The sequence below is a fragment of the Numida meleagris genome, chromosome 1, assembly GCF_002078875.1.
Source record: "Numida meleagris isolate 19003 breed g44 Domestic line chromosome 1, NumMel1.0, whole genome shotgun sequence".
In the NCBI taxonomy this organism is placed as follows: Eukaryota; Metazoa; Chordata; class Aves; order Galliformes; family Numididae; genus Numida; species Numida meleagris.
In genome coordinates, this window is record NC_034409.1 from 102582771 (window position 1) to 102643718 (window position 60948).

The window sequence follows — 60948 nt, forward strand, 5'->3', positions numbered from 1 at the left end:
TGAGGCCTCACCAATGCCGAGTACAGGGGCAGGATGACTTCCCTAGTCCTGCTCACCACACCATTCCTGATACAAGCCAGGATGCCACTGCCCTTCTTGGCCACCTGGGCACACTGCTGGCTCATATTCAGCTGACTGTCCATCAGCACATCAAGGTCCCTTTCCGTCAGGCAGCTTTCCAGCCACTCCTCCCCAAGCCTATAGGGTTGCCTGGGGTTGTGACCAAAGTGCAGTACCTGACACTTGGCCCTGTTGAAACTCATACAGTTTACCTTGGCCAACCAATGCAGTCTATCCAGGTCCCTCAGTAGTGCCTTTCTACCCTCTGGCGGATCAACACTCCCTCCCAACTTGGTGCCGTCTGCAAACTTACTGAGGGTGCACTCAATCCCCTCATCAAGATCACTCAAAAAGATGTTGAGTAGAAGAGGCCCCAGCACCGAGCCCTGGAGGACACCACTCGTGACTGGCCGCCAACTGGATTTAACTCCATTGACCACAACTCTCTGGGCCTGGCCATCCAGCCAGTGTTTCACCCAGCAGAGCGTATGCCCATCCAAACCATGGGCAGCCAGCTTCTCCACAAGGATGCTGTGGGGGACAGTGTCAAAGGCCTTACTGAAGTCCAGGTAGACCACATCGACAGCCTTGCCTTCATCCACTAAGCGGGTCACCTTGTCACAGAAGCACAGTAAGTCAACATAAAGTCATTCTGGACACAAAACAGAGTCCACCAACAACAGTTTCAGAATTTTCCATTGACTTCACCTGTCTTTTGGCCCAAGCCTTTGGTGCAGTTCCCCACTGACATCCTTTCACACCATAAAATTCACATTCACAGTTCATATCAGATAAAGCCAAGGAGGCCTGTAAGCAAAGTGTCCAGAGAACTAACTGCCTACTTGGCAGAGTCTACAAAAGCTTATTTCCAAGAGTCTCCATCGACCGAGTGCCTGCAGACCTGTGGAGACCAGGGCCTTGTCCTGGGAAGGCTGAGCAGCAACCCGACCAGGCTCCCCCCTCCCAGCTGAGCACCCACCACAACCGAGGAAATGCTCATCACCTCTTCACTCCCCTTCTGTCAAAAATTCAGTTTTTAACCCAAGCAAAGTGAAGTTTTTGGTATCTCCATGTCTTACAAGAGGGAATTTAGGTTTTCAATGTAACTAACTGCAATTAAGATAGATGCATAAAACACAGGGCCAATGCCAAGTTACCCAGGATTCCTCATTTTGAGTTTGCATTAAGATTTAAAGGAAAAACAGCTGAGGGAGAGGGTTTTAAAAAATATATGAAGTGTAAGGGATATTGAGGAGATGCCTAGAGAAAAAGATACAGAGAGCTATTGCTGATAAGCAGGAAAGGGAGTAAAACGAGACGTCAGGCTGCAGAATGCTCTCCAAAATCAATGACAAGATAATCACAGCGAGCTGCGTTGCCACAATAAGATGATCAGCAACTGAACACATCTCTATACATTCTCATCCTTCTGCAGCACTAGGGAAAAACTGAGATATCCCAAATATTGGATTTGGACCATTCGGAAACTGGAAACTGGAAAAGAAAATGCCCACAGTCCAAAAGTATCTTAAATATTTCCCAGACTAGCACAAAAAACAAACACAAAGACAAACAAACAAACAAAAACTAACAGCAGCAAAAACTTTGATACCCCCATTCTGAGAAAGGAAAGACCTTGTTACCTGGCCATCCCACTCCTGCAGGCAGCTCTAGGTACTTGGGGTAAAGGCCCAAGAGCAGCTCCTTACGCAGATCATTTCAAACACAGCACCGCCTACCCAGGCACTAGGCCTCTCTCAAGACCAGGTGCTCACTGAGCAGATGACTGTTCAGATAACGAGCTGTAAACAAAATCATACGCATGGATACACAGAAGAAATATTTTGGCTTCGAAGGCGTTTTTCTTCGGCATGTAAACATTGCAGGAATTTCTCTCATGTCTCAAATAGCATTACTCTGCACACAAAGTCAAGACTACTCACGGTACGGTTTATTTTTGTTCAATCATCAGAAACAAAATGACAGCCTTAAGCCACTCAGAGAGACCGCAATATAACGTTCTGAGGTTCAGAGATGCTCTGCAACAATGGGTAGGTTATTTTTGGAAACCCATCTGGTTGCCAGGGCAAATTCTAGCAATGATACGCACCATCCACCAAGCAGAATCTGGTTTGCAATTCAGGAGAGGAGGAAAAATTAAGACAAGGAATGACTAACTGGGGTAATGTGAGAAGCCATTGAAATTCCGAGCTACATAGAATCATGGTTAGGGCTTCCATCAGCCAAACTCCTACATGAAACACGCCTGGTTGCTCTGAGCCAACGGAGCCTAGATCACAGGCTTGAAAGAAATTCAGAAGGTTGTACAAGGCATCCTGCTGCCGCAAGGCAGGATTAACTACACCTAAGCAGTACCTTATGCAGGCCATACCACTGCTGAACAATAAACATTTGTTCGTACAGCCATCTCCCATCAGTTTTATTTGTCTTCTACACAAGGGAGTAAATGAGACAGACAGAAATGAAGCAATTTGCCCTCAATTGCACACTAAGTCTCCTGCAAAATCTGGAAATAATTCCAGATGTTTAAAAAACCACAAATAGCCCACTGATTGGTTTTCTGGGAGCTCTATGCGTGGTCGTCGTCTCATTTTCAAAGTCACTGGAGCCCCAGTTCACATCAACCTGTTACACATCTGGATAGTCTTACGTATGTTATAAAAGACCATGACAGTTTTTCTATTCAAATTGTAAGCTTTCGGCCACAGGAATATCTTTTGAAGGTTAACAGATGGCAAAGATGGTAAAGTGACAAAGAGAGGAGGGAGTCATAAAATTATTTTCCGTTTTCTTCACTAACAGTGAAGAATGGAAACTTGCATGCTATTAAAACACATCAGCTCTGGATGACACGAACAGGAAAAGGTCATATAATTTATACTTTAGTGCCATATCTTCTGGTCAGCTTTCTGCTGAACTCAATTGAGATTACACAAAAGTGTGTGTATCAAATCTAGGAAATTGCCAAACTCTTCTTGGTAGAGGATTGCTTTGCATGTCAGAAGAAAGCTTCTGTAATTAAAATAATATCTCCTTTACAATTGAGAAGGGAGAATATTTAATTAGGCTTTAAACTGTTGAGAAGAGGCTTGTATAATAATCTTACTTAGGCCATACAGTCAAATGAAAAGTGCCTACTAAGATTTATTCAGAACTTAAGTGCACTTCACTGGTAACAAATAACACTCCAAGTAAAACCTGACATTAAAACTAAATTACCATCGTCTTCTCCTCCATTTCAATTCCTGAAATAAAAAAAGTTCAAAGCAATGAGAGATTTAAGCACTGCTAAATGAAACTCGTTAAGGCACCAGACTTGGACATGACTGCTGTGCTCCATGCCCTCGCTTGGGAGGATGCTGAGTGCAGAGCAGCCACCAAGGCTAAAGCTCAGACCTCTAAGGGAGGGATGGTTGGGAACACCACAGCAAACCAGACAGCAAGGCCTCCCCGTTTCTGCTGAATGTGCAGAGCTTTGCTGCTGCCCAGAGCTCTAACAGCAGTCCCCCTTTGGTTCCTTCACTCAGGAAATGGAAAATTAACTCTCACTTTCACTCAATGGAGTGCCATGGTACATAAAGATAAGGAACCAGCCCAACAGTTCAGGGCTCCAACTGCAACTGCCTTCAAATACTTATCAGCCATAGCAACACACACGAGGTTTTGTGCTCTTCCAGCCACCTCCCTATGACCCCCTCAAATGGGACTGCTTTGTATGTGGGAGTTTCCTCGCCAATCACGTACAACTGCTAATTCTACATATATGCAATGCATTCTGCTGTGCAAACTCCAGCAGTTACCTGTAGCATGTGGAGGCAAAGCACAAAAGTAAGGCACTCTGGAGTTTCTGCAGCAATCCAAAAATGCTACTCAAACCCTCTAAGGTGTACTGTGCACACATACAGCAGGTTAATAAAGTCTTGTTCATTCTACATAATGTTAGAAGCTGTAGCTTTAACAGACCATGCAAATGGTTAAAATTCTCCTAGAGCAGGGATTCATGAGGCTGTACAAAATGAACAGCTGCACAAATGCACAATTAGGGAAGGAGGATGGAAGCTACCAGGAGGTCTGAAGTGTTTTTGGTGAGATACATCCACAGGCTTACCCAGCCTCCTGACAAGCACCATGACGTTAAAAGGAGCTTTAATCTAGCCTAGATCTGTATAAACAAAGATCATAGGAACCATCGTACGCACCAGCCTGAGAAAGAGGAACACAGGCATCATCTTTCACTTTGTAGCTTTCTGCTGGAGAGGAGAGAGGAGAAGGAAAAGAGGGAAACGGAATAACCACGCGCACTGCAGTGGCTCGACATGAACAGGCCTGTTCCTTCTGTTACTGTGGGTCATCAGGATAATTAAATCCTTCATAACAGCCACCGAGCAGCGTCAGAGAGCGCGTACAGCAGCCAGCCAACTTCTTCAAGTTGCACAAAAGCACTGCTCGGCGTTTTCAGGACAGATCCTGGCACCGCTCCTTCAGAAGCACCGCAGCAGCACAGTGCAGAGCCACAGCATCCTGGGGACACCGCAGTCCCACCACGGCTCAGGCAGCTCCCGCTGTTTGGAGGAGTTGATGGAGAGGTCAGCCAGAGTCACCGTGCTTCTGCCTCCAGCTCGCCTCCCCCGCTGCAGTTTCTAAATTAATCAGGGTCTTTAAGCTTGTTGGCTTTTATTGCTCTTTCTTAAGAAAAGCACAGCTTTCACGCCACAAACTACAGGGCTAAAATCCCCAGACGAGTGCAGTAAGTGCAGTTTGCAATTCGCCCCTGCCCTTACTCATCCGAGCGTACTCCCTTAAGTGACTCCTAAAATCTAGGGTAGGAAATGCGCTTAGCTTCTCCTTCATTCTCCCTCCCTGAAACATTTTAATCCAAACACCCCCAATGGCTACATCCAGCAAACGGAGGGCAGATGGGAACAGCAGCTCTCACGTGCTGCAGGGACTGAGCCAAAGCCTGGAACTTTGCAATGGCTGTCCCGTGACGATGTAACACCTTTTCTCGTAAAATAAATCCAGCAAAAATACGTCTAACTAATAATTGGAAACTCCCTGTTAAACTAATCACAGCGCTGTGCTTGGGCAGGGAGCATTACAGCTTCCCAGGAGGCGGTAACAACCAAACACAACAGCCACTGGCTCCTGGCAGGATCAGCTGCTCGGTTGCAACAGCACGTACCTGTGAGCACTGGCAATTTACAACTGGAAAATATTAGGGAGGGCAGATTAACTGCTACAATATGAAATTTCCATGCCTTCATTTTGCATTAACAGCTTCACGGTTAACAAAAACCCCAGGGAAAAGCAGAAAAAAGAGATGAAAAAAAAAAAAGAAAGCACACTCTCCCCTTACCCCAGACATGTCCAGGACCAGGAGCATCCTTGGGAAGCCACACACCATCCTCTGCATGGCTTTGAGTTCCACCAGAAAGAAGCGAGGTTGCTACGCTTTCAGGCTGGGAGTTGACACAGTGATGTCCCTTGGAGTCCCCAGCCAGCCCTGAAGCCCCTTCACACCACAACAGCCACTTCTGGTCTGAGAGAGCAGCAAGAGTCCGGGGATGGATCGAGAAAATGCTATCTATCCTCCTCCCTCTGCCTTCCCTGCTCTTCCTCTACCTACAGAGCAGGGGTGGGGGCTTATGCATTGACCCCAAGCCTACAGATCTCTTGCACAGGCACCACAAGGGTTGGTGATGGCCATGGGGAAAACCCCAAATCTCCCATCCAAGGGCAAGCTCACTGTCAGCCCAAGGCACGGGACCAAGCTACATGAAGATGCCACAGTGATGGGCCACCCACCGCGATGCTCATGCCTCTGGTCCAGCCTGCCAGTATGTAGGCAACCTGCACTTGTACTCACCTTGGCAAGATCTCTTCTTTTCCACAGGTCTAACAAGTCCTAGGTGAACACAGCAGCTCCAGAGAGTTCCACATCACCACCTGCACAGAGGCATCTCGCAAGCAGAGTCTCCGATTCTCCTTCCATGCAGTCCCATCTGGCCCTGGCTGCTCCTTCTGCCGCTTCTCCTTACCCAAGACAGGCAGGAGGAAGCTCGTGGACAACCGGAGGCACGCAGCTGAAGCTCCGATTTGCCTGCTGTGAGATGCCAGCGCTCTCCCCTGTAGGAAGAGCAAACACAGAGCTGACACGTGCAGCCTCCAGCTTCGGTGTGGCGTTCTGCTTGTGTTTTATGTAACCATTTATGACTGTTATTCAGTCACGAAGGAGAGCTTACCATGGAAACTGAAAGGAGGTGTTTTGTTTAAGATACAAAGCTCTTTTTAAGTAAGAGCTGTTCATCTCCCACATGCAAACACCTGAACTGCACTCAAGGCTTCACATTTAGATGCATTTTCCAGATGACGGCCAGCTCTAGCTGGAAACAAAGCCTTTCCCCCCACTCCCCCAGAGCTAAGGAGCCAGGTGAAGCGGAGGCACAGATCAGCTCCTTTGCGCGGCCATTATGCAGTTCTGTGGGAAATGCCATTTTTCTGCCGAGGTCCCACGGGAGCGTGTCAGCTCAGCGGGCTGCCAGCCTCCATCAGCTCCCCAAAGCACTAAGCCTCTGGGACCGGTCCCGATTCTGCACGGTCCATGGACAGTCGGTAACGACCTAGTAATCCAATTAGGCAACAGCATAGGCTGTCTAAAGAAATAAAACAAAAGGAAATGGGGCGGGGGGGGGGGGGAAAAAAAAACAGGGCAGAAATTATGTTCAGAGCAAAGCGTATCCTCATTATTCCCCTAATCTGTCGCTGCAAGCGGAAGCTTAGCCGGGTGCCCATGCGTGGGGAGCCGAGTGAGCTGCAGGCAGCACAGCTCGCAGCCCAGCCAAGCTGCTGGTTGGCTGCAGAGGGGCACAGGAAGGATGCCCAGGGCCTGGGTGCCAGCCTGGCTATGGCCAGGTTGCAGGGCTGCTCTGCGGGGCTCCCCTGCGGTGCACATCCCAGTTGCACAACCACGAGGTGTTTGTCAGAGGATGCTCCTAATGGAGCATAAACATGAACACAAGAACTCACCCCTTCCGCTTTAAGGTCATACTCCCCAGGGAATGAAGGGAAACAATTGTGCAAGGCACTGTGAGAAACATCACAACTGCAAAAAGGGATTTCTGGTTACAGCGAGTGCTGTTCTCACACACCTAAGAAGTGACCACAAACTAAAATACGGAGCAAGAGATCTCAGGTGCTCATGGATTTGTTTGTGAGTGTAAAAACTCAAGAGCATCAAAACGATCTCCATACTGGAGGCCCAGGCTAAGGCACTACCTGGGGTTTTGGAAAAAATAAAAGCAGAATGAAAGAACAAACTGTACAAATGCCACTGCTCTGGAAAATTAGCATTTTTAATAGGAAAGTAAACATAAGGCTTGCTTTAAATGATGATAACTATCAGCATGTTCAGCTTTTAATGGCTTTGCCATTATCACAACAAAGGAGTATGGAGCATCTTTGCTGAACTGCAAGAGTTAAAAACATGCAACTGCTCAACTTCTGAAGGGGAGTCTGGTAAACAAGAGGTGACAAGGACACAAATCTCCTACTGCTGATCTCCTGTCAAGGAATCATTAAGGTTGGAAAAGACCTCTGAGATCACCTAGTCCAACCATCAGCCCACCCCCACCACGCCCACTGACCATGTCCCTCAGTGCCACATCCACACGGCTCTTGAACACCTCCAGGGATAGTGACTCCACCACCTCCCTCCCTGAGCAGCCTGTCCCATGCCTCAACGCTCTACAAATATCCTTTAAGGGCATTTTAAGTCTGCAGAGACATCCACTTATTTTATATGACCTGCAAAACAAGATTCAAGTTTGATAGTAAGGCGGGATGAAGTGCCAAGCATCCATCCCTGCCTTAGCATAACGCTTTCCAGAACATCAGCATAAAGGACGCACCTTCACTACATACCCTGCGACACAACGCCACATGGCATCACCCATCAGTGAAACTGCTCATCATGGCTGTTTGCAACACCACCAAAACCATGGCTGAGCTTGACCAGACCCACACTGTGGTGGTGTTAGGGTGCACCCAGGATCCTCTGGACAAAGGAAGAGCTGGAGGGGCTGCACTGTGTCACAGAATCACAGAACAGTTTGGGCTGGAAGGGAGCTCAAAGCCCACCCAGCCCCAACCCGCTGTCATGGGTAGGGCTGCCCCCACCAGCTCAGGCTGCCCAGGGCCCCATCCAACCTGTCCACCTGGCCCAGGTAGACATGAAGCTGCTGAAAGCCCCATCCAGAGAGCAACCTATTTTGCAGGAAACAAAATATTTTTCTATCCTCTCCATGGGCAATTAGCAACACAAGCCTGAAACGTCAAAAGCTGACTCTTAATTACTGAAGTCAGCACTTAATGACTCCAATTATATTTCTACTGATTTCTGAAAACTGGATTCTCCACTACACTTGCTGTATTTAAATTAGTTTCTTACCTCATTTGCAGTAATTATACTTTGACAAACCAAATTAAAATACAGTTGATTTCTAAAATCCTACTTAAAAATAGTGGGGATTTAAGAACAAAAATGTTTTAAGCCTACCACCATCCACATCTTCATCGCCCTCCACTCAGAGCTCAGGAGTCCTGGAGTTAAAATGATGAGAGAGATGTCAAGGACATCTTTGCTAAGTGCCACAGAAAGGAAATGGTGTTTTAGTTCTGCGATACAAAATCACTTTCTTATCCCCCCTGTACCACAAGAATTAGCTTTTCTTACCCCAAAAATCAAGGCCAGGTTGGATGGGGCCCTGGGCAGCCTGAGCTGGTGAGGGCAGCCCTGCCCACAGCAGCGGGTTGGGGCTGGGTGGGCTTTGAGCTCCCTTCCAACCCAAGCTGTTCTGTGATTCTGTGATAAGAGCTGCTCTGCTGGGGCCTGCCACCATCAGTACTGACAGGACTCCAGCAGCAAAGGGACAGCAGCTGAACATATACCTAAACACTTCTCTCAATTACCTCTACATCTGACCCACATGCTGAGACCACAGTAGCTACATCTGTCACCAGAACATGTCTGAGGGATAAGCATGGCTTCTACAGCATAGACCCTTTAGGGGATGGTTATCTTTTATTAGGAAATTATTTGCAGGTTCTAGTGCACAGTTAATGTAAGCAATGGAAAAGGACAAGACAGCAGGCAGCATATTCTCAGGAAATCAAGCAACTGAGGGAAAGAATCCATAAAAATACTGTATTTGAGGGAAATGCTCTACATGTGCTCACTTCAGATAACAGAGTGCACAGATTTCTCCCAGAGGATGATACCCCTCTGCACATTTTTCTCCAGAAAGAGGAAATAAAAAACAGTGTCAGACCCCAACTCCTCTGCCAATTCCAAAGCTAAATCACCATCACACTGCAGCAGCCTGGCCACAGCCACAGGAGCTGCCAGACATCCACAGGAACGATGCCAAACCTGAGATACCCGTGCTGGCACAGCCAACACCATCACAGCTCAGGCAACCACAAGTGGCAAGCCTCAGCATCAGGTAAATTAATCCTAGTGCTTGCAGGGCCGGTTCCTAAAGGAGATGCAGTGACCAGCATGCCATGTCCTCCTCGAGCTCCGTACAGCATCACAAAACTCACTGCAGCCGGACAGAAGGCAAAGCAAACCTCCCACACAGGTGCAGGACACTTAGTGTTAACCAAAGACAAGAAAGAGGACACAGATTTACAGGACCACGTTCCCACTTCAGCACGGGGAAATAACACACCAATGCTACACTACTGCTTGCAGTAATTGTTTTTCATGGTGTTTGTTTCTGCAGTATTTTTATTCTCATCCTCCGCAGCTGCCCGTTACTCAGCAGCGGTTGTTGGATTTTATGCTCACATATGGTTTAAAGAGGGGGCTGTTTAATGTTCCCTGTATGTAAATAACGACATGCTGGCTCAGCCCCTGCTGCACAAGCAGAGAACGATTAGACCATAAATCTTGAACGCAGGAATGTGTCAGGCCGGTTTTCATCCACCTACCCATCAGAACTCACTGCTTGTTACACTTCCCATCTCCCCCTCACCCACCAAAGCCCACTGCTCCTAATGAGCACACGCAGCAGCAGGAGGCAGCAGCCCAAGAAGGGGACAGCAGATGACGACACCACACTGCCAGGTGCCACCGCCATCGGGGATGGGACATGGAGCATGGGGAACAAACGTTGGCATGCTGAATGATTTGGGCTCTTACTCGATTTACGGCATAGCCCTGGTGCTGTTCCTCGAAACCAACACGTGTTTTCAACGTAATTTATCGTCTTTTTAATATAGCTGACAGCATTCACTTCCAATCAAAGCTCATATGCCAAGCACATTAAAACCATTTTATTTTTGCAAAAGCGAATGCTGTGAGAGCCAGAAGCAACATGACCATAACCACTAGCATTCCCAGCTTTTTCAGTGTCAGAAACCAGCACACAGAATGGCCAGCTGAACTCTCCAAGGTGCGGAAACACTCTTTAAATAAATAAGAGATAATTCACTGTTCAGCCAGTCCTCCCTCCTGGCTGAGGAAGGTTCAGTGGGCATGGTGGTGATGGGTTGGTGACTGGAATAGATGATCTCAGAGGTCTTTTCCAGCCTTAACGATTCTATGATTCTAGGCACAGCAGGCAAGCAGTGTGGGGGGCTCTCCCTCACCACTGCAGCTTCCAGGTCTTCCCCACGGCAAGCAGGGAAAGGCAGAAGACTCATTCTGCCTCTCAACCACGCTACAGACACAGGTAAGCAGGCAGCAGACCTTCCATTCCCAGCACTCCCAGACTGGAGACATGGCAGACAGCTGCAACAACAGCCAAATTCTCTCCTATAAAGCGGGATTCTGTTGGTTTTAAAGTCCTTTCTCTTCCTGTGAGGCAAAACCAAGCAACTTGCTGCTGCCCGCAGAGGGAAGAGAGTGGTGATTGCTGCCCAACTCACTGGGCAGTGAGATTTCTGCATGTCCCAGAGCATATCCATATCTCCATGTGCAGGCCACCTCCATCCAGCACTACCCCTTCTGCCTCCTGCATCTGAGGTGGAAGGAAAGGGTTTGGGCATTCAATCTTTGCTGGCAAACAAGACCAGGAAAAGCAGCAGAAGGCAGAAATGAAGAGGCTAATCAAGAAGCCGGGAAGGAAGGAAAAATCCTCTGGAAGAGCAGATTAATTCAATTCATACAAACATCATTTGAACTATCAAGCTTGGGCATAGCCTTTCTGTAGTTAGTAGACAGCAGAGCAACAGCAAGATTCAGAAGATGCTCCAAGTTAACGCTGCAGCGTGAGGACAGGAGGAACTACCCCATTGCTCAAGCTTGCCTTCTTCTGTCCCCAGCCCAGGCAGCCATTTCAGTGCCCCATGCTTCCCCAGGAGACAAGGAACCCTTGCCCAGCTCCAACTTCAGCAAGTGATTTGGCCTCAAGTTGCACCAGTGGAGGTTCAGGCTGGGTATTAGGAAGAATTTCCTCCCAGAAAGACCAGTGAAGCACGGGCACAGGCTACCCAGGGAGGTGGTGGGGTCATGGGAGGTGTTCAAGAAACATCTAGATGTTGTACTGATGGACATGGTTTAGTGGGAAATATTGGTGACAAGTGGATGTTTGGACTGGATGGTCTTGAAGGTCTTTTCCAATCTTGGTGATTCCATGATTCTATGATTCTGCTGACCTACAGTTATCTGACAGCTCCAGCAATCGACGATGGACACCATTTCCAATCCTAGCAAAATACAGAGTGTCGTGCAGCATTGCCTTGCATATTGATGATTCTTAATGACATCTAAAAGCACCTGCAAAATCTCAAGTATGGATTTTACCACTTTGTCCTGTGCTTAGCAGACAGAAGCCATAAAGAAACAGTGGTGGTAACGTATGTTTAATGATTAAAACAGACAGGAAAGCCTTCATTAAGACATCCTCTTACTCTTGTGAAAAAGAATGCTAAGGTGATTTTCTCTTTGACCAGTGACAGCAGGTCAGTAAGGTAAGCAGTACTGTTAGTCTGAAAGGGGGCTTTTAAAAACATATGTATATAAGTTGGCTGTCAATAAGCCTATTCAGAGAAAGTAGGAAAAAGTCAAGGGAGTGAAGGAAAAGAGCTGCCTTCTTGCCCATGACTTCTTCAGCTTTGGACAGAGATGGAAAACGAGTCCTCAGGAGTACAAACCACCCTTGGGAAAGGCCCCTGGGACTCGGCCCTTCTTGGGAGCTGCTGAAGAGGCAAAGTAAGCTGATCTTTATTTCCCAAGTTTGGCAAAACAACTGGGGTGGTACGAGGCTAAAAAGAAGGGTTAATTAAACAAACAGGAGAGAGCAAATAGGCAAGAGCCCTTAGAAATTGATTAGACAATAAAAGTAAATGACTTGGCAAAACAAGCCTGATTTCATTGCCAGAGTTATAAAAACATCTAAGAGATAGAGTGCTGCTTTAGTGATCGATGTGCTCACTCTATGTACCCACAGAAGTGATAGGTACTGGGACATTTACTGGGGTAAATGAAATCACAGTCAAGTCACCTCCTTCCCTACTCTGTGAAAGGAGAAAGGGCTGCCAAGGATCCCTTTATCCAGAAAGCAAAGCACCACCAAAGACTTGGGAGAATGCTCACGTTGCCAAAATAAGGCTCAGAAAAATATATTCGTAAGACTCATGTGACATTTGTTGCTTTCTTGTCTGGAAGAATAGTATGTCAGCATGCAGTGAGGTGACCAGAACCAGAAAGCAGCCTTCTCTCCCCTCCCCACACTTCCGCTCCATAGCTAGCCTCTATATTTTCCAGTCCCTCATACAGATCCATTTCCATCCACGTGGGAATCTGTACAGCCAGGGGAAGGCCTAGAGGCCTGGGAAGAACTGCACGTGAAATGTAAATCACACCAATGTTACTCAGCCGATGGCCATCTAATCCTTCTCTTGCAATACACTGGCAAAGAAAAGAGACTTTGGTTCAATTTCATAAAATTGAAGTCTTGAGTCATCTCATTTGTGAGGTCAGGATGACAAGTAGTATAAATTTACTCACCGCCACCATAAATCCAAGCATCATAACGCTGAACTATGCCAGTTGTCAGAGCACAGTGCTGTAGACTGCTCTGCATTTTTAACCTTGATTGTACATAACTGTTAATCACTGACCCATTCTTAGGCAGTCCCAGGCTGGAGTATGTTGCTAAGCAACTCATTTTTGTTCCAGATACTTTTTAAAGCTAGTTTAGAAATGGCCAAAACTCAATGAAGTGAGTACTGAGACTGCTGCCGACAGATCTGAGATGGAGGTGTGAGCATAGGAAGCAAGGGAGACTCAACTGCAGCTCTACCTAATGCCTTTCCCTAAAACGTAATAACAGAATAGCATCCAACACCACTTTGCTGTGTATCAAAAGCCCTTAAAGACGCCTCTATACCGCTGCAGCCCCTTACACACACTTCCTGACCTGCAGAATTCATTGCCTCTTGCTTTGAATGAGCTCCTGCACACACCACGTGCCCCCAGCATGAGAAGACAGAGGTGAGGAGCAAGATTTCTTGGAGCCGCAGTAATTGGAATCCTCTCAGACCCAGAGCCATTTTCCCGGTCTACCAGCCCCTGAGGGACGGCAAGCCCAAAAAAATGCAGCCCAAACTGAGCCTGTGAATCACAGAGGACATCCTTCAGACCAGCAGCACCATGCAAGCAAGAGGATGTTTCAGAAATACAGTTTTATTAGGAGAAAACACGCTGTTCTTAGGAAGCTCATGGGAACATAATTACTCTCCCAGCCAGAAGCGCCAGGGCTTTTTGTAGAACAATGATGAGAAATAATCAGGTAGAATCAATCAAGCAGAAGGTAGAAATAATCAAGTATAGTTTTGTGCGTATGTGTTGCTGCAGAGTGCTCTCTCCAGAGCTCACAGGGACCTCGCTGCTCAAGGATTTTGTTCTTCTGGCAAGTGAGCTCCGGCAGGAAAGAGATGGCCATGGGAAGATGGAGAATCCAGCACTTCCACAATCACAGAATGGTTTGGGTTGGAAGGAACCTCAAAGCCCACCCAGCCCCAACCCCTGCCATGGGCAGGGCTGCCTCCCACCAGCTCAGGCTGCCCAGGGCCCCATGCAACCTGGCCTTGAGTGCCTCCAGGGATGGGGCACCACAGCTTCCCTGGACAGCCTGTGCCAGCGCCTCACTGCTCTCTCAGGAAAGAGCTTCCCCCCGACATCTAACATAAATCTCCTCTCTTTCAGTTTAAAGTCATTCCCCCTTGTCATATCACCATCAGCCCACGTAAAAAGTCAGTCCCTTTCCTGCTTATAAGCTCCCTTAAATAGTGGAAAGCCAGAAGACTCAGGTCTACTTTTCTTTTTCCTTCTTTCCCCTCCCTTTTTTCCTTTCTCGTTTCTCATTTTCATAAAAAGCTTCAAAAAAAGAGCAGCATTTACTGTACTGTGCCATTTTGGAGAATTATGTCCTCCTTATTGTGGTATTTTCATCATCTCATTAACAGCCACTGTGGTATATTATCCTTACAGAAACTTGGGTTTCATCCTGTAGAAATCAGTCACAAAAACACTACAGATTTAAACAGAAGAAGGAGTGAACAGCCACATTAATTGTCAAGGAACTGGAAAAGTTTCAGGATTAGGGAGGAACATGCAGACAGGAAAGCGCCAAAGTTCTGCTTTTTCTGCTGCCCGCCACCTGACCTTTTTTTTTTTTTTTTTTTTTTTTTTTAAATAAAACCTACTAGTGTAAACTAGACCTTTATGATTAGGTTCATAAAGCGTCTGACCAAGTCAGTAAGAGGCTGTGGCTACATGCCAGAGTGGAGGCTAAAGTAGCTGAACATGTCCTGTGTTCAGAACTGCATCCATTTCATGCACTGATGCAATTATGCCTTTTATTTAAACTTTAACGACAGCCTAACGCAACAAGTAGCGGCGTGAACAGGCACAAAAGCCACCAAAAGCACAGGCCAAAGGGGTTAAACAGAGCAGAGCACCCATCCAGCAGGGCTCCAGCTGGACACACAACATCAGCAGGGGGCAGGAAAGATGCCTGGTACCATAGGTGCCCCATGCCAGTGTCCCCTCACTGCTGGGTGGCCCTGGGGTGGCAGGACCGACAGGGAACTCGTGTCACCCTCCTGAGCATCACACACCCCCTGCATGCTCAGCTTTGTAAATGCTCGGTACTTGCTTCATAACCTCATAAAGGAATCGTAACATTATGAACTGGGAAATGACCAAGCGTGAAGAAGTCACACAAAACCATGTGCCCCAAGAGCAATTTGACCACTTCAGTTCAGATTGTTCCTGGTAGTTCGCTATGAAGGGCTTACAGCCTGAACCCAGCCTCCCTTTCCCCGCTACCCTCGGCTCTGAGCGAGCCGTTTATCCCGCTCGGTGACGCTCAGTCAAGTTATGCTGCTTACAGATTGTCACTGCCTCGTCCGTCATTCCAGGCAACACGACACCATCACCTCCAGCTGACCCCTGAAGTGAAGGATTGTTTCATGAAGCCAGTTTATGGCAATCTGCCCTCCAGACAGACAGACTTTGCGCAATGCCGCGCCGCATCCCAAGAGCCGCCATCGCCCTGCGGGAGATAAGCACCCATGGCGTGGGGAAGGTGACAAGCCAGGAACGCAGAAGTAGTGACTCCCAGAAGGTGGATGGGATTAAAAAACAGTGCTTCCACCAGCTCTGCAGAGTGAGAGCTAAAGACGACTGGGTAGGAAAACTTGCCAAATAAAACTGCTGGGAGCCGGACTGCTCGCTGTTCACTTTTGCAAGCACAGCTTCTAGGAAAAGAAAACAAACCCTTTTGGTCCTCGAGTACAAAACCTGTCCTTGGCTCTGTTCTCCGTCTGTGCACTGGGACTATGCTGCTCCCCTGCCCCATGCACGTGCAGGCAGGCACCAAGCAGGCACTGCTGCTCGAGACCAGCACTTCCTTCTCCTCTCCCTCATGCCCACTGCACTCAGACAGGTAAGAGTATGCCGACGGTGCCACCTCCCCAGGGTGCCAGGCGATAGACACCCAGCAGTGTACCCAAGAAGGCCAACAGCATTCTGGCTTGTATCAGAAACAGTGCAGCCAGCAGGAGCAGGGAGGTGATCATCCCTCTGAACTCGGCACTGGTGAGGCCACACCTTGAATTTTGGACTCCTCGGTACAAGAAAGACACTGATGCTCTGGAGCGTGTTCAGAGACGGGCAGTGAAACTGTGAGGGGTCTGGAGCACAAGTCTGATGGGGAGCAACTGAGGGAACTGGGGTTGTTCAGTCTGGAGAAGAGGCAACTCAGGGGAGACATTATCACTCCCTGTAGCCACCTGAAAGGAGGTTCTGATGAGGTGGGAGTCGGCCTCTTCTCTTAGGTAATAGCAGTAAGACAAGGGAATGGCCTCAAGTTGTGCCAGGGAAGGCTCAAGTTGGGTATTGGGAACAATTTTGTCTCAGAAAGAGCGGCAAGGCACTAGCACCTGCTGCCCAGGGAGGTGGTGGAGTCACCGTCCCTGGAGGTGTTCAAGAGGCGTGTAGATGTGGCACTGAGGGACACGGTCAGTGGGCATGGTAGGGGTGGGCTGACAGTTGGACTGAATGATCTTTGTGGTCTTTTCCAACCTTAATGGTTCTATGTTCCTCATCCCTTTTCCACCCCGTGCACAGGGGCACACATGGGACAGGGCTGGAGTGCTGGCACAGCTGCTCTTGTGCTGAATGTCTTCAGATGAAGTAGCCTCACGTTTCCAAAGGGCTGTTAATCCACTGCGCTTTGGCTATAAAATTCATACAAATGATTTTTATTCATAATTAATTAAGATCTGTAAATGTGGAAGTTAAATTATCATTCACAGCGTAAAATGAGATAGAGCAGGAAAACAGAGAATAGCAACAGCTCTCTCTGCACGAATTGGGAGGAAATGTTGGGGGTTTATCTCACAGCAGCTTTAGGTCACAGCACAAATTTCAGCATCACTGACAAGCTGCTCAGGCCCAGCCCCAGGAAACCTTCCATCTCAGGTGCCAAGCTAATCCCTAAACTCAAGTGCCCTCAGCTGTGTCCAATAATCCCCCTGACCTGCCAATACGAGCACACCTGCAGAAAACCCAGCATTTCTTTCTCACGTGGCTCCTCAGCTGGAAAACAGGCTGATGGAAACACAAAAGAGCTGTTCCTTGTCATACGCATGGAGGCTCACCTTTCCATTCAAATCAGGATGCAGCAAAAGAGAGAACACAGAAGGAAGCAGATGGCCCTGCACTGAACACAAGGCGCGATTCACTGGAGGGGCTGAGAGTGAGGCAGGGAGCAGGGCTGAGCAAGCTGCACATCAGCATCACCACAGAACCCAGCCCCGCTGTAACACATCCTCCAGCAATGAGCACTGCCTCATCAGCTCAGAAGGGAAACGTTCTAGAAAGCTTTCTTTGCTTTTTGTTTAAATGGCAAAGCAGCATCAGAATGAGCAATGAGGACAATGACAGATTCAAAAACAATTTCTTTCCATCCTTGACAACCCACTGATGCAGATAGCAGCAAAACCTACAACAGGAGGAAAAGGGTCTTTCTCCCTTATACTGACCTACTGTTTTGCTTGGTTGCAAAAGGATATTCAGGCTGACACTGTGCTAGGGAACATGGCAGCATACACTTATACAAAGAGGCTGGCGAACAGACGTGTCCCAGGACACCACTACCCAGCCAGGCAGCCAGATTGCAGGAAGGGCAATGGCCGTGATGAAGCTATGCAATGAAGACAAGGTTAATGCGTGAGATCTCTCTTATTCTGCATGGCCAAATATCACAGCACGTGAACTACAGGAAAGTTTTAGTGCTGTGCCCTTGCCCCCAGGCATCCTCGGATCTGGCTGAGGGCTGCCTATGCCCATGCTGGCAGAACAAGCAGCACGAGGCTCCCCACTGAGCCCCTTGGGATCAGCTCATCCCTTGGCAAGGCAAAACCACCGAGCCAAGTCACAGCACAGCGTGCTGGCTGCTGAGAAAGCAGGCGTTGAGAAGATCAGGAATGTGGATAGCAGGAACAAGAAGAACCGCTCCGTCTGGTCTCTCCTCCTCATGTGCCTGTCTCTGTGAACCCACTGTCTTGACGAATCCAACCAACTGCTTAAGTCCCCTTCTGCCACTGACGCACAAAGGATGCAGAACCTCAGTTAAGGACCCACGTCTCGCAGGCTGCTGGAGCCCATGCTTAAGCTCTGCAGGCCACTAATGGTTAGCTGTTCCATAAACACTGCTCAGAGGGACCACTTCCAAAATGCCTGCAGATATGCATGCAGAGGTATACAAGCGAAGGCCAAAAAAAAACGGCTATTTTGGAATATCCAGGTTTTAAAAACTGCAGTTTGTTTCTTTTAACGTATCTATTACATATAATGAAAACACAGCTACTTTTTCCATTTCAGCTGGAGCTGTTCTATATTGCATCTGATACTTCAGGTCCCATGGAGGCCAAGGCACATGCATTTCATATTTACACATGGTCTATATTTACACGCCATGAGCCTAAGACTAAAGCAGATCCCCAAATCTCAGCAGGATGGTGGTTGGTGTTTCAGTGCCATTTCCAAAGCAGCTTATGTCTGTAACTCTGGACCGAACGATGTGATTTTGTTTGTCAGGTAGCTCAGACTGATGCCAGCATCAAGACACCATAAAACGAAGAGGTAAGTGGAACAGGCTGCCCAGGGCAGTGGTCACAGCCCCAAGCCAATGGAGTACAAGAAGCATCTGGACAATGCTCTCAGATAGATGGTCTGATTTTTGGGTGGTGCACTGTGGAGCCCAAAGTTGGACTCGGTGATCCTTGTGGGTCCCTTCCAACTTGGGATAGTCCATGATTCTCTGGTTCTAAATGTGAAAAGAGAGAATAGCTGAGGCGTACACCACAAGGCATGGGTGTCCAGCCTTTGGGCTTGCCTGAGCCATGCTGAGAGAAGAGGAATTGTCTTGGGCTGCACATAAAATACATTATATAGGTAATGTATATAACTAACAACACTTTTAAAAATATTTTTTACTAAAAAATAGAGGAGGACAACAAAAACATAGAACTAGCAAGCTGGACACATATGAGATACACCTTGCCTATCAATACCATTGCAACAATGACAAAAGCAAAAAGACCCTCCAAAAGGCAGCGCTATTCTTGCTTGCAAACATTTCTACTGTTGAAGACCCCAAGAGTCACAGCCTCTGAATAAATTTAAATACGACCCCACTTTGGCAAAACACCTCTCATCCTCCACTCCCACCACATAAACCCAAAGACCTGACAGGATACTGCCAAGCACAGCCAATCACAGACCAGCCTCACAGTCCTCCAGCTTGCCACGACACAGCGTAAGCCTTTGGGATGTGCAGGAAACGAGTGACAGGCAGAACACCCAGATTTTGTTTGCACATTTGTTGTTTCTCTTAATACCAGTTAATCCCAACCGCGTGAGCTCCTGCTTGCTCAGAGACCCAGTGAGCCCTCTGCTTGGTCTGGACGAGCAACAATGCTGCCATCCAAGCAGCAGCACCAAGCGCTGGATAGTGGCCCGCAGAAGGAAGGGGACTGCAGCAAAACCGCTGCCTTCAAAACCAGAAAGCCAAAACCCAAGCAACCTACCATTGCTAAGCAGTGTGTACACAAAGCGCTCAAGTACAACAGGCGGGAAAAAAGCAATTTCTTCTTCAGCATCGCTTTTGTCAGCAACAGGACGCAAAAAGCAAAGCCACATTCTGCAAACCACCTTCACTGAACCAAGGGCACATAACGCCCCATAAACACCACTCTTCAGCTGGGGATCAAGTGCTTGTCTTCTAGTGAGCGCTCCCAAACCAGAGCAGGCAATGACTGCAAAACAATTACGCAGAATAATATTGGAAATTCCCAATTAGGTATAGCACATAAAAACGCTTCAAAGAAGAACAAGAACTCAAGAAAAATACTAATTACATATTTTCACACTGCTACAGACATTACTTACTTAAGGGAAAGCATTTTGCTGGAAAACATGTTTGCTTTAATTATATAATTCTGACCTCATCCACAAACAAACACAAGCAATGAAAAACGCCAGAGAGGGGCTTTTAAACCAGAGCCCAGTCAAGGAGAAGAATGTGTGAAGGTAATTAATGCTTTTCTGCAGTCTGAAAGGTATTTATCATTTGGTTTTGCCCACGGGAAATAAACACTGTCACAGTGCGATAAAACACTGTAACAGAGTAAAATCCTTTCCTGCCCCATCCTCATTGCTGCCTGGGGAAAAACCTCTGCCCGTGCATGAAAGGAAAAGATGGGGGAGCCCCAGGGCTGGATATTGCATGCCACCAGCCGGAGCCACGAGGTGCCCAGGCTGCTCTTAGGATGCTCCTTGTGTGGCTTTCGGCCCCAGGCCCATCCCGTGGGGACCAGCAGTGGGGCTGGCACAGCTGCTTGTGCCATTGCAGTCAAAGGTCACGCTGGCGCATCAGGAAAAAGAAGCTGGATATGGCTGTTAGCTCCAGTGCAGAAAGCTGTCTTTGAGTATAAAAACTTTTTACTTCAGCTCCGTTTCCATGCAGCTGAAGCATCCCGAGGTGCCTGGGGCTATCGGTACAAACATCAAACGTGCAGAGCCGTATCAAATGCGTCAGCAACTGGACGAGTCAGATCACTGAGACCAATGCCCGTGCTGGCAGAGCATGCTGCTAACCCAACTACGAGCACCAGGATCCAAGGGAGGGGGACAGAAAGAGAAAAGGAAAAATCAGACAGAGACATGGAGAACCAAGAAGAAAGCTCCATGGGCAATTAAGAAGAAAAAAAGAATGTAAAACTTCACATCAGAAACAAAATCATCATCCAGGCTATTTTATTCCATTAATTTTTAAGTAGCATTACCCACTCAAATAAAATATCAGAGAATTTATATTTTTAGTCTTTTGAAGCAAGCCTTCTTCCGCAAAAAGGAGAACCAATCTCACAGCAATTCATCCACGGTGGAAAAAGAAAGGAATTCCCCCCCTCATGCAGTGAATTCAGTGGCAAAACTCTATAAATATTGCAAACCAGTTCCAGCAATACATGTGATTTAAAAGGAACTCAGAAGCCAAGGCTTAAACCAAGCCATTAAAATCAAATACTATCACGGTAAAGTGTTCAGCGGTAGAACATGAGGAGTTCACTTTTTTTTTTTTTTCCTCCTCCAATTTGTGACTGCCCTGGGTCAGCCATGAGATCACAGGGCAGCCGATGCTGGTTTCTCTTTCATGGAGATGCCCCCCACCTTGGTCAGCAACCCAACACCTGCATGCTTTCTGCAGACATGAGTCTCCATTGCACAGCTGCTCCCTCTTCTCAAGCCCGGCACATAGCCCTGCTCAAACTCATGTTTTCAGTGACACCAGGTATAGCACTAGGTGGTTTCTCCAGTGACAAAGCTGGAAGCTTCTTCTGTCACACGAGGCCTCCTTTCCTTGTGACTCGGAATTGTATTGATTTCGTTAGTCAGGAATCTGAAAGCTAGGAGGACATCTCCTCTCCAGCCCTACAAAGGCCTGGCAGCATAGAGAAGATCAGCTCTCACCATGAGCATTGCATGCTGTCATAGTTCTCCATCATCTGCCTTGCTTCTGTAGGGAACTGCTGCTGCCTAGGAAGCCAGGGAAACAGCAATTCAATAAAGCCACAACAGAGATGCAAAACTGAGCAACAGCAACAACGCACACCAAAGATGTGTCCTACTATTTCTGCATGAACTTCTTCTAAAAGAAAAAAGGAAAGAGCAACCTGCTGCTTCAAACATTCTTTGGAGGCTACATAAAATCCATCAATTCTTCGCTAGAAGGAAACATCCTCAATGAAGGAAAGGTCCTAGAGCGAAAACAAAATAAACTCATCCCACAGCTGCATACCATTTAGTTAAGGCCACTGTGACGAATGCACACACGAGCGGCCTTCACTCAGGGCTTCCCCTACGCTTCCAAGCGTTCAACCCTTCTGCTCATAACACTGAATAAAATAAATAAATAAAAAGAAACACTCCGTGCATGAGTAACTCCGGTTGTAAATATTTATTAAGGACTATTCTCATAGCTTCTGATGGGGGTCATCCACAGTGCGGAGCCATTCAGACCAGCTAGGGCTGTGAGAACGAGCCACGGCCGCGCTCTCTCCTATCTCCACTCCTGAGTGCTGGCTTGCATTACGGCACGCGCAGGACTTAGGGCGGCACAATTAAAGCGAGCCCAAACAATCCTATTACAGCGAGGCTGGCTAGCTTCGTACAGATAAGCTTAAATTCATACTTAATTAGCTGCTTTAAGAATGCTCAACAGCCTCTCTCCAAGACTAACTTCACAGAACTGGAGCAACCACCGGATGCGTTGCAAAGGAATGGCAGGAAAAACAAAACCCATTCCTGCCGTGGACAAGGCCCCGAGCACCGTAAGAGCCTGCCTGGAACAGATATCCCCCTGGCCATGGGGCCACACAACCCCATGAGGGCTGCAGGCCAGGCAAAGGCTGCACTTGGCTTTCCAGGCACTGACCTGGAACAGAAACATCACAGATATCAGCTGCCACTAATACTTTTGTGCGTTAAATATGACAGAGGGGCTACTTTGCACACCGCTCTTAACCACACGGGGCCCTCGGGCCACAAGTCTGACCCCACTCTAGCACAAACAAGCACAGAGTGCGTGCCATGCTATATTCAGCTCCAAAGACAGCTGAAGAGGCTACTTGACAAAAGTGGCAGCAGGTTTACTTCAGGCCTCTGGAGTACAAGCAGGTATTATAACCTGAGCACAAACAGAGCCTCAAGTGGCAGCAGCCCCTGATAATAAGAGATTAAAACAGATCCAAACATCAGAATAAGCCTTGGAGGAATTTAAAGGGAGAAATCCAGGACCTGAGCACCACTTCGATGCCACTGCAGCCTCAGCTATGCAAGTGGATGGAAAGGTACTGGAGTCCAAATTCTTTTACAGACTTCTAAAAGCTTTACCTTACTCTTTAAAAAGTTACACCAAAACCTCTCCTTTTGCATTTCAATGATTTGCCTACAGCAGAGGCTGCTTTGGCACAAAGCCTCCGCAGCAACGCCCCGGCACTGCGGGATGCCTGTAAATGAAACAGGAATGGGAGATCCAACATTTTAAGGTCCACTAGGAGAAACAGTGTTTCAGATACAGGAAACACTGGCACAGGTTAACAAAAGCGAAACTGATTCAGTATCTTCAAAAGCTTAGAAAAGCAGAAGTGCTCTGCTAAGGAAAGAATTTTAAAGGAAACCACCTTGTGGTGAGTGATGCTGCTATATCTAACTTGAAAGACGAGATTTAAGGTCTGCTGGCCAGTGGGTGGAACTCCATTGATATCACCTGTCCCGCCTGCTCACACAGCCAGGGCTTGTTTTATGGCACTGCACACTGTGACTTCAGCCTGCAGCTTGCACTGGCTAGGAACAGCGTGTCCCCAGCGAAGCATTAAGGTCTATGGACTCAGCCAAACCTTCCATCTCAATATACCACCAAGTCACAATAGCAACAGCTATCAAACCAACCAGTCTTGAAATATGTAACAGTGCATGCAAGAAATATGCTCCATTTGCTCTGGGAAACAGAGCAAATCCTGGCACTCCCTAATTCTTTTAGAAACGTGGTCACTTTCAATGTCTCAAGAAAGAGAGGCAATTCCTGTGATGCTTACCTTTCAGCATTTGGCAGGAGAAGGGAAAAAATTCAATTTACTTAAATGGAGATCTGAAGATTAAGAAGGAAGGGAAGGTGCACCAGGAATCCCTGGAAGCAAAGCAATTACCAGATGAGGTGCAGTCAGGAGGGAAGGGAGCACCTCATGCTAAAACAAGATGGGCAAGCATTTAGCAGGTAGATTGCTACAGATCTGAGATTTGTTTACTTGCCACTGTCAACTGGAGGGAAGGGAACAAACAAATAAACCAACAACCCACATACATCCATCTCCTTTGTGACATTTCTGGCGTCTTCCTATTTTGCATGGCTTGTGACACCACCAAGCAAAGGGAAAGCCCAAGGCATCCTGCAAACAGAAAGAAGAAAAGCTGGTCTTTCGTGGGATAAAAGGAGAAGGCAGAGTATCAGCCCCAAAGTACAAACAGGTTCAGGCACCTTCTCTTGAAAGATAAAGGCCGTTTCACGTATGATTCCTCCCACCGTCTCAAGGAGGCTTTAAAGTACTCGGGGGAAGGAAGGAAGCACGCGTCAAGAGAAGATGGTGCATTTGCATCGGACACTTTGATGGCATAAATACTTCTGCGTACCCACATTTATTAAAGTGATGATAATTGACTGCCATGCACAAGTGCAAGCAGACAGCGGGCTCCGCCAGGCACGGTGTTCTGCCCGTGCCACAGAGAGCTGCCGCATCTCCACACAGCTCAGGCTCACCAACCTCACTCTTCTCTTGTTTCTCTTCTCCCAAAACTGCGCAATTAAGCTATCAGACTTCTCTCTCGCTAACTCCTACAGAGTGCATACCCAGTCCTCTACTGCTGCAGTTTCAGCTCAAAGCAATTTTTGGCACGGCTCTCGAAAGAAAGCGGTTTCATCCCCAAGGTAGAACTGACAGCAGAGAGCAAGAAAACAATTGAGTGACGTGAAAAGCGATGCTCAGCATCACAGATCAGATAATGAACATGCTAGTACTGGAAAAAGAAACAACCCGATTTCCAACACAGCAATGTCCCTAGGTAACTTTCAAAAAGGCTTCACGATTCTTACTGCTTTGTTAGAAACCCTTGAAAAGTACACAAAATAGCTTCTGCTTGAGAGAAGATACAAATGCTTTGAATAAGACAGCCACCTGCCCAAACGAGAGACTTTGTCTGTCGCAGACATCACGTTGTATCTTCATCATTTCCATCATTTCTCCCCCTCACACCAGCCCAGGACGCGCTCTCAGCAGCTGCAGCAGGTCTATTCAGCATCCTTGCAGCTGAAAATTGGCTCCACGTATAAACAGGGTCGCATAATGCAGATGTCTTCAGAAGACACCCACATAGGCAAGAATGCTGACAGACTCCCCGTGTCTGCAGCTGGATGCTGAGAAAACACTTTGACGAGCCCTCCTCGGTTGAGAGAGGAATTGACATGAAGTATGAGGCTTTCCAGCCCCAAAACCTGAGGCTATGTGGCCCAGAGGACAGCAGAATCAACAGGTCTTTCTCTCCTGCAGTAGTCCTTGTGTGTGTGCAGATACCACAGCACCAAACCTGGGCTTGAGGAGCTGCCGCCTTTGCTGCTGTTTGGGTCTACACCCCGAGCAGAAGAATCCCCAACCCAGGACATTTGCATTACTCTGCTGCTCGCTCCCTCTTGTGCTTGCCAGGAGGCACCATGCATGAGCTCTTCTCTTCCATCCATCACACAGAGTGATAAATCACCTCCTGGCAGACCACGGCTTGGCTGTTCACTGACTTTGCAGACCTTGAGCATTTGCAGCAGGCAGCTCTCCAGAGGCACTTGGTGCACGGCCATCCCCACTGCACATGATGATTCCCACCGGGGTGCCCTTGCTCCCCCCAGGGACTTTGGTGAGGATTTCAGCTGCCGTGGATCCTGAGGGATCTCAACCAGTAGCAAAACTGTGCTCTTGCTACTGTTGTCAGACCCTGCAGCATGCCAACTGGGCACAAATCATTCTAGAAATAAAGATCTTTTCTGTTTATGGTACGGTGCCCCAATGTCACCTCTTTAGTGTTTTTTTTCCTCCCACTTCAAGGTGAAGCACACAAGCTGGATGAGACTCAAGCCCAAGGCCATCCTCCCACCCTTCCAGCAGCACAAGGTGGGCAACAGAGTCACCTGAAACAAAGTCACTCTTCCTCTCATCCCAAATTTCAAGGAGATTTGGGGGCTTTGAGAAAAGTTAGGAACTTGCTTCTACAGCTGCACCAAGCTGACAGCTTTGTTTTTAAGAACAAGGTGCAGCCATCTTTTCAGCTGCTCCCACTTCAGGGCAAAACAAGCAACAGGCGAAGTGCTGACAAAAAAAAGTCATTAAACTTGTAGGACAGCTCCATTTGAATGGAACAATCCTAGACAAAGGCAGGGAAGATATTATCCAGACAAGCCCATATTTCATGTCTGAGCTAACAGTCCAGATTAAGAAAATGAACTAGAGGGGCCAGGGCCAGAATGGCAGCAGAAACCTGGCTGCTCAGCAGTGAATAAGCAAATGCACCAGCTCGCCTCGCCGGTGTTTCAGGTGCCCAGCAGGAGGAAAAACACTCATTGGGGCCAGGCTGGATGGGGCCTTGGGCAGCCCAACTAGTGCCTGATCTGGTGGGTGGCAGCCCTGCCCATGGCAGGGGGTTGGAACTAGATGATTTCTGAGGTCCCTTCCAACCCAAGCCCTTCTGTGATATGAGGATTTTTTGACTTGCTTTTCCATCCAGCAGTGGTCAGTACTTGCCTGACACACCGGCCCTGCACTGATCTGTGTGGAACTCGGGAGGAGAGGAGGAGCTCCCAGCGTTTGGGGTTCCCAGCAACATCCCTCCACCCCAGGAGGCTTCATGGCATTAACAGCTTAGTTCTCTTTAAAAGTAAATAAAACTAAAAGGCACCACAAATCAGATGGGAACAGATAGAGAAGTTGGTAGGGCTAGGAAAGGGGCTAAGGAAAGCCCTCTCCCGACCAGAAAAACCACAGACAGCTTACCTGTCATAGCCCAGGGGGTCTTCTCTGAGAGAAAGAAGGTAATAAATGTCTTTCTTGCACTTGTTAAAAAACGAATTCTGATATCACATTTTGCACCTGGCTCCTCGTTTTCCCCTCAGCCTCCTTCCCCCACCACTGAGGCAATGGGTAAGAACTCAGGCCAGATCCTAACCTGCAACATGGAAGAAAGGTGAGGGAAGGGGACAACACACAGGATTCCCCCGTTATGTCAGCCTCTGGGCATTCAGTCTGACTTCGAGGCAAGAAATGCACAAGACTCAAAACTGTTCTTTTCCTAGACTAAGAGAGAACGGCATTTATCAGCATTAAAATATAAAGAGCAGAGATACATTTTTTTATTTTATTAATTTATTCCTGAGGACAAACAGACAAGGGAAAAGGTCTAAACCCAGAAATGAACCATAAGGGCCAGCACCAGTGTAACTCCAACCACACAGGCCCCTCGAGGGCCTACATCAGGCACACCCCTTCCTCATGCAGCTTCAAAGGTACATCCAGATGGGCATGTCCCTCCGCCTCTCCACACCAGGCCAAGTTACTGCCTTCCAGTGAACAGAAATAGAAAAGATACCTAGTTTCCTCGGTAAACCACCGGTTGGTATATCTTTGTCTGAAGTCATAACACTCCATAAACATTTAGCAGTTTCTTTCCCCTGCCTAGCTCCTTCCCATAAGCTTGGAGCACCCAGAAATCCTCGTGCTAACCACAGACGGCCCAAGCAAGCTGAGGTGAGCAATGCAACTAGCGAGTTCAAGTGCCTCACAGTCACATGCCTCAGCAACTGCCTGCAGAAAACCGTGCACAGCCCTCTGCAGCTACACGGGGCCTTTAACATGGAAACTAATTCACCCCTGTCCTGAGGCACAAAAAACTGCACCCACAATATGGACATGGTTGGCGATGCAATCTGCTTCTCTCTCCCCAGGACTTTTCCCAGGCCAGCACGAGCCCTGCACACAACCTACACTCATATCTATCTATGATGTGTAACAGTGAGCTGCCAAATTTCAAGTTCACATTCTCTGAAGAGAACTGCATGCAGTCATCACAAAAAGTGGTGCAGCCCATCAGAAATTAAGTAAGAGGAGAATCAGCACTTGGTTACCGCTGTACTGGAGGATGCGGTCTCTTATGCCCTGGAACACGCTCACAAGGACACGAAATCCCTTACACCACACTATTCAGCACAAGGCCTGTGCCTTTGTGCTTGTATGGCAAGCCACCAGAAATCCCATACAAATTTCTAGGCATCACCATAATACACTAAAAAAAGAAAGGGAAAAAAAAAAAAGCATCTCCCAGGAATCCTAAAAATGCATCACATGCCCCAACCACAAACTACTACAAAGCAGTTGCAGCTGTTTAAGGGAAACACCTTCATTTGTGCAACGACTTGAAACAGTGAAGCCCCAGGTAGCAGTGAGGCAAACCTTTTCTTGTGATGAAGCCAAAATTCGCTTCTTCCTTGAACTGTGGATATGCTGGAGATGGATAGAGGCAGCCAGACAGCACCTGAGCAAGGCTCACATTGGCTAGCTGCTGGCCAGGAAGGTCAGGGCCATGGACCGACCAGAAACCCACAGCTGCCACCACCACCAGCAGCAGGGGCAAAGCAAAGCACTGGGCTTGTTCAGCCTGGAGAAGAAAAGGCTCTGGAGAGACCTCACTGTGGCCTTCTAGTACTTAACAGAGCTTATACACAGGAGGGAGGCAGACTTTCTATGTGGTCTGATAGTGATGCGACAAGAGGGAATGACTTGAAAAGAGGAGAGATTTAGGCTAGACGCTAGGTGGAAGCTCTTTCCTCAGAGGGCAGTGAGGCGCTGGCACAGGCTGCCCAGAGAAGCTGTGGTGCCCCATCCCTGGAGGTGCTCAAGGCCAGGTTGGATGGGGCTCTGGGCAGCCTGAGCTGGTGGGGGCAGCCCTGCCCATGGCAGGGGTTGGAGATCGATGGTCTTCGAGGCCCCTTCCAGCCCAAACCATTCTGTGATTCTATAATCACCCATCTCACCTGGTTCTCTCCAGAACGCATTGAGTGCAACTCTCTGCCACCAGCAGACACGAAATATGAGTTGAAAGCTGAACTGTTTTCATTTGCGAAGCATGGATGGCAGTGTGAATTGCCAGTAGACAATTCTCTACAGCACAACATAGTGCATATCTACTCTCGCAGACCTCTTTCAGAAAGGATGAGTGCCTTGTGTCTACACACATTAGGAGGGTTCCAGACGAATAACCACAATTAATCCATCACTTAAACTCCTAATCACTTCTGGGCATGCAGCATTCCTGGACATCTGTTAATAACACATCTTTTCTTATGCCTTCCTCCTTATGAAAATTTAACCAAGAAAAAAAAAATTGAAAAAAAAAAATGCTCAGGTAGCATCAATTACCTTATTTAAAGCTGCAAGGAAGAAGGACTCACTGCCGAGGCCCCATCTGCCAAAGCTATTTGCCATTGTGGGCTCAGGCTGGGGTTTGCACCAGCAAGCTATCCCAGCAGACAGCAGTAAAGATGGGGATCTAGGCAGTATTCAAGACACTTCAGCTCTATGTCTCACTTAATAGCTTTGAGAAAGACCTTTAACACTGATTTCTTTTTTAGTTTATTAACAGGGGAAAGAATATTCCAGCGTGACAAGCCCTGAAGCTAAAAGTACAAACCTATAATTTGAGCTCAGTAGCAGTTGGTATAATTCAGATCCTAGCCACAATGAGAGGTCCCCAACTTTATCAACAATTATTACTCACCAGACACACAAAACAGCTTTGTTCCAAACTAAAAGCCACAACTGCAGGCAGCAGTAATTGCTACCAAAGGCAAAATACATAAAGAACAGCCTTACCGTAGAAAGTGCTCTCCAAAGGGAAATATAGGAATGGACACAACGGTCCTACCATCTTCACCGACATCTTCAAAAGCAAGTAAACAAAAATAAAAAAACAAGACTGCATATGCCAAAGGAGGGGCTAATACAGAAAGGGCATCACAAAGAGGCACTTGTTAACTATTCTGGGCTTAATGCACGCTTAATGAAACACTCTGTTCATTAGTTATTGAACTCCCATTGGCAGTTTCAGGGAAAGCTACACACAGGAAAGATGAAATGCAATCAATTTATCTCGAAATTGCATACATTTCCATGCTAATCCTCAGCAAGCTCTTCCCAGCTGATATCAAACAGCAGATCCATTAATACTAAATGCTCACCTTCTTTTTTACTGAACTACTTACCTAAGCAAGCCTCAAATTAAAAAAAAAAAAAAAAAAAAAAGGGTATTTGTACAAAGCAATTTACTTGTCTGGTCTTTTTATATTCATTAGCTCTGCACTTAATTATTTTGACAGGTAACTGTGTCAGCTCAAGTTTCCTTAGTCACTACCCTTTGCAAAATGAGAGCGTGAAGCAATCACGTTTTTAACAACTGCACGGCCTAGAGCAACAGAATAAACTAAGTTTTCTGAATCACGAGGTGAAATCCCGATCCCACTGACTCCATTAGCTAGCAGTCCTGCCATCAAATTAATCCAACTCGTATGACTTTCCCAGGAGACAACAACGGCCAAGCGAGGAAACGTATTTTGCCAGTAACAAGTCTGGTAGGATTTAGGTGCAGTTTTTCATTAACACAGTATGTACACTTAGCACACGTACGTGTGCATTTTTAACACTTGCCATACAGGGAGCATACAGTAACCAGAAGCCACTTTTGTCATCCTCTTTTGTAGGAGCGCAACAGGTTTTCTCACTGTCACATGCCAAATTTTCAGAAAAGGTTTTCCTTGGCACACCCCATACATTACACTTCAGCATCCCCCTTCTCCCAGCAACAGCCTCACCTCAAAACACTTCTCTAGCAGTCCACTTTCTGCACGGTTTTGCAATTTAAAAAAAAAATTTTTTTTTTTGCCTCTGTCACTTGATCTTGCCTAATAGTTCAGGGAATCTGAGTTGCTCCGGGAAGATGTTCAACCTGTTTTTGCTCTCTGTCATACAGCTTGGTCACTGACAGTGCTCCACCTTGCTGCATAGCAGATTGCAAATCCTTCCCATCAAATGCAAGCCCCCCTTCAGCAGCATGATGGCAAAGGCACATCACATGAAGGGAAAAATAAATTAAAGCCAGCCATACCTGTAGCTGGGGGTTTTGGTTTTTTTGAGGGGATGCTGATTTTTGTTTGTTACTGGATACCAGTTCTAAAATTGGCTCTGAAATTGTGTCAATGAACTGCACTACCCAAACACTAGGGCAGGTCCACAGTGAAGGAACAAGCAACACGTAGAGGCCTCACATGAGTTATGCAGATGTGGATAAAAACAGACAGGGCATGAATTAAGGCTTTAAAAATAACAATTTCAAAGAGCACCAGCACTCTCCAGAAACTCGGTGTGCAGACAGGAAGCAGTACTCCACGGGCTTTGTGATACACTGTTGATAAGCACAAAGCAAAGTGATTTGAGGAGCCGGTGCAACCCACCCCATGAGACGCCGGCCTGGTGCGTGGAGGGATGGCCCCACTGCACGGGGTCAACAGGGGACTGCGCCCACCCCACTCTGAGCCAGGAGATAACAGCAGGCACACAATTTGCTTTGGAAGGAAAAAGGGAGCCAAGCGTGATGGACTAAGGCAAGAGATGATTCAAAACAACAAAGATGCTGCCGCTAAAACGGATGGGCCTGCATCCAAGCAGGAACTGCTCACATGTGCTCAAAGGCCAGTGCCTGGCTCTCCAAGCACCTTCCTCACAAAGGGTGGAGAGCCAGACACAGGGTTGATGTGATTGCAAATTCAGAGGGTTGAGGTGGGCTACTGCACAAAATACTGCAAGAAGAAAGTCAAAACACAAAGTGGCTCTCTCCTAACAGCATCACACATTTTCTCCCTGTCTTCCTCTATGTGTAAAGAGGGACAAGATAAAGAAGATCAAGGTACTCATGTACTGGCTGACTAACACTGATAAAGCAGCAAGTCATGGACAAAGCATTAGGCCACAGCTTTCCGGCATGAGGTCTTAAATCTTCAGATGGTTTCAGTGAGAGATGTTTTCCAGCTGTGGTTCAGCTTTCGCCTAGAGATATGCAGTTGCTCTACAAAGGTAGTTCCTAAGAGTACTTCTACGACAAAGGGAGAGGAAGCTCCAGGCATCCTACAGTGCTAGCGTCAGTGAGGCTGAGATGAAACAGCAGAGCACAGACTGACGGGGATGCAGGATTGAGATGGGTCCCGCATTTGGGAAAAAGGCTCCTTTCCTTTGGCAGCTGGGTTGCAGCTCTACCAAGCAAGCTGTGGAGCACACGTGGCTTTACCTGGGGAGTGCAGAAGAGCAGTTCCTCTTCGAAAATGTGTTTCTAAATGAAAAGAGAAGTGCCTTTTCCCAGAAAGCGAGAAACACTGCTGCAGCCTCTCCGTCCTCCTCACCAATAGAGGGGCAAATCTGCCCCCACCAACGAAGGAAAGAGGGTCTGGATGCAGACCATCTCTGCATCCAAGCCTTTGCCATCATTCTGCAAAGAGGACAGCCCTGCCCTTCAGAAATGCACACCCTTTGCCCATGCAAAGTAGCCATCAATAAGCTCCTGATCGCCTCATGAGACATCACTTCTAGGGAGGCGGAAGTACACTGCCAGCATCCGTGACGTGAGAGCAATAATTTTAAAGTGATGCTTGATGCTTCTGTGATTAAGATATTTTCAGGTGCTTGGAATCTTCTTCAGAAAAGTCAGCCTCTGAATAAAAAAAAAAAAAATAGAAAGAGAGTCGTGACTGTTCTGAGCTCAGATGCATGCATGTAATCAGTTCAGGTGTTTAAATGATTTATCCACGAGGAAGAAAACTGTTCCTAATCTTAGGAACAGAGCATATGAAAGGGAAAAAACGATTAAACATAAAGACATGCTGAATAATGCGAAGCCGTACAGTTCTCTGATGCAGAAGGCAACTGTGGCCAAATGTTTCTCAAAAAAATCTTTTAAACACAATGTGTTCCAAATATGCATATTATTGCAGTGCGGACTGCAAAATTCAAAACACACAAAATTGCTGTTGTTTCCCAGCTATAAGGCAAAATTATTGTTTTCAGAGAAGCTTACTATGCTTACATGAGTGCAGGTGACATCCCGCCCTCAGGACCAGGCCATCTCCCCTCATCATTTATCTGCAGACATAAACACTTGCTTTTCTTCCTCCATCTTGCCTTTCTCCTCCTCTGTGCCACTTTTCAAGGCCAAAGAATCATATCATAGAATGGTTTGGGCTGGAAGGGGCCTTGAAGACCATCGATCTCCAACCCCTGCCATGGGCAGGGCTGCCCCCACCAGCTCAGGCTGCCCAGGGCCCCATCCAACCTGGCCTTGAGCGCCTCCAGGGATGGGGCACCACAGCTTCTCTGGGCAGCCTGTGCCAGCACCTCACTGCCCTCTGAGGAAAGGATTTCTCCCTAACAGCTAACACGGTCAGCCCTCAGGCACACAGCCCCTTCCTTCCAGTGCCTGCACCTTTCAGGCAAGAAGTTCTTAACACAAGCCTGCTGCAGTGTTAATGGATTGGGGATCTTGCGCCAGATTGCAGATGCCTAGTTGTTCTAAAGGCTTGGCTTTAGCCACTGAAATTAATGGAGAAGGTCAAGAAAGAGGTGTGTTTATATTGTGCACTGGAGAAAAATAAAACTACATGTCCTGCTGCCAAGATAGATGTACCTTCACAATGCTGAAGCCCAGCACCAGCACCTTTATTTAGCAAGGCTTAACCAATTAAGCTGATAGCACAGCATGCACTGGTAGCTTCTGAGCGTGCAAGAAAATTGGAGTTTTGACTCGAGCAAACCATCTAGCTCTCCTCCCGCTTTGTTGTCAACTCTCTCTGCTTTCCCACCCAGCACTGCTTGCCGTGGAGGTGGGATACAGCTACAGAGAACAGCCTGCTCCTCTGCACACCATCCAAAATCCTTCCTGCGCAATATTGCAAAGGCTGGGCTGACTACAGAGAAAACAAAATCCCCACCTTTGTAAAGGAGACCCAGTAAGAAGTTCAAGGTATTTCAATTTACTTCGAGCACCTACCAGCTGCCGTTTCAATCATTTTGTTTCTATAATCTGGGCAGCATACCAAGGACCACAAAGGTTTGGGCTTAAGTTTCATTTAAAAACCATCTTGCAGGAGACAAATCGTTCCTCCATTTTATTAAGCAAAAGCCGTAGGCTGCTGACAATGCTATTACAGGCGGCAACATCAGTGGAACATTCATATATATATATTTATATACATAAAGTAAATAAAGAAAAACATTAGGCTGGAAGGTTACTAACAGTAATAGAAAGGGAGACCCTGGAGACCTTCTGTTTGCAATTCCTTTTTGTGCAAGCCAACACTTAAAGTCTCAGATTCCCAGGCAACCTACAAACCATTTTACGGCATCACTGCACAAACCAATCCCACTATCCAGTAGAGCAATTTATAAGGGAACAACATTCCCATTACTTAGAAGATTCTTCACAGAGCAAGGAGAAAACCCACAATGCAGATGCATCAACTTCTGAAAGTAACGTTGGCTCAAATTGAGTTATAATGGGAAAGTGACCTGTTTTGACGCTGAAGGTCTTTGGCATTACTGCTCAGAGCAAAACCATCTGTGAAAGTGCAAGAGAGACCCAGTTTCACATGGAGCAGCAGCCAAAGAGATAATAAATATATTAAACAGCCTCCGGCACCGCAGTCTGCCCAACTGCTCCCAGACACGGGGAATCCTGGGTCCCCAGCCCTCGTAGGAACAGTTCTCCAGCCATAACAACTCTTCGTTTCACGTCTGCTTTCAGCCTACATCAGCCCTTTTACTCCTTGCCCAACTGCACTTTTGTCGTTAGCTCTGGTTGTAGATACAGATGAGATAGCACTTCCATTCCGCTTTTTTTTTTTTTTTTTCTCCTCAACTAAAGTGCCTTATGCTGTAACTCTAACGGTAATTACTTCAGGGGTTGAAATTTCCTGTTCTCACCGCAGAAGTACACATCTGAAGAAGATCTGCTTGGTCATTTAAGGTTTTTAAATGTATTTTCAGATAAGACCAGCTGTGTTTCTAACAGTAGCTAAAAAATACAGAATTTAAGAAGGGAAAATTTGATATGATGCTTCATGTTTTAGTCAACAGCCTGCCAAGATGTAAACCTTCGGTTGCTCTGGAAACTGTAACTTGGACACAACCACGTCTATACATCAACCCTCTGGCTATAAATGAAAACACATCAGCAACACCACAACACTCAGGTGACAATGACTTCTAACAGCAAGCGTTGTGTTCTGATGTTCACCTGGGGAGGCTGCATCCCATGGAAGAGCTCAGGGGGTAGCACAGACCTACCATCCTGACCATGAGCCATCAGATGAAGGAGATGGGAATGCACGTGGTTACTGGCAGGATGAGTCAGGGGTTTGAACATAGTGGTACTTCCTGTATTTGAGTGGTGCCGGTCACACCTCGGCTGGAAGCAAGGTCTCCTGCCGAAAGGAGGGCTCAGAGGAATGCAAACCTGGAGGATGAATGGGACGTGGCTGGGGCACGGCGCCTTCAGCTGCTGGAGCTGGGAACAGAGTGAGGGGGATGCTCCAAAGAGGAGAGGGAGGAAGCGCCGGGTGCTCGTGGAAGAGGGTTTGACACAGCACAACGCGAGAAGCCAGATTAAGAGAAAGGGAAGGAAAAAAAAAAAAAAAGGAAAATATTGCATACGTAGGCGACGGCCTGAGTGCTGGTTGCTGTGGAAACCGTAACTTTGAATTCTGTGGCTAAAATCTCTAGCATTTCTATTTATACCACACCGCTCACTACAGCACGAGAACTTTGTACGAGGCACAGACAGCACTGGTGTCTAACAGGTTCTGTCAGAACCCCAGTGGGGAATGTACTACACCAGTGGTCCCATCCAACAATGCACCATGAGATCTTCCCAATGCTCCCGGCCACAAAATGACTGCACAATCCCCTCCAGTAAGATCCATCCCACCCCCAGCAAGGCCAGGTCCATTACTGGAGAGATGCTGAGTTGGACTCGCACAAACCTGGCCAAAAAGACCATTTAAAACAGCAGCACATCTTGTTTCTTCTAAGGCAAATGGCAGTCAGCCTTGCTTCAGTTTATGGAGGGACAGTTCTCAAAGCCTTAAAGATGATGAGCGCTGTATTTATTCAAAGACTCCAAAATATCATTCGGTCATTAAAGCAAGAACACTGTGACAAAGAGGTTACCAATTAAGCGCTGGTTGGGGAGAACCCCCCTCAAAACGTTTCCTTTTCACGTCACGCCATACGAAGAACGCGGGACCATTGCCTAGGAGGGACGGAGCCACCCGCGCCCCTCATGGGCCGCATCGTACCCGGGCAGCACCGCATGGCAGCGTGCCACGGCCACCCCGGCACACGCACGGCGCCCACCGCGGGATCACGCGCCAAGCCAGCATCGGCACCGTCGCTAAGCTCCCTCCCAGCCCGAGCCGTACCGCGCCGCTTCCCGCAGCCCGCGCACAGAGCGGCCCCAGCCGAAGCGCTCGAGGTCTGCGAGGAGAGCCCACGCAAAGGCTGAGCGAAAGCCGCGGCGCTTCCCAAGGTCACTCGCAGCGCCCGGCCCCGCGGGACCGTCCCACGGGGCGCAGCGGGACGAGCGGTGCCCCGCGGGGGGTTGCCAAGGGGCCGCGGGGAAGGTGCCCCGCACGCCCTTGTCCCGGCGTTTATCCCTCCGCACGGACGCGTCCCTGAAATTGACAGAAGCCCTTTCACGGCGCGGGGAGGGGAGGAGATGCTCTGACCGCGGATGGGGCGCCCGAGCCACCACCACCTCACGCCTCGCGGCTGCTCCTCATTCATTCCCACGCGCTCTTTGAGCGCAGCGCGGCGCGGCACGGCGCGGCCACCCGCTCGCCGCCGACTCCCTTCCAGCGCGGCACCGGGCCGCCCGCTCCCGTTCCCCCGGCACCTCCCGCCCCGCGGGTGCGCCGCTCCGGGCGCCCGTTAGCGCCGTGCCCGCGGGCAGCCCGGCGGCGGGGTGACGCCTGGGGGCCGCGATGCTCGGGGACGGCACCGCCGGCCCGAACCGCGAACAAAAGCGTGGGCCGCGACCGGGCGTCCACCCGCTCGCCCACCCGCTCACCCACCGTTAACGGTGGGGAAGCGCGGCCCGCCCGAGCCCCCCAGCGCCGGAGGCGGCGGGGGGCTCCAAGCCGCCGGGCCAGGAGCGCGGCGCGGCGCGGCGCTACGTCCCGGGGCGGGGGCGCAACCCGCCCGCCCGCACTCACCTGCCCGGCCTCGGCGCCGCCGCCCGCCCCGGGAGCCGCTGCCCGCCGCCGCCGGGCGCCCGCCGCTCAGAGCGCGCCGCCACCAATAGGCGCCGCTGCCATATTGTTACTGCCAGCGCTGCGAGGGGCGGCGCCAGCGGGCGCCTTGGAGACCGGCGGCTATTGGTTCCCCCGCCGGTCAATCCGAGCTGAGCGAGCCAATGGAAGGCGGCGGCGGCGAGCAGCGGGGCGTTCGGAGTTGGAATGTTGTGTGACAATGGCCCACGCGGCGCCCAGGTGGGAGGGGAGGGGCCGCTCCCCCGGGGGGCGGGCGGCGACGACGAGGCCACGCGCCGCCCGCCCGCCCGACACAAAAGCGGCCCCGCGCGCCCGCCCCGGCCAATGAGGCGCGCGGGTGACCCCACCAATAGGGGAGGCGGGGGGGGCGAAGTTGGCGCGCGGCGGCGGCGGCTCTCGGGATTGGCTGTGGGCGGGAAGAGCCAAGCCCCTCTCGTCGCCCACCGGCATGCTGGTGTGTGAGGGGCTTCGAGAGTCCGCCGTCACCGTGGGGAGGTCCGCGGCGGTGGCTGCTGTCAGCCGTAGTACCTGCATTGCTGTCCCGTGAACAGTGATCAACACGTGCCGTAGGCACGCAACTTGCCCGAAAAGGAGCTGAGGGTGCTGGCAGACACCAGCTGCATGTGGGTCAGCAGTGCTGCAAAGCGGGCCAATAATATCCTGGGCTGCATGAGGCTGCGAAGCGTGCTGAGGGAGGTGATTTTACCCTGCTACTGTCTGTAGTTCCAGAGTGTCCTGCTCTGGAAGGGTGATGAAGGAGCTGGAGCATCCCTCCATATGAGGAAAGGCTGAGAGAGCTGGGACTGCTCAGCCTGGAGAACAGAATCCCAGCACTGCAGGGGTTGGAAGGGACCTCTGGAGATCATCAAGTCCAACTCCCTGCTAAAGCAGTTCCCCACAGCAGGTTACATTTTCCTACAGAACTTCCTGAAAAAGCTCAGAGGGGTACTTGTCAATGTGTATAAATACTTGGGGTGCAAGAGAGATAGATAAAGGCTGTGGAGTCTCCTCCTTGGAGATGTCCAAAAGCCGCCTGGACGTGGCCCTGGGCAGCCTGCTCCGAGTGTCCCTCCTGGAGCAGGGCTTGGGCCAGGTGCACCCAGAGGCCCCACCAGCCTCAGCCATTCTGTGATCCTGTGACCAAATCCTATATCCTTGTTTTCTTTCTCCTCCCGCAAATACATGCCCTCATCCTACTTGGGCTCTTTATGCATAACACCCTGATGTGCACCACCAGCACCTTTGGCCACAAATGCAATTCAGGCACTGAGCGGGTGTGAGCTGCTGGCTTGGCTGAGGGGAGTGTCATGGTTTTATGATTTTCGGTTATTGGTATTCCACATCATAACATCATGTAGTGAATGTACCTGGTTCTCAGAAGAGAAGGACTACTACAGTCCCCACGGCACTTTGCTCCTCTGTTACCATTTTCCAGCCGGAGGGAAAAGATAAAAGCTCGCAGTATAAAAACTTGCAGATCACGAGACCTCGTCCCTTTTTCCGCCGTCTCTCGTCTTGGCAGCACCTCGCTCTCCAGCCGTCTTATCGTCGGTAGTAGAGTAAGGCCTACCTTGATTTTGGGACATTCTCTCTCTCTGTGTTGGATTTATCAGCTTAAATTGTAATTATATTGTATTATAGTGTGTTGTTTTGCATTCCGATATTTTATTTAGTAAATTAGTTTGTTTCTCCTCAGATTGTTGCCGCTGTTCTTTGCTCTCAGGGCCATCTCCCTACCCTTTTCCCCTTTCCCCTTTTCCCGGGACGTGGGCCCTTGGGTCCCCCGTCCCCTTTGTCACGGAATCGGGCCTAACGCCCGTAAACCGTTGACAGGGGAGCCAGGCAATGCTGCTGTGTAGAACAGCAAGCCATCACCTGCCAGCTAAGGCTGAAGGTTGCCGTCCTGCCAGGCAGGTGTGCCTGGTACTGCACTGCTCCATTTCTGTATACAGCAACCCAGGATTAAACTCCTTCCACACTGCAGGCTGTTCCATACAACCTGAGGATAATCTGCCCTGTTAGTTAGCAAGCTATGCTTGGCTCTTCAGCCAAGGTCTGGATACATTTACACACACATTTCCTTACAGCAATAACATGTGGGTTGTTAAGGTCTCACAGTTGGGCTTAGTTGCACAGTTATGGCAATTTGTAACTTCAATCTGATTTGACATTTTGTAAAGCTTCTGGAGAAAGGAAAAGGGGGAAAACCATTTTCCACCCTTTCAAGGACAGGCTGAGAGAGCTGGGGCTCTTCAGCCTGGAGAAGAGAAGGCTCCGAGGAGACCTTCTAGCAGCCTTCCAGTACCTGAAGGGGCCTACAGGAAAGCTGGGGAGGGACTTTTTGTAAGGGCAGGTAGCAACAGGATGAGGGGAAATGGTTTTAAACAGGAAGAGGGTAGATTTAGACTAGATATTAGGAAGAAATTCTTTACTGTGAAGGTGGTGAGACACTGGAACAGGTTGCCCAGTGAGGTTGTGGATGCCCCTCTCTCTGGAAGCGTTCAAGGCCAGGCTGGATGGGGCTTTGAGCAACCTGGTCTAGAGGGAGGTGTCCCTGCCTACAGCAGGGGAAATGAACTTTTTTAAGATGATCTTAAAGGTCCTTCCAACCCAAGCCATTCTATGATTCTATGAAAAAAAATAAATAAATAAAGGTACAGGAGGAGAAAGGGAGAACACCATTCCAAATGACAGCCAAGGTGGACCTGCCAAAGGCAGCAGAAGATAGCTCCGTGCAGATCGACCTCTTTGCCCAAGCAGTGGCTGAGGACAGCTGCATCACTTCCTGGGCCTCACCAACACCACCCAGCAGAGGAGTGCTTTGACAATGCACCATCCTTGCAGAGCCAAACCAGAACAAGGAGCAGACACCTCCCTTCATGTGATGCCATGAAGAAGAGCCAGCAGTACTGAACTAAGCTCAGCATGCTGAACTGTCCATGCGTTACAGATGAGAACACAAAGCTGCCACCCCACGCGGCAAACAAAGCAATTCAGAGAGGGCTGCCTCAAAATGAGCCAGAGGAAGGGAATACAGCAGAGGCAAGTGGAGGCGTTTTCAGGAGGGCTGTGTTTGGCAGAGTGGCAGAAGAACTCTCTTACTTCGCAGAGCACAGGTGGCAGAATTGGGATTGTAACTCAGGAAACTGAAGCTGAAAGAGTCCTCTAGTCCAACTTCCTTCCCAAAGCATGCCTAAATTCAGTATCAGGTAGGTTGTGCAGGGATCTGCCTCCAGCTTCAAGGCTGGAGATGTCACACATCTGTGTTGGCACATTCTGTGCCATCTTGCACACCTTGCATGCCATGGACTCCAGCTCTTGTCTCCGTGTCCTCCAACTGGGCACACAAGACAATAAACTAACCAGGAGAGTCCAATGCCAGAGCAATGCTGCCGTTCGCCACCATTGCAAATACAAGCACGGTCCTGCTTCGACACCGCTGGCACTTCCAGCAGCTGCCCAGGAGGGAGGGCCGGGGGGATTGGCTTGTTGGAGATGTTTGCCATCAGACACAGCACAGACAGCTTCAGGTGTCTGGGGGAGGCAGGGGCTGCTCCCACTGGGCCAGCTCCTGGACCCCACACACTGCTCTGCTCTGCCAATACCGGCACCGGGTGGGGAATGGGCCAGAGGCTGAAACCCCCTTGGCAAGGTGGGTGTGGGCAGACAGCTGCATCTCCTGCAGACCTGGCTGTGCGGCTGGGACTTACACTAGCTAATAGAGGCATATTTTTAAGTAATCCCACTTCATTAGCAAGTTTTCCAGGGCCTCGGTCTGTAATGAGTGAAACCCATTAGTCATCTGACAGCTCTAGTTATTCTGCATGTCAAGTCCTATCTCTTCATTTATATATCCAGACTGTTATGGCAAGCTGGTGTGCTGTGTGTACCCCTCCACCTACTCCCTGCTAATTTAAAGGTTGTTATTTTTGGCTCGAAGTAATTGTCTGCATAAAAAGTTCGCTTTCCTCCAGAAAAAATAAAAGGAAGCAGAATGAGGGACTGAAAAGAAAACTCTCCTTGCTATACACCATTTGTCCAACATCGGGAAACTCTGTTTTCAGATAATTCAACACAAGTAAGGTATCCTCCTATGAAGATTCTGTCTGGGTTTATGAATGGTTGAGCTGCAAAACTGTAGTTGCTTTTGGCATAAATGATCCACGGGGCACCCAGGAGTAGCTCACACAGAAAAGGAAGGAAAAAAAAAAACCACAGCCTTGCAATTCACAGCCAACAGAGCATTGCAGTGATGGCAATTCTATGATCAAAATGACAAACTAACGTTTGCTCACCTGGAAATTGAAACGGGTGAGGAAAACTGAAAGCAAAATACTGTCTCTACACTAGACATGCCATGTCCATTTTAAAAATTAATTATCTGTAAATAAGGCATTTTTTCCTTTGTAGTGCCTGTTTTGATATTTCTTCTCAAAAAATACTGGCTTCTCAGCTAGTATTTATCAGAATAATTTTCAGGCAGCAGCAAGGCTGGTAGTAGCACCTCTAGGATTACGTAAAAGCAGAGGTGCACTTGATGAATTACTGTCCACCTTAGCTCTCTTTGAATAATGCTATTATCTGTGTTCACTGCCGGTTGCAAGGGAAGCGATATGTAAAATCACAGAGTACTTTGGCTAATGGCAAAGTCAGAGTTTTCCCTGGGGTATGATTGCTTATGCCGTAAGTACACATATCGGGAAGGTAATAGCCCTGGCTTCCAATCCCAGATTTGTTGTCATTTTATGGTATTAAAGGGTTTCTTTCAATGTCATTGCTAATTTATGGATAAAGAATGCATTACTGAAAAGCCTATATGAGGGTGAAAAAAAAGGACCATCACTGAAAATAGTTATTTCTTGTTGGATTAGCTTAACCCGCACATGTAAACCTAAGCAAAATCTGTGGCATTACATTAGTTCTAGAGAACTGGCCTCAGCCCTGATTTAGGTCACAGACAGAGAGTCATTTATTGTCTTTAGATAAATCCCAGAGGGGACATTTGCCCTTGTGGCCATCTCCCTAAACCAGCAGGATTTGGTCCCAGCCCTGCACGGCTGGCTTTTGTTTGATGAAGGAAATCATGGGGACACCATGAAGACAGACAGCAGGGAGGTCAAGAAAATAGAGAGAAGCCAAAAAACACTTGAAGTGTCATTGGCATTGATAAAAATAGAACCTACGCCTGTAAATCTGGTATCTGTAGGGAAGGGATATTTCGTTTGGTACTGGGAGGTGGTCAAGGGTTTTCACTAGATCAGCTAACACCATTAAAAAACAGCAGCTTTCAGGCACGCAAGCCTTTCCTCCTTGCTAAGAACAGTTTGAGGTCAGCTGTTTTGGGTCTGATTGAATCGTGTTAATCATCTGGACAAATTAAGAAGAAGTTTAGTCAGCACTTATGAAGTGCTCACAAAAGAGGTGTAGGAGAGGCAGGTGAATACTGCTTATGGGATACTGACGTGTTTGTAGGAGGGGAACAGCTGTAATATATCTTAAAAGTTAGTATATTCTTCATGGCTGGGATGTCTTCTTAGGTTCTTTACTCCCAGCTTCACTTTCTGAAGGTGTTTTGTAAGGCCCTCCAAGTCTGTTCTAAGAAAAATGTTCCTGTTTTCTGTTTGGTGCTTCTTTCTCTGTGGTCTGGGGGTGTTAATCTTGGCAGCTAGCTGCAGCAGGTTCCCACATGCCATTTCCCCAAAGGCAGGGGTGCAACGAGAGGAACAGGCATCAGTTTGGTGTGTGCATGTGGGTGCTGCATCCGCTCTGCACTGGTGGCTCTTCGACTGCGTGAAAGGAATCACCCTTTCGACAGCACCTAGGCAAGAGCTCAGCTGCGTAATTCAAGAGAGGCACTAGTATTCTGCAGCGATGATGTCTAAGAAATACCTGTATGACTAATAAGAATGGATTTTCAAGTCATTTTTATCTTCATAATGGCATTAGTCAGCCTGCAGGTATGTGTGTTTCTACAAACGCAGCCTTCGGATCTTCTGATAGCTTGCTCAGGAGCATCATCTGGTGGTGGCGGCAGGGAAACATTATCCCTCTGGCAGCACTCATTTCATCGAATCACAGAATGGTTTGGGTTGGAAGGACCCTCAAAGCCCACCCAGCCCCAACCCCTGCCGTGGGTAGGGCTGCCCCCACCAGCTCTGGCTGCCCAGGGCCCCATCCAACCTGGCCTTGAGCACCTCCAGGGATGGGGCACCACAGCTTCTCTGGGCAGCACCATCCCGAGTGAAATATTTCTTCCTAGCATAGTCTAAATTTCCCCGCAGCCTTCTTTTCTTGAGGCTGAACAAGCCCAGCTCCTTCTGCCTTTCTTCAAGAGAGGTGCTCCAGCCCTCTGATCATCTTCATGCCCTCCTCTGGACCCTCTCCAACAGCTCCATGTCTTCCTTGTGCTGAGGGCCCTGGGTTTGCATGCATTACTCCAGGTGGGGCCTTACAAGAGCAGAGCAGAGGAGGAAAATCCCATCCCTCACCCTGCTGCCCACCCCTCTTGTGATGCAGCCCAGAAGGCCAACTGCATTTTGGGCTGCAGGTGCACACTGCTGGCTCATGTCCAGCTTTTCGAATCCCCAAGTCCTTCACCACAGCGCTGCTCTCCATGAGTTCTTCACCCTGTCTGTACACATATCTGTGGTTGCCCTGAGCCAAAGTGCAACACCTTGCACCTGGCCTTGTTGAACCTCATTAGATTCACGTGTGTTCACTCTTCAAGCCTGTCCAGGTCTCTCTGGATGGCATCCCTTCCTTCCACTGTGCAAACTGCACCATTCAGCTTGGTGTCATCAGCAAAGTTGCTGAGGGTACGCTTGATTCCACTGTCTACATTGTTGATAAAGATGTTAAAGAGTACCGATCCCAAGACAGACCCCTGGGGGGCACCACCTGTGACAGGCTTCCACTTGGACATAGAGCCAGCACTAGCTGGGCTCGGCGAGTACCAAGCAAGAAGCACCACGCAGGGTTGTGATGATACCTATCAGTGCCTTGGTTGGGCAATAATCCCTGAGGGACAAAGGACACAGATTTGTTCTCTCCCCGCAGCCTGGGGAGGTAGGGAATGAACTCTCAAGCCCATGTGCTCCAGCAGCATTGCTCTTAGTCTTTTTTTTTTTTTTCCAGTTACTAAAGTAGGCTCCAAACCATGGAGACCTGCAGAAGCATGCTCCCAGAGCTACTTATGGACACAGCTTTTTAGTCCATTGGACTTGCCAGCCGGCCCACACCCTGGAAGGGCTACATGGGAAAACATGCCCATTCCCTGCAGAATAACAGCAGGAAGGGGCAGTCAGCCCTGCTGTCTGTAGACAAGCAGGCTGCAGCAAACCTCACCCCAGCCTTAAAGACTGGCCTTCTGTCCCCAGTGTTGTCGAATCAATTTGCTTTTCTCAAGCAAATTTACAGCAAAAGCATGTTTATGGAGAATTACTCACACTTCATCCCACAGTGCATCAGGACCTTGAGACTCAGAGAAGCACACAGCTGCTTATGAAAGAATGGAGAGTGAATACCCTCTGCCCTTCCTGTCTTAGTCATTCGCCTGGAGCTTTTCTTCCTCAAATATTAAGGTTTTTCTGATTACCTGCTCTTCATGAAGAGGCAATTGTGCCTGCAGACTATTTGAAAGCAATAGATAATCCATTTAAAATATTAATGCCAGAGAGAAGTGACCTCTTACTTAACAGTGTGTTGGAGTAGGGCTGTCCATGCCATACTTGCCATGGGGAGGAAAGCGGTGGCAAGCATTCCCGGCATACTGCTTCTCTGGAGATGACGGTATAGAGAGCAAAAGCTGCAGTCAGAGTTTATACAGACCATCTTCTCCCATGTAGGTGTGGAGTAGGGAAGAAATTGAGGCAGGGGGCAGGGTGGTGGCTCCAAGAGCTTTCCATCAGTTTATCTAAATGTTTAAGCCACGCTTAGCATCATTGCTTCTATAGGTAGCCACTGATGAGGTCACTACCTCTCCTCCAAATAAACAAGAGACACTGCAAACCTGTGTCATTTTTACTCCTACTAACCATGGTGGAACAGGCACCTCAGGTTTGAAAAACGCTTTGGAGTTTTTCGTGGCACTTCACAAAATCAACCAAGAACTTGAGTTTACCTACTGCAGTTTAAAACACAGCTTAACAAGTGGTTTGGCAGATCAGCTACCGCATGTGTTGAACAGTTGACATTTATACCTCCAGGCCCTTTGGAAGGACATGGTCTTGAAAGGGATTTGAGACATGGCTAAGATGCACTGGAAGGTGAAGGATGAGGCAACAGAAGAGACAACTCCTTGCACATGCATGCTACAGAAATTTAAGAGGATCTTGGCCACCGTGGGAAAACTCTTGGTTGGATCTCTGTTGCAAACTGCTTTGAGCAAGTGCGGGCAGGAGGAGAGAAGAGATCAGGGTTTATGGGCCCTTGGAAGAAGACTGTTGCTCTGAACATGAGACAAGGCCTTGGCCTGTACCAGCGGCATAGGCAAAGCATGGATGGCTCCAGCCCCCAAAGGGAGGAAGATCTCACAGTCTTTACTGGCACCTCAGGCTGTACCTATGCTGCTGAATGGAAGAAGATCAAGAACTAACTCTTTGCTTAGCTGCTGAACAGCATTTCTAGGCACAACCCCTGTACCTGGCTATGGGCTAGCCTGCTCTGATAGCAGGTATACCATGCAGGCATTGACCTAATAACTACTCAGTGAAGATAATCAGGAATCCACTCCCCACTCCTCCTGTACTTAGCAAGTGCAGACACACCTAACTGTCTTCTTGAGGAACCTGGGGAGGAAGTGCTACCCTGCAAAGACTCTCACAAGCCAACATAGTGCTGTAAAACTCAGAAGAAAAGGCAGAAAAGGCAGATGACAGGTGAAACAGTTTGTTGTTGTTTTGTTCTTACTGGTTTGACAGAGCTAGCAAAGTTTTCTGGACAGAAGCATACGCTGTCCTTGAGCAGCATGAGACCATACTGCTTAGCCTCTCTGGACATGTGTCCTCCTGGATGATATTAAGATGGGGCAATTTTAAACATCTTGACTTCTGAGAATTCTGGCTTTTTTGAATTTTCTCTTTGGACCGTAAGCCTCTGAGATGCTTTGTTGTAAGACAATTTCCCAGGGCAATCCTGGGCAGCTCAGCAGTACAGAACTGTCTGAGCTGAGAGCATACCCATCCATTCTGTCCTTGCCTGCAGTGATGGATGTTAGGTCCCATTTCAGAGGGGAGCAGAGAGTGTTAGGTGTTGCTGAATGATTGTGCCTATTGATTTGTGTTTATTAGTCCCATTATTTCTATTACACAAGTGCTTCAGCTGTCGTCCATAACTTAACTCTGCCTGGCTGATGTGAGTAATAAGTCACTCTGCCCTCCAATTCCAGCAAACGGTTTGTCCACAATGGGCATTTATTTTCCACCTACATGGACAAAATACAGTTGGGGTGTTGGAGGTGGAAGGCACAAACTGGCTCTTTGCCAAGCATAGTGCATATGGCCAATCCTTTAGCACTGCTCTTGCAGTATTTGGCAGAGCAGGGGGAAGCCAAAAGCTTGGAAGCTCCTTCTGGGATCCAGCCACTGCAGTGTTAGTTAGGCACTGGTACCACCTCAGCCCCTCCCTGTTACTAAATCCTGCTACAGGATTAACTTGACTGTGCTGTCAGCATCTTACTTTCATTCGGAAGGATGGCAAATTGTTTAGCAGCCTGTATAATCGGGAAATGCTGTTGGAAGAGCCAGGTGTTGTCTAAACTGAAATTGCTACCTCATGCGTGCAGGGGGATTCTGTTTCTTGGAACAGTCACAGTCCCCATATCACTAAAGGGCCAGCGCTCACATCCTGACATCTTGACTGGAGATGCTGACAGAGACATTATGTGTCTCTGTGCCATTCAGTTTAAAATCCTTTTTTCCCCAGGCAGACCATGTGAACATGACAGGCTGCTTCCAATGTTCTCTAATGGAGGTTTTCTTCCCCACAAGCAAGTCTTACACCCCTTGTTTTATTACAGTCTGATACAAGATGCCATACAAATATCTTCTCTGTATTCCCACAGGAATGACAGCAATCCTCTGTACTAACTTGAAGGCTTTCTGATGTCTTTACAAATACATTGTTTTCAGCATACTCTCTCTTCCAGAAAACTATCCTCTCCAGACATTATGAGATGAGGAGACCTTTTTTCACAGTTTATATTGTCACATAGCCAGAGATTCACAAAAATTTCCAAATTACAAACCTACCTAGAAAAGGGCAAATTTATTTTTGTCCAGTAGATGAACCTACATCATTTATTCCATTTGCTTCTCGTTTAATAGAACAAGGAACATCTTCACAAAACACTCCTTTTAGGTCGTTTTTTTTTTTTTTTTTCACTGAAATTCACCAACAGGGAATTAAGCATGACTTGTAAAACTTTTCCTGGAGCTCAGTGCCTCACAGTCCCTAGGTCTGAATGCCTGGCAGGTAGGCACAGGGATCTCCACCAAAGACTTTCTCTGAAGAGCTAAGTACTTACCAGAGCCTGACCGCAGCAGCCTGCACAGGGCTGCTCCATCCAAGTGGAGGCTGCCTGAACACAAGGCTGCTGAAAATGGAGTGCCCAAAACTGGACAGAGATGGACTGCAGAAAATGAGTGGCCATTTTAGAAAAGCTGGTGAGGAGTGTGCTGGTTTATGAGGCACAGCTGAAATTTCTTCTCCTGCCTCTGGGCCTTCTAAAGAAGGATGAAGATGGTAAAATTTCCACAAGAGGGCACAGCGAGTTGTGTATCTATATAAACTAACCAATGTCCCTGGTCTATACACTTCTTTTTCGTGAAAATTACACATTTTTGGGTATTTTAGCAAAGGAAGACATATTTTCAAGTATTTTAGCGATGCTAATTGTGAAAAGCAGAATCTGTCAAAGGAAACCTGTAGCAATGATGCCATCCAGTGGCCAGCACACTTGTCATTGCTAATAAGCTCTGAATTCACCAGAACAGACACCAACTCCCATCTCCACTCCACGTACGGTTTTTTAATCATTCACATTGTATTTTTTCCCTTTGGTCCTATCAGCACCAATGTTTGCCCTGAAATACTATGAGAAACCATGCATGCGTAGTATCTGGCTTGTTTTCAGCACAACTTTTTTCCTTTCTATCTTCTGTTTTCTTTAGAAAGCATCATCCAGAGATCAGCCACTGTGAAGTAATCCCCATAAACGCATGCATTGTTGAGTTTGTACATGATCTTTCTTTGTGCTTCTCTGATGCAAGTTGTCTTTTGCAGTGAATATCATGAACAGAGTGCTAAGGGCATGCAGGGGAGAATGTACTGAAGTGTCTGGAGTATAGATCAAAACTGATTTTTTTTCTGTGCTATGTTACAGTCACATACTATTGCCTCCAGGTAGTTCATATAACCCCCATAAAGCAGAGACAGAACAGGAACACCCACTGGAGGCTGGCAGGAGGTAAGAAGATAGGTGTCTTTGCAGTGACATGTACCAGAGAGGTTAGCCCAGCACCTACTTCTACACCCACCAAAACCCCACTTAGCTGCCTGCCACAACAGCAGAAGCAAGGAAAAACACTCCTGCTCTGGTCTGCTACTTTCCTACATCTGCTGAAATAGAGCAGAGCTGCAGGGTCCCTTTGTCATAGCCACAGTGAGGCTGTTGTTCAAAGCCGGACAAGGACATGCTTGTGCCTAGAATCACAGAATCAAAGAATATCTCAAGTTGGAAGGGACCCACAAGGATCCTTGAACCCAGCCCAGCTCCTCCATCGAGCTCAGGTTCCACACAGGAACACATAAAATTCAGCCTGTGTTTCTGAGAGTGTTGTCCAAATGCTTCTTGAACTCCAGAACATGTTTGTGTGGAGGACTTACAGTGGGTCTCCAATGAATTGTCCCACGCTGGGGACATCTTTCCCTGCTTCCAGAGAAAGGAAAGCAAGCCGAAAGACGGTCTGGTGTTGGGAAATTTCCTTCTGCTCTCAGATGGGAAACATTTCAGTTTTTCCATGCATCACAGTGGTGATGAGCCCTGGCTTGATAGACTGGGACAGCCTGGCTGCTGCCTGATGTCCCAGGCACAGAGGAGAAGTTCATCTGCATGCCTCTGCATGCTGAACTGAAAACAGTGAGGGCGGTGGCTTGAAAGAGAGAAGAGCTGAAACTATCTCAGAGGCACCAGTGGCAAATCCTCAGCCACCCAGGGCCAGGCACAATTGGAATATGCCACCTGAAAATCCTGCATGGCTGTTGTGTCCAGCTGAGGCCACGGGGAATATTCATAGTAAGTATTTGGGTCTGGAACTGTGTCTGGCTGCATTGCACCTGCCCACACTGAGCAGCTCATTCCATATGATGAGCAAAGACTGCTGCTGCCTCACAGACCTCCCGGTGTGATTGCACGTGGCATTACTCCTTAGCCAGGTTATAGTCAGAGTGATCCAGGCTCGGAAATCCCTGCTGTTAAATACGTGCATGTTAGCCTAGGCCTTACTGACAGGTCCGGATTAGGCACTAACTATGCATGTAGTTAGGAATGGGTGCTAATCTCCAGCAGCTGGCTGCAGCAGCCTCTTCTTCCTCTCTAGCTACAGGCACACCATTGTATCTAAGTGTTTTGGAGCCATGTGATGCAGTGGGCCGTGTGCCAGGAGGCTTAAATCACTCCAGCTCAGGAAGCATACGGGGACCGTCCCGCCAGCCCCACGTGCCCACTGCAAGTCCCCGATGCCAGCACACTGTGATGTGTGCTGACAGTGCTGGATGCGGTTCAACACAGGCACGGGTTTCAGCTGATGCTGTAGCCTGTTCCAGAACAGCTACGAGGCTTGGCCCTGGGACAGAGCCACGGGCTGGCTTTTCAAAGTCTCAAACAGCTTACAAATGAACAGAAGGGGACTTTTTCTGTCCACCAAAACCAACAGTCGTAATACCTGAGTCCTAGCCAGGAAGTTGCATATCTGCTCTGGCCACATTTTATGAAAGCATTCTGGATCATACAAACCCAGAGAGTTGACGATCCCCCTGCACACGTGCTGGGTGCAAAGTCTGCAGGCCTCTTCCTGTGGTGCACTTTGTGCTTTTGGCAGGTGGGAGATGTTTACTGTTCTGTGGAAAAAAAATCCTAATGGATGCAAAGGTGATCACATAAATATTAATTATGGAGCAGTGTAGCAAGTGTATCACAATACCTGGCTAATGGGTTTTGCAGCTGTATTCCCACTTACTAATTATTTGTATTAAAATAGCACCCAGGAGTCTCTTTTCACTGACTGCCACATGAACCCATGCTCCCCGAGTCGTGTTTCTAATTTGTAAAGGAACTCAGTCACTCCCTGATCACCTTGTGTCCTGGGAGAATAAATCATGCTTTTACAGCTCCTAATCAAACACATCTTTGTTATCTTGGAGACCTGCCTAGATGTATCCCAACATGTTTGGCAAGTTTGATTTCCTCCTGCAGAATGTCATAGTTTACCCTCTCATAGCATTTAGATAGGTTCTAATTGTATGTTAATTAGTATTTTCATTGTGCTTTTGTACTGAATCAGATGATTACCCAAAAGATATGAGTTAAGCAAAATAAATAGCTTCATTCTTTGGTATACTGACACCTGTTGTGTTACTAAAAGGTAAGTATTAAAGAGAGTTCCAAACAGTTTGTGTCAGGAAGCTCTGAAAAGTACATCCGTATGAAACTGCCTGGGAAGTTACTTCTAGGATATGCTCCTCTAGGTCAGGATTGAAAATCAACTTCATATCAAGTGACATTAAAAGTTTAGTTACAACTACAAGGGCTTCACAGAGAAACTCCTAGCTAAAAAAACAAGATTACGCATTTCTTTTTTTATGCTTTAAATGAAAGCCTTACAAGGTCATTCTTTTTATATGATGTAATGTATGAAAAGGCACAGGCTTTGATGCAATGGCACAATAAGTGCAGACCACCATGCAGGAGCTCAAGCAACTCCTGCCTCGTGGCAGCTGCACTTGGCACAGCTGAGCCGGGCATCAGGCTGGAGGGCTGGACCTGGAGGCATGGCTGTTTGCCAAAAAGAGGGTGAAGGACTCACCTGGACTTTGGCCTGCACAACACTGGTCATGCCAACACGTTCCTGGGAGGGCAGCAAACCTGACCCTGTAGGCCTGCATTTTGCTGCAGCAATCCCAGCAGCAGCCAGCCATCTTGCCTGCACTCAGCTTTCTGCCCTGGAAAAAATAAAAAATAAATGGATCACCAGACAGATCTTGAATAGCACCAGTGCCTGTGAATGGCTGCAGCAACTTGCAGCAACAAGCCCTGCACCAGGTACAAAGGTCTTCATCAGCTCTTACACAACTTCTCTGAGTCTCATGTTTCAGAGTTGCTCAGCTTGTAAAGCAATGGAGGGTCAGGGACTACAGCAGATTACCTCAGTTCAGCCACTGAAAGCAAGTGTTATTTTTAATCTTGTACGCTTCATTTAAAGGATTTCCAGGCTGGCTCTACTTTAATTACACAAATGTTTCGGTTATCAGCACAACCTCCACTTAATTGGCAGCTTTTCACTAGGGAGCCACCGTCACAAAGTTTCTAGTGAAATAACTTTTAATAATTTCCTTTGCACTCGTCAACTTCAAAATGCTCTACAATCACTAACTGATTTAATTACCTCTCCCAGAGTCCCTTAGAGGCAGGGAAGTGTCATTACCCACATGCAATCAAATGGAAAGACTTGAATGACACACGATGTCATCCCCAGGACAAGGCAAAGGCTTGGGGTTTGGTGTTCGGTGCTTTTTGAGATCCAATTTAGCACCTTACGGGTAGGGGACAGCAGCTCCAGGACCCCCTCAGGAGCAGCTGGAGGCCAGAGGAGGTACCCTGAAATATCTCAGACGGCGTTAAAACATCAGTGCTAGACAGCTGAACTCAGTGACAAAGCGCACATTTGACACGAGGAGATTCCTGCATCTAGACCATGGGATCCCAAGGGAGAAAAAATGATGAGGCACAAGCCTTTTCCAGGCCTTTCACAGTGCAGAATAACAATCCAGATGCAGTACAGCACTCTCCTTCCTGAGTAAGCCTGCAAATACATACATATATTGTGCATACATATATAGTGCATACATATATTGTTCACTAGGTGACTCCCAAATGTTCCAAATCATCACTGGTGCCACAGCACAAGATCACACCAACATTGGAAATGCAGCTTCCACTTTCCACAGAGAGCCTTTAAATGAAAAGACCATGCAACCTGCCCATTACAGCACTGGGAAGCTACAGCTGATCTCTGCAGAGCGGGAAGAATGAGGTAAGAAGAATCAAAGACCTGCTCCAGGTGCAAGAGGAAGGACCGCTCTGACCGAGCCCCACTGGTGTTCTCCACTTTTAGAGCCAGAGGTTGCAGAGAAGAGATAGCTGTCTGCTTTCCTGCATGCTGGGGTGAGCACCCCTGTACTTAGCTCACCAGCATCTCCCCTCCAAATACACATTCAGGGTCCTTACCAGCCTATAGATAAGATCATTCATCAAAATTCACGTTGTTTCTATTTTTTTTTCTTGATATAAGTAAATAAATGTAAAAACATTCATATAGATTCATGGGCAATGATAGTGATGGGTGAGCACCTATGCACATAAGCTCAGGTGATCTGGAACGATACCGATTATTACAATTTTAGTTTTACTCTGCATTTCCCCATGAGAGTCATCTCAAGCAAAAATACTATATTTGCACAATGTGCCAGAGGTATGGCTGCCATGGGAATTCCAACCCAAAAAAATGCCTCTAATTTTTCAATCCATATAAAATCCTGATCAGAATGTATGTTGATCTGTTGGAGGGGCTTTACACTCGATATATGCCACATTTGTATAGTACATAAGGGCTTGGGATTTTTTGTTTCTATGCACATTTTGCATAGAAGTTGATGAGTTCTTATCTAGATTAGACTTCTATTAACCTACATCACACAACAATTAATTAATTGCCCCTTAAGCAAGCAAATCAGGAAATAACCAAGACTCTCTTGGATCCTAGCTCTTCAGTGTCTCCCATTATGCAGTGTGAGCAACCTTTTTGATCACCACTGCTTCAATCCCCTGCTAGAACAGACGTGCCTTGCAGGTTACTGCAGAACAGTGTGAATAGGCAAAGCCTTGTGTCTGCCCAGCCCTAAGTCTGTCCCCTCATACTCTCTTCACCCTCCTGGGCTCCAAGTTAGCTGTCACTATCACCATTTTACCTATCTGTCAAAATGCATCCAGGCCCAAGGTCTGGGCTTCTTCCAAGCCAAGACAGTAAAACAATGTTACGGGGCAAAGGGAGTTGGCAAACAAAGAGTTGTAAGAAATAACACACTCATTCTCACATTGGCCAGATCTTGCAGTTCATACTGCAGTTCATGCTATCAAAGGTTAGCAATCCCACATTGCACTTGTTCTCTCCTTTGGCACTGATATTCCAACCAGTAAAATAAGTTATTGCTACCAAGCACCCTGTTAGGCTTCTTTGTGGTGTTTGTTTTGTTTTGTTTTCCCCACAAAATCTGTTCCCTAACAGTGAGATGTAAAAAAGTAAATTAGTTAAAAGCAAGCATGTGGGAGAAAGAAGAACAAACACCTTTCTCTGTCTTCTTGTATAAGATTCTTGTGAAAGAGCATACATGTAAGCTAATACTTTTTTATTCCTATTGTACTACTGAAAGAAAAGGGTAATAGAAAACACTCCAAAAGATGAGGCCATGACCTATATAAGATTACTAACCTATTTCTGTATGTGCCACACAAACTCTTGTACATTAGCTCTCTAAATCTGCCTCTTTCCTTTAGGCTTCCACTGCTGATCTGTTCACCATGCTCTTAGTATCTTTGTTAGCTGCCTTCTGTCTAACTTACGCATCAGGTATCTCAGAGTTCAGGCTTTTTTCCACATGTCATTGTCTGTTGTTGCTGCCTAATGTGATCTCTGAAATAACTTCTTAGAATCAATTTACTTAATATATTAAGAGGCCTATCACATCTGGTTCTTTACCATCTGTTTGTCCTACAAAGAAAGGCTGAGGGAGCTGGGCTTGCTCAGCCTGGAGAACAGAAGGCTCCAAGGAGACCTCACTGCCACCTTTCAGTACCTAAGGGGAGCTTATAAGCAGGAGGGAAATCAACTTTCTACACAGGTTATTAGCGATAGCATTAAAGGGGAACTGTTTTAAACTGAAAGAAGGGAGATTGAGAGTAGATGTCAGGGGGAAATTTCTCACTGAAAGAGCAGTGAGGCGCTGGCACAGGCTGCCCAGAGAAGCTGTGGTGCCCCATCCCTGGAGGCGCTCAAGGCCAGGTTGGATGGGGCCCTGGGCAGCCTGAGCTGCTGGGGGCAGCCCTGCCCACTGCAGGAGCTGGGGCTGGGCGGCCTTTGAGGCCCCTTCCAACCCAAACCCTTCTGTGATTCTATGATTCTATATTTGTGTGGAGACATGAAGATGGAAAGAACTTGAAAACTTAACTCCAGGAAGGAAGGAGGAAACCTGTCTAATAAGAAGAGTTGACAGCACAGCACTCAAGATGTCCCCTTTAATGAAAGGGCATTGGAAAAAAAAACAACAGATAATGATACAAGAAGCTAGGGATGACAGAAGGTAAACTGAGTCAGTGCTATCCTTCCATGTTTACAAATCATTAAATAAGAAAACAAATTAGATTTGTCCTGCGGGCACTGAAATCTTTCCTTTTGATCTAGCAAGCATTCATGATGCTGTGCCATGCACACAAACTCATTTGCTCACCGCTAATTTGCAGAGCCTCCCCTCTCCAGGAGCATCAGGAACAAACTCCACGGAGCTGAACCACTCATGATGCCAAGATGCTTCCCAGATAGGATGCAGTCCAGGATTCTTTCCAGGATTAAGCAAGCGCTCTGTCTCTCAGACAAAAACTCTCCATGTATTTTTTCCTCTTTTGGTTTTTTTTTGTTGTGTCAACAGCTTTGGGCTCAGTTCTGTGACTAATGGGGGGAGGGGACTCAAAAACCCCAACCCGGGAGAGAGGGAAAAGGGGAAAGTGTAGGGAGATGGGCCTGAAAACAAAACCGCAGCAATGAGCTAAAGGAGAAAAGAAATTTACTAAATGCGATAGCGGAATGTGAGATAACACAACGTAATACAATATAAAGAATTATGTTTGCTTTTAGTTCTCACTGCTCTAGTCTGTTATCAGTAGACCACAAATTACATAAATCTCCCTACGCTGAGTGTGCTTTGCCCCTGAGTGTAACTGGTGAGCTACCTCCGTGTCCTTAACCTAGCAGCCTTCTTTCATCACGACTCCCCCCACTCCTGAGCTCTCCACCGTGAAATTGCCACAGACCTTTCAGCCACCCAACGTAGGGAGTGAAGAATGTGAAAAAAGCAATCCAGAGAGGTAACAGGCAAAACACAGAGCGAACACTCCCACAACGCAACAATTATGGAGAACCACCGTTACACAACCGCCGCTACAGCCACACCCCCGCGCGCGCCCGGCCGTTGTAGGCGGCCCATTTGCCCATTGGCTCAGGAGACGGCGCCGCTGATTGGCTCTCCCTCCGCAACGCCCGCCCTTCCTCTCGATTGACAGAACATCGCCCTGTAGTTGCGCGAGAAAACCAGAGAACGCGCTGTGATTGGTCGCGGCCCTGTCGGCCGCGCTATATAAGCCTAGCGGGAGAGGCGGGCTCTTTAGCCCTCGGGCGCTCGTAGGTCGGAGTGTGGCTGCGCGCTGTCTCCGGCCGCTGCGAAAACATGGCGACGCTGAAGGCCGTGTGCGTGATGAAGGGAGACAGCTCCGTGGAGGGGGTCATCCACTTCGAGCAGCAGGCAAGGTCCAGCGGCGGCGTGCGGGGCCCTGTCAGCACGCTGTCCGGCCGCGGTGCTGAGTCATCGCGCGGGGCGGGCGGCGGGGGGAGCGGGGCCGGGCTGCTGCCATGCGCCCGCGGGTCGGTGCTGGGCGGGGCCGTTCCTTGGATGCCCGCAGGCGGGAGGGGGTGGGAGAGCCCCAGGCTGGGTCAGGTGGGGGTTAGGGAAAGGATCTGCACCAGAGGGCGGTGGGCATGGAACAGGCTGCCCAGGGTGGTGGGCACGGCCCCAAGTGTCGGAGTTCAAGGAGTGTGTTGGACAACTCTCAGACATACGTGATGATATTTGGGTAGAGTTCCTGGGGATCACGTCCAGCTCAGGTGATTCTGTGTCCGTAGCTGAATTTTTATTGACCTGGAAGCTTCCCTTGTAATGAGGCTCTATGATACTGCAGTTATTTCAGTAGTAATCAACTGTTTCTGTTACAGGGAAATGGACCAGTAAAGGTTACTGGAAAAATTACTGGCTTGTCTGATGGAGATCATGGCTTCCATGTCCATGAATTTGGAGACAACACAAATGGTAAGATGCCTGTCCAAGCTTTTGAGTTACAGCTGCAGTATGATTGTTCAGCTTCGAGGAGCTGCTTCTAGTGTCACAGCACCAATCATCTTCAACATACGTATGTTTTATGACTGCAGATCTGTTGTAAGAACTGATGTTTCCTAAGGAATTGGTTCTTATAATATACTTTGAATGTGGTTAGGCTTGTGTTCAAGGCTTGTGTTAGCCTGAATACTTTTTTAACCTAGTTTTTAACCTAGTGTTAAGAAATAGGAGTAGTTTCATCTGGCAAAGAATGTTTGTGACTGAGTCATCTGAATTTGTTGAACTTGGAGTAATGTTCGTATGTTTGTAGATCTAGCTGGAGGGTAGCTGTTGCATCATTAATGATTTTACTTATGCTATAGGTGGACCGAGTTGATGTATGGTATAAGCACTGAGTTTAACTGCTTATTGCTACTTTTGGTGGTTGTTCTGTTTCAGGGTGTACCAGTGCAGGTGCTCACTTCAATCCTGAAGGCAAGCAGCATGGTGGACCAAAAGATGCAGAGAGGTGAGTTTAATGGGCCTGACGTCTTAATGCTACTCAGTGCAGCAGCCATGTTAGTTCATCTTGAGAGGCTGCTGTGTGACTGATTGCTAGGGTAGTGCTAGAGGAGAGCTAGCACTTCCAGCAGGAGTTCTGAGGTTGTTTAGCAAGGTATTTGGTGATTGTACAGCAGTGTTTTAGACACCTTGGCTCCAAGACTGTGTACAAAGTGTAGTCTTTAGCATCCCCTCTGCCTCCTGGCAAGAAGAGGAAATAACTAAGGGCTGTTAGTGAGTGTTCGTTAGGAGAAGTGAAAAGGGGAGGAGGGTCATGTATTATACCTCTACTGGAGCTTTGCTCTGTTTTGGAGCTAGTTATTGACAACAGAGGCCCTGAACTGTTACGTGTTGAGCTATGTGTAGTCTTGTCATGTGGTATGTGAGGATCTTTGCTGGGGGCTCTGGGGAGACTGCAGGATGAGTACAAAGCTGTGTGCCTGGCACGGTGGCTTTTCATTTGGTGTGCTGGGTTTTTCTCAACTTCTTACCTTAGGTACTGTGCTGCCTACAGGATGTATTCCATAGGGGTTGTGTGCCCAGTGTAAGTACAGGTCTGTTGGCACGGAATGCCTCTGTCCTTCAGTGGGAGCTGAGACTGACTTCTTCCCTGGAAGTAGTTAAATGGCCCAGATACCTTCGGGGGGGACTCCTACGTGTCTGAGGTATCTATGTAGTGTCTGAGACCACTGAGCAGCTGATTTCAGTAATATACTGGCTGGATTCCAAGACTGGGAAGGTGCTGCTATCACACTGGTCTTCAGATCTTGTACAAGTCTAAAAGGTGGGTTGGTCTTGCACAGGTAGGTTCTGGACAAGCATTGTGACCAACATGGCAGTGTTGGTCAAGCTTTTAGGTATTCCAAGTCTGTACCTGCAGCTTCTGTTAATGATCAGTTCCTCCTGGAGTGATCAGTTGCTAGCCAGATGAGGCAAGCTGGGTGATAGTTCTCTAGTTGAGAGCAGCAAGAAATAGTGGCTTAAGGGCTTCACAGGCAGCCAGGCACTCTAACACTAAAGGTCACAGTTATGGGCAGTGTGGCTTCTACTGGTTCTTTGTCAAATCCTGCTTCTGGTGTAACCTGCCTGCTCAAGCAGCTATAGACTGGGGATTCTCTGTGAAGGTACAAGAACTAGGCCATGCTTCTGTAAGGCTAGGGTTGAAGCCAGTTGTACTAAAATTTCCTGGATGCTTAAATCAAGCAAACTCCTAAAGGGAAAACTGCCCTTGTCCTTATTCTCTAGGACAGAGTTAAAAATGAGATCAGTCCTCCCTTCTCCAAGAACTGGTAGTAGGCAGGTAGCTAGCAGATCTCACCCTGTGAGCACGGACAGTTCCAGAAACAAGTTGGTGTTTGAGGTTCCATCAACTTCAAATGAATGGTTTGTTTGGGGTGGTTGTGTAGGGAACAAAACACCAGTGTCAGAATGTTCTGCGAAAACTAGGCTGAGTGAGGATTAATTAAGGGAATTCCTAGTGGGGAACTCCTACCTAAACTGTAGTAGAGCATAATGTTGTCAATAGGGGAGAATGCCAGGCAGACTTGAACGGTCATTCCTCTACTGGTTAGAACTTAGCTAGCATTTAATGTATCCCCTTTGACCTCTCCCTTGTCAAACTGCTTTTGCTAATCCCATTTAAGCCTCAAGCCAGCAGCTGTTTGTGGAGTGGCTGATTTGTTATATACAGTAAAAGTGAAATGTAGCAGCAGCATTTATGTCATGCCTTGTATGTACAGGAAAGGTTGAGAGACTAGTTAGATATTTTCCTTCTGAGCAGAGGGAAATAGGCTGCATCAGCACGGAAGAATTGTTAGCTCTAAGAGCTGTGCGTCGTTTGCTTAGCTTGCTAGGGTGATAATGGCATTCCTTTCCCAAAAGTGGGTCAGCCTTCACATTTCAGGTTCTACCTAGAATTGGATTTTGACCACGTGTTGAACTGAAGGAGTTAAAATGCACTGCAGGGGTCAAATGAGGATGTGTGTACTGTGTAAAATAAGATGGAGTGCTTGAGTGTGATAACTGGGCATTGTGTTGTCAGGGCTTTCAGTTTAACCAAACTTTGAGTTTCTCTGCTTCTCTGTGCAGGCACGTGGGTGACCTCGGCAATGTGACCGCTAAAGGAGGAGTGGCAGAAGTAGAAATCGAAGATTCCGTCATTTCTCTTACTGGAGCACACAGCATCGTTGGCCGTACCATGGTGGTAAGTGCCTTGCTGCTGACCTAGGGGCTTGAAAGAGTGGTGGGCTAGTTCTAGGTGTTTGACATACAACTTGTAGCGTGGGGTTTATGATATGGTGACTCTTAATTACTATGAGATGTTAATTTTCTGCTGGCTGCCTTGAGGATGTTTTTGAGTTTGCTTCTGGCTGTGTGTGATTGAAAGCAAGCTGAGCTGAGTAGGGAACCAGTAGTCTGGCACAAATGCTATCAGTGAAAGGCATGGCAATAGGCTCTTAAGCGTGGGACAAGAGTGTGTGCTTCTCTGACAATCAAAGTAGCAGGGAGATCTGCAATGTAACACGTGCGGTGCAGTGGCTGGGGTGCTGCACCTTCACCGCGGTGCTCAGCCTTGTGCTCTGAGCGTGAACTGCAAGTCTGAGTTTGCTCTTGGATTAGTGGTAACTTTCTGAAATGTGGGGTTCTGTTGACTTCCAGTTCAAACAAATACAACTGAAAGCGATGCGTCTTTCCGGGCAAGTTTAGTCCTAAATTTTTAGTGTATCAGTTTGGCATTCAGCATTACAAAATGGGTAAGTGCTTTCTGTTCTGTAAGGCCTCGCTGGTAGCTGGCGGTCACTGCTAGTATGTGCGTAGTGAAAAATGTTGGTTAGTTATGCAATAACATGAATTAAGGTATCTTCAATTCTCTTCTAGGTCCATGCAAAATGTGATGACCTGGGTAGAGGGGGAGATAATGAGAGCAAACTAACTGGAAATGCTGGACCTCGTTTAGCTTGTGGTGTAATTGGAATAGCCAAGTGCTAACTGTTGTACCTGAAATGCTTAAGATGGCAGTGGGAAATGAGCTGTATTCCATTGTGATCGTTGTACTTGCTCTTCCTTGTGCAAGCAAAAGATTTATCACTTAATCTCATTACTACTCTGCGTTCTTGAGTATCAGTTCGACTGGTGGATACTGACATAATTTTGTATTATGTATATTGCAATTAAAGTGATACTAATGGAAAAATCTCTGTAGTCTTCTGCTAAAGCCTCTGCTGTAACCATTTGAAGTGCAGTCTTCGCTAACTGGAACTCCCGTTCTGTGTAATGGAAGATGGTTAGTAGGGATCACGTGCTGAACACCAAAGCTGCTCCTGTATTATGGGATTTAGAAGATGAGTCCTAGGAGCTCTAGCAGGGCTACTCACCAAATAGCAGTAGGCAGTTTGCAGCACTGTATGTTTCAAACTTGAGTAATAAACTTGCTGGGCAAAACATATGTTGGTCTTGCAGTCTATTTAAACGCTACCAGCTGATTTGGTAATGCAGAAGGAAGGCTTGGACTTCATGGCAGTAGTTTGCAAGACACCAATAGCATCCAACAAATTGCACTGGGGTAACAACCTCGGAGCTGCTGCCTGGCTCTGTGCATTCCTGTCAGTGTTCCGTATCCTGTAGTAATAACCTGGCACCCTCTCCGTATCCCAGCCAGTGCCTTTATGCTTTCTTACAGAGGTGTCCACTTGCTGTATAATGTGACAAGTGCTGGGTAACACAGGTGTGACCCTGAAGTGTGCAGGGTAGTCTGTTCGCAGCACATGACGTTGTGCAGCCTCAGGGTAGGGGATGGGCTGTTGTGGGTGGATGCTGAAACCTCCCTGCAGTGAGAATTCCGGGCAGTGCTCAGTGGATGGGT

The 60948-nt window shown here is 47.8% G+C and overlaps 2 protein-coding genes and 1 long non-coding RNA gene across 5 annotated transcripts in view; 1 reads left to right on the plus strand and 2 right to left on the minus strand.

Moving 5' to 3' along the window:
- TIAM1 (T-cell lymphoma invasion and metastasis 1) overlaps positions 1-6207 on the minus strand; it is a 146394-nt gene extending 140187 nt beyond the window's left edge. For all 3 annotated transcript variants that reach the window (XM_021404132.1, XM_021404143.1, XM_021404124.1), the window contains exon 1: positions 5948-6207. The gene's annotated coding sequence lies outside the window, so the exon portion shown is untranslated. The remainder of the gene's footprint in view (positions 1-5947) is intronic.
- On the minus strand, positions 50999-55705 carry LOC110402304. Its single transcript, XR_002441037.1, has 3 exons — positions 55390-55705; positions 54891-55021; positions 50999-51329 (listed from the first exon to the last, which is right to left on the minus strand). It is a non-coding gene; the product is annotated as an uncharacterized LOC110402304 (long non-coding RNA).
- On the plus strand, positions 55807-60531 carry SOD1 (superoxide dismutase 1). The gene is made up of 5 exons (XM_021404239.1): positions 55807-55958; positions 56426-56519; positions 56985-57054; positions 59175-59289; positions 59964-60531. Exons 1-5 carry the CDS (start codon positions 55884-55886, stop codon positions 60072-60074), a joined length of 465 nt encoding a protein of 154 aa, XP_021259914.1. The 5' UTR covers positions 55807-55883; the 3' UTR covers positions 60075-60531.

Excerpts from the sequence above, each read along its gene's own strand:
- SOD1 (XM_021404239.1), top strand. The coding sequence starts at position 55,884 with ATGGCGACGCTGAAGGCCGTGTGCGTGATGAAGGGAGACAGCTCCGTG. Across the intron at positions 55,959-56,425 it reads TCATCCACTTCGAGCAGCAG|GGAAATGGACCAGTAAAGGT; the intron begins GCAAGGTCCAGC and ends TTTCTGTTACAG. Across the intron at positions 56,520-56,984 it reads ATTTGGAGACAACACAAATG|GGTGTACCAGTGCAGGTGCT; the intron begins GTAAGATGCCTG and ends GTTCTGTTTCAG.